This window comes from Triticum urartu, chromosome 5A (genome assembly GCF_056163025.1).
Source record: "Triticum urartu cultivar PI428250 chromosome 5A, HENAU_Tu73, whole genome shotgun sequence".
NCBI lineage: Eukaryota > Viridiplantae > Streptophyta > Magnoliopsida > Poales > Poaceae > Triticum > Triticum urartu.
Window position 1 is genome coordinate 498,713,366 of NC_141877.1, and position 72,089 is coordinate 498,785,454.

The window sequence follows — 72,089 nt, forward strand, 5'->3', positions numbered from 1 at the left end:
AGTATGAAATAATCTCATGATCCCTTAGAGTCTGGGTGGCGGTCCATAAAGAAAAACAGGCAATCGCTGGAATACCTAGGTGCCTCAATCCACCCAGATGTGTATTAAAGTTGCCACCTTAAATAAACCATTAATTAACAATCTCAAATCTGTCATGGATACACTCACCCAATCCACGTCTACTAGCATAGCATGGCAATATAAGCAAACGTAGAAGTAACTCGCAAGGGTTTGATAATAAAACAAGTAATAGGTACTACCTCATCTATTTTCCCAAAACCCACAATTTAATTAGATCATAATCATGCAATGTTTGAGGATTGATCTAATGCAATAAAACTGGGTTGTAAGAGGTATGATCAAAATGTTATTTGCCTTGCTGATGATCCGTGAAACCTAGAGATTCGAAGTAGCAAGCGGCGCACTCCGGTACTCTATCGCAAACAAACAAGCACACAATAAGCACTCATCTAAAGCACAGGTAAAACTCGAATAAGAGATCTAACCAGAAATTTCAACTTAAGAACTCCGATTTGCAAAAAGAATCAAATCAAACGAAGCAACGAAAGTCAAACATCGAAAGAAATAAGCTTCGTTTACTAATCTGGATCTAAGTCAAATTTTACAGAAGCAAAAACTTGTTTGAGTTGGTTAAACGGAAAGAGGGTTTCGAGACAAAACTCTAGGCACTTGAATCGCCTGATTCCGATGAACGAGCGAAAAATTAAACTAAAATGAAAATCGGATCAGAAATCGCGATCAGAAATAATCGTGGAAAATCCGGGAAAACGAAAAACGACGAACAGGCTAACGAACGAACGTTCGCTGTCTGCAGCTAAATGACGAAAACCATTTGTTAAAACGAACGTACGGACAAACGTCCGCTAAATAAACTAAACCGGGAAAAAAAATAAACCGATCTAAAAAAAAGAAAACGACCACGATTTTTATAAAAAGAAACCGGACGGTTAACCGATGAAGACTGGCGGCGGCGGCTACCTCCGGCGGCGGCGAACTCCGGCGGGGCGGCGGCGGTCGGCGGCGGCGGCTAGGGTTAGGGCGGGGCTGGGTGGCTCGGGCTGGGCTTCCCCGGTTTATAAAGGCCGGCCGGGCTAGAGTCCGGGTCGGGTACGGCCCGGCTAGGTCGGTTCGTTTTTTTTAAATAGTTTCTCGCAGAAAAACAAATAAAAGAAATACTAAACAGACTCCAAAAATCCCGAAATAAATTTTGCCCGACTTCTAAAATCAAGCCGGACAAGGTTAACATTTATTTGGGGGCCTAAATGCAATTTTGAAAAACGCGCATTTTTTCTAAATTCAAATAAAAAAGCGGAAAACTCCAAAATAAAAAATCTTATTTGATTTTTTTATCGAATCCTCAATATTCCTTTAATTTGGGAAAGTCATTTTATTCCCTCTTACTTATTTTTATAATTGGAATTATTGAAGATAAAATAATTAAATCAAATGATCCTATTTTCAAAATTTGATAAAACCCCAAATATGAAAATAACGAAATCCCCAACTCTCTCCATGGGTCCTTGAGTTGCGTAGGATTTCTAGGATCAAGCCAAAATGCAAATAAAATATGATATGCAATGATGATCTATGTATAACATTCCAAATTGAAAATTTGGGATGTTACAGGTGGCGTTCCCAAAGTCCTCGTTGAGGCCGGCCGTGAGGGTGCTGATGAGGAGCTCGTCGCCGACTGTCTCACCGAGATCACGGAGCTCATCGGCAAGCTTTTTGAGGCGCATGCAAAAATCATCGATGGACGAGCCAAGCTGCTGGCACTCATAAAACTCGCCGTCGAGAAGGACCTTGCGCTGTAGTTTGTTGTCGGTGAAGAGGCCGTTGAGCTTAGTCCAGACGGCGTAGGCGTCGTCATCATCATCCACCATCATGTGGAAAAGGTCGCTGGAGATGGTGAGGTAGAACCAGCAGATGATGGTGGAGTCAAGGATCATCCACTCCTCGTCGTAAATCATGAGGATCGAGTCCACGGTGCCGTCGACGTGGCCATGGAGTAGGTACTCGCGAAACACCAAGGAGAAGTACCGCTTCCAAGTGGAGTAGGGTGCAGTGGATTGATCAAGCACCACCGAAACACGCTCGTGGATGTTGAGATAGCGGACCAGGGTGACCTCGGGACCGACGAAGGGGTTGGAAACGGTGGAGGAAGAGGAGCTCATGGCGTGGCATGGGAGGTGGAGGTGGCGCGGGTTGGGGTTAGGGTTTGGGGCGGTGCGGGTTGGGGTGAGGGTTGGGTGGAGGAGGGAGTGCGGAAGCGGGAAAGCAGTGGCAACCGGTGGCAGCGGAGGCTAGAGGAAGGCCGGCGACGGCGGGTGGTGGGCAGGGCAGCGACGACCGGCGGCGGTGGCGGCGGCAAGTGGAAAGGCGGCGGCGGCGGTGGCTAGGGTTAGGTCGGCTGACTTGAGATAGATACCATGTAGAAGATGAAGTAGACTGTGCAAACACAATGCATTGATCGATGCATCAGGCACGTATATATGATGTACAGAGGGGATCACAACCTCACCTATACAGATGAACTAGGAAGTGGACCCCAGACACAATATACACGTACACATATATTCAACACATCGGTTTGTGGAGGATAGAAAAAAATTGGTGGAGTGAGGAGGTGGGACCAGGGCCAACATAATCTAAGTACGAAATGATGAACCTACTCCCCTTTAATAGTAAAAATAAAAGAAATTATATTTGTAATCGAATCCCGCTAAACAATCTTTCTATTTCTTTTGAATAATAATACTACAATAGACAATAGTGCATGAACAAACAAACTACTGATATTTCGATAACTAAACATAAAGAAATTATTTTAATTTGTTCTTCATGGGATTCTGAATGGTGTGTCTGATCGAACTATGTATCTCTTAGAACCATTGGATTTCTACGTAGAGGGAAAGAACCATTCCAGCCTGGAAGATTTCGTTGGAGTGTGACCTCTGAGTGAAACCAGACTCGTTTTTCCAGTCTTCATGTCATATACACAGTAACTGGTAATGCCATCGACAAGCTTTCGGCAGTCGGAGCACCTGCAGGGGGCGGGCCGCCGCATTGCCCGTACCCATGCCCAGTCGCTGCCTAGAACAAACACACGGTTCCCTCCTTGAAAACTCCGGTGATACTGCTCCGACGAGCCTCCCACTGCAAGCGCTCTAGAGCCCGTCGTGCCAACAAATAGGACCTGGTCGCTCATGTCCTTCACCACCGACCATTGGCCCTTATCCAAGTCTACTTCGAATACATGCAAGCTCATCGTATGGTGATCAGTCACCATGTCCAGGATTCTCCAGCGGACCATCATCAGCTTTTGGTTGTCCGACGATGTCACCAGGTAATATTTTGCGTGGGGTGCCCTATGTTCTCCCTTGATGACATGCTCAACTCGACTCTGAGATAGTGCCGCTGCCTCTCTGACGAGAAACTCATGGACGAATAGATCCCTGTTCCAGCCGATAGTAAAGATCTTTCCTTGGTGGATGGTTACATCCATGTAGAAAAAGTCCAGACCATGGTAGTGACCAGCGGACGTGCCGGCCGCATGTGACCATGAAAGCGGCTGCGGCGTGCCCGGCAGGAAACATGCAAAGTTGGGAGCTGGTGCGACGTTGAACGGACCGCCTAGGAACATGGCGACGACGAGTTGATGCGACTGGATGATGATCTTCAACACAGAGCACGAGTTCCGAGGTATGAGATTGCAGATGGCGGTGACATCGTGAGGACGGTTGGCGCGTCGCTTGTAGCGGCATGGGACCTCGATGGCCGGCGTGGCTCCGGCTCCGGAGAATGGGTCATGAAGGAAGCATCTATGGGATGGCCTGTGCTGGTACAGAAGCAAGCTGCCGTAGGAAGCGTGGACGAGGCCATTGCTGGGCGTGGCAAATAGGCGCACCTTGATAGCCGAGTTTGATGACTGTGGGAATGTGTTGTCTTGTCGAGTGCATGATCTAATGCTTGACTTTATTGACGGAACCTGACGAGGGCGGGGAGCTCCCGCATTGCATTAAGAAAAAGAGAATTGGTTCAGTTAATAATGGAAACCGGACCCAAAAACCGTACATGGCACTGTTAATCAAGGGAAACCGGCGAAGACCACACACACCCGACTAGCACTCAAGGAACATCGTCCGAGCCGGATACAAGAGTGCCTAGGCCCAAGACCATCGACAACACAACACACCCAACCAAATCAACCTCTGCAACCTCAAGAACACGCCTGCACCCAGATGTGCACTCGTGCCTAACCTTCAGAAAAATGCTATTACACATTAACCTCCACCAAGGCACGAATTGCCTGGATCGCCGTCGACGTGAGCGGTTTCTTGTACATCCACAAATAAGACTTCATCTTTTTTTGCACATCCTCCTCGGTGACTTTCTTAGATGTCGTTCCCTTTGGTAGCTCCCCAAAAGCCTCCGCCAACCTATATTCAGCACGCTTGGCAGTCGAGATGTTGCAACTTTTGTTCTTCTTATCCAAACGTCCACTACACCTCTCAGAACAAGTAGATGCCCCTTCAATCTGCACATGAATCGGTGTTTCGAGCAAGGACCGCGGCGCTGTGCAACTGAAGCTACTTAGGAACTCATCCAGCAAGGTGGTTGAAGCCGGACCTTGAGGCATGCCAATGTCACCAAGCAGCTCCTCGGACCCGAAGACATCATATTGGTAGTGCCCCCTGAAGAAAGCATCACTGGAGAGGAGACCAAGGGAGGCACCTCTGCAGCCAAGCCAGCAGGCAAAACCACCTCAATCTGCTCCATGTCCTTGCTCACTTTGAATATCTCCTCAACCGTTCCTTGCTCCTCCTCGTGTTGAATCACCATCTTGTGCAAATCTACATCCAAAGTAGGAAAAACATCTGCAGGGAGTGCCATAGTAGCCAGTACCTCGGACGAGCAACCAGCCACACTAATCTCAGTGACACCCTTAGCACAAGCAACAACGAGAGGCGCCTGTTCCTCATGCTCACACCAGGGGGAGGCGGATCCATCGGCGCCGAGGAAGAGAAAGGTCCCCCACTGATCCTCGTAGTCCCACCCTCTCGCACCTCAGGAGACCCATTGATGGCCGGCCAAGAAACAACACTGCCACTGATAGCCTCCAGCCGCTCTAAGAGACTCGAAACCTGAACCGCCCAACCCTGCAGAGCGAACGCCATGTCGCGGAGAGGCTGAATGACCTCCTCAGTACGAGCAGCAGCCAGGGCTTGCACCTCGGTGCGCAGCGCCTCGATCTGAGCTGCAAAGTGGGGTTGGAGCAGCCCCAATTCAGTAGCAATGGAAGACTTGACGAGGTCGGCAAGACCTGAGCAGGGGGATCCGGAGTTGCTACAAGGCGCCTCCTGAACGAGCACAGCCGGAGAGGCAGCAAGGGAGGCCCACGAGCGAAGTCGCGGATCTGGCGGAGGCGCGTGGCAGGGTGGCGCATCCGGTGACCGACGTGGAGAGGCCGCAGGCGAGGGGGAGTGGCGGGTTGAAGCTTGTCTGGCCGGAAGGCGTGTCGGGCACTCCCGCTCGCGGTGGCCAGAGATGCCACAACCCAGGCACCTTATAGGGTCGCGGCAGTCAGCCACGAAGTGCTCCGACGCGAGGCAACGAAAGCAGCGGCCGTACGTTCTCCTCTTGAAGGCGAGGGAGAGACCGACCCCTTTCCTGGGAGATGGAGCAGGCGCCTTCTCCATCCACGAACGACGATGTCCCCCAACCTCCACCCAAGGCTGCTCGGAAGATGCCACAAGTGCCTCGGCGACCAGCTTCGGCGTAGAGTTCGCGGGAAGGCGAGGTGGAGGAGGTGGCAGCAGGAGCTCAGAGCACCCCAGGGAGCAAGGGACGGGAGCCTCCAGCCCTCCAACGGCGGCAGCAAGCGAGGGATCTGGATCTGGATCGGGAGGGGGGCAGGGAGCGGGGGGTGGAGGTGGAGTGGTGGCTGGGAGGGCTGCTGGGGAGAGGGAGGTGGAAGCTGAGGAGGCCATGAGACAAGGATGAGGAGGAGCTCGGGGATCGAATATACACGGCGGTGGCAGCGTCGCGGGAGCTCGCTCTCATGTGGATGGGGGTTCCTAGCTCTCCATATGTCAGTGAGTGAGTATTGCTTGACTTTATCATACAGAAGTCCACAGAAGAAAACTTTTTCACTGTAACTAAGGAATCCCCTGTAATTCATGATCCACATACCATGAAAGGCTCCATGGAAGTTTGCCGATTGTCCCTCCAACTCAGAAATACAGAATGCAATCATGTGCTAGGGAACATTGCTCTGGCCCAAGTTAGGCCAGTTAACTTTTGGGGCCCTGGTCAATGTATGCCTTCTCTCTCGAGGTTTCAACTTGTGCGAGTTCTACATCTTGATGTGTATGATTCCAAGGAAGAGCAATATGATCTGCCTTCGATACGCAGTTTGTTCCTGCTGACATATTTGAGGATCAGAGGTTTGAAGTGTGATGAACTACTAAAACAATTGTAAACACTGAAACATTTGAAGTCATTGGAGATAGTCGGTGGAGGAAATCGTGGAGAGCTGGATGTTCTCTACTTACCCTCGATGTTGTGGCATCTCATTGTTCCTAAAAACTTGGCTTTGTTTGGTGAGATTGGTAGGATGGAAGCCCTTCGTACTCTGCATGAGCCCTTCATTATACATGTGGAGATCTTGAAGGGACTCGGTAATCTGAAGAACTTAAGGGAGTTAAAGCTATATCTCTTTGGATTTAGTGATTTTGAAGATGCCCTACTCCCTTCACTCTGTAGGCTTGACAGCCTTCGATCCCTAACCACTGTTGGGTACACCTTAGGATATGATTGTTTGACTTATTGGAACCCACCTCTGTGCCATCTTCATAGACTGCATGTACTGAACTGCCCCTTCTCCGTGGTCCCCGATTGGATTTTGCAACTCGAAAATCTGAAAAGCTTGGAGATGCAACTTGTATCTTTTTTTTGACGGGCCGAGATGCAACTTGTATCACTGGCAAGGGTTGGTGTCGAGGTTCTTGCCAGTCTGACCTCGCTGGTGCACCTTATACTGCGTGTCAAGGGTAGTGTAAGGGATCATGCTCCCGAAGAAGACGTCGTTGTTGTCCGTGGTGTGACGTTCCCAAACCTCAAGTATCTTGTCTTTGCGCATGAAGTGCCCTGCCTTACATTCGAGGCAAGCGCTACGCCAAGGCTTCAGAACCTGACTATAGAGTGTTGTGCGCAAGCAGTGCGTCAAGCCGATGGTGTACTCAATGGCATCGAGCGCCTAGGGAGCCTCAGGGCATGCAAGGTGCATATTTACAAGTGGGCCAATCTCTTTAGGGAGAGTTTTGATAGGTTTGCTGCTGTGGCACAAGGAGGGGAACACGTATTTCAGGAGGAGGCTCCATACATGCAGGTGCAGAGTCTTCGGGCCGCGATCAGCAAGGCGATCAACAAGCACCCGGGGAATCCCAGTGTAACCATTGTAACTTTTTGATAGTGCAATCAAGCGAAGGAGATGGGAGGAAGCGCCCAAGTCAAAATGGTAGGCAGAAAATCTCCATACTTTTGTGCCGCTTTGTTTTTCTTTTTGTTGTGTGAAACTAAAACATATTACTTAAGCAAATGCAGCACCTGAAATTTTACACACTAGGGCTTTGACAGAACTCCACCAAGAAGCATGTCACATATTTCCAGTACATGGTTTTGTTGAGTACGTAATCCTCTCCGCTCACTAATTCATGTTGGCATAACTGTGGAATACTATGCAGGTGTTGTTCTTGTGTATCAACCGGTTGCAATGTGAGCAGATGGAAGCTGGGTCCAAGTGTTTGGAGTGTTGGGCTGCAGTACAAGGAGCAAAAGGAAGCTGATGTGGTGTTACGAGGGAGTTTATGTCCCAATCTGAATGATGATTGTGTAATAATCTTTCTCATGCTAAGTTGATATGGTGTGGTCTATCATGTGTTGAGCTTGTAATTCTTTATAACTTAGACACTAATAAACATTGGGTTGTGTGCCTTGTACTGCAGCCCAAGAGGATTTTTTTTCATTCTTATCAATACATGGTTCTCCTTTTCTATCAACTTGATGGCACCAGTGCTTTGTCTAACACCCAGAACTCCGGTTGGAGGCTTTAGTTAGTATGGGATAAGTTGTTCAGGAAGCAGAACATCTGTTATAGAGGCTTTTTACGATACATCATACTACCAAATATGATGGGTAGTATTTAGTTTATCAAAGGGTCAATATGAGCCGACTCCGGATTTGACTCAAGGGCAGATTGGTAATTCTTTGTTACGGGGATTAGTCGTCTATATGCGTTTTGATATGCAAAGCTCCATCTTTTCCACGCCCGCGCTGCCCCCCGGTCCTCCGGCATCCAGACGCCGCCTACCCGCCTCAACTGGCAGTCGCCTACTCCTCGGCCGAATGCCCTCGCCTCCCGTCGTGCCCAAGGACGGGCACCCTGGACCAACTTCCCTGCCACAACCGGCAGCGCCCTCTATCTTCATTGACGTGTACATCAGAGCTCCGCAGGTTCTCCATCCCGTCTTCGCGTCTTGCTGCCCTCTGCTCCTCAACTAGCTTTGGGTAGCTGGTGTACGCGCGTGTGCCTTCCTGCAGAATATATCCAGCAACTAGCTTTGGGTAGCTAGCCTTGAGCCCTCGATACTTACTCCGTGCGCAGTCCAAGAGCACCAGCCAAGAGACGCATCAGACAAGCGACGTTGTGTACGCGATACGCGTACGTATGCGTCTTCGCCTGGAAGAGCTCGTCTGGCGAGCATCGTACATTCGAAACCAAGGCCAACAAGCACCTCCCGGCGGCCTGAGAACATGCATGGGGCGCGCGCCGGTGAAAGCGCGTACCCCGGTGGATCATTGATTGAACTATCCCAAAATACCTTTATACCTTAATATACGGCCCAAATTCTGCAGTAGTATTGTGGCATCTGAGCCATTAAATCATAGAAATAAAGGGTCTAAATTAATCTGATGTATCGTAAAAGGTCTTCTGTTATATCCCTCTCTCATGCCCAAACTGCCATCAATAAAAGGAACAACATTGATAATTCTTCTCCGCTCAAATGGTGGTGGGTGGCACGGGCCGCGGCACGATGCCAGGAGGTCCTCCATGGTGTATCTCCAGCGGCTCCGGCTCCTCAGGCTCGCAATATCCACTGCCCACACTGATCGATGGAGGAAGGCCGCTCGTGGGAGGGAATGTTGGAATTTTGCTAGTAGGCCTTTGGCCCAAAGCCCAACTAAAATTCTGAAATTCTCTTGGCCCATTCATGCACACATGTGAGTGGAGTGAGTGAGGCTAAAGTTTAGTCCCACCCCGGAAGTTGAGAGAGAGTTGCACCTCTTTATAAGGTGAGCTCTTCTACCACTTGTATGAGCATGAGAAGAGGAGACCTACACGCGCGCTCCTCCTCCTCGCTCGCCTCGCCTCGTCACGATGCGCCGCGCCGCGCCGCGGGTTGCGGGATTGAACCGAGCCGAGGACAAAGCTATGCACGTTGTTTATAAATTAAACGACTAAGGTCTGATCATGGTGGAGAGTATTTCTCCAATGAACTCCCTACTCACCTCAGTCAAATGGGGTAGCCGAAAGAAAGAACCGAACTCTAACTGATATGGTTAACACCATGTTAGACACATCGGGTCTTTCCAAGGAATGGTGGGGGAGGCGCTAATGACTGCGTGTCATGTCCTAAACCGAGTTCCCATAAAGCATAAGACCATGACTCCGTTTGAGGAATGGGAAAGGCAAAGATCGAAACTCTCTTACCTACGTACTTGGGGTTGTTTGGCGAAAGTCAATATACCAATTCCCAAGAAGCGCAAGCTTGGACCAAAAATCGTGGATTGTGTTCTTCTGGGCTATGCTTTTCATAGCATCGGCTATAGATTTTTGATAATAAAATCTGAGGTATCCGACATGCATGTTGGTACGATTATGGAGTCGAATGATGCAACTTTCTTTGAGGACATATTTCCTATGAAGGATATGTCGAGTTCATCAAATTAGGAGATACCTACGCCATCTAGTGAGGAATCCACTGTAATTCCTGAACCCACCATTGCGATGAAACACGTTGAGAATCCTGTTGAGGGTGACAATGGAACTCCTGTGAGGAGTAAGAGACAAAGGACTGCAAAGTCCTTTGGTGATGATTTCATTGTGTACCTCGTGGATGGCACACCCAGGACTATTTCAGAAGCCTATGCATCTCCTAATACTGACTACTGGAAGGAAGCTGTACGTAGCGAGATGGATTCCATCTTAGCTGTACCTGGGAGATCACTGATCGTCCTTATGGGTGCAAACCTGTAGGATGTAAGTGGGTGTTCAAGAAGAAGTTTAGACCTGATGGTACGATTGAAAAGTACAAGGCACGGCTTGTGGCCAAGGGTTATACCCAGGAAAAAGGTGAAGACTTCTTTGACACTTACTCACCCGTGGCTAGACGGACCACAATTCGGGTGCTACTATCACTGGCTGCCTCACATGGTCTTCTCGTTCATCAAATGGACGTTAAGACAACTTTCCTCAATGGAGAGTTGAAGGAGGAAATTTACATGGATCAACCAGATGATTTTGTAGTACCTGGTCAGGAAGGAAATGTGTGCAAGTTATTAAAGTCTTTATATGGCTTTAAACAAGCTCCTAAGGAGTGGCATGAGAAGTTCAAGAGAACATTAACTGCTGCCGGCTTTGTAGTAAATGATGGTGACAAGTGCGTGTACTATCGCTATGGTGGGGGCGAAGGAGTTATTCTTTGTCTGTATGTCGACGACATACTGATCTTTGGAACCAAACTTGATTTAATCAAGGAGGTTAAGGATTTCTCATCTCGCTGTTTTGAGATGAAGGATTTAGGAGTAGCTGATGTTATCTTAAACATCAAGCTGTTGAGAGATGAGAATGGTGGGATCACACTGCTTCAGTCTCACTATGTGGAAAAGTTCTTGAGTCGTTTTGGGTATAGCGACTGCACGCCTTCTCCAACTCCATATGATGTTAGTGTGTTGCTTCGAAAGAACCGACGGATTGCTAGAGATCAACTGAGGTATTCTCAGATTATTGGCCCGCTTATGTATTTGGCGAGTGCCACGAGGCCTGACATCTCTTTTGCTATGATCAAGCTAAGTCGGTTTGTGTCAAAACCGGGAGATGATCATTGTCATGCGCTTGAGAGAGTTATGCGCTATTTGAAAGGCACCGTGAGCTATGGGATTCACTACACCGGGTATCCAAGGATACTGGAGGGTTATAGTGATTCAAACTGGATATCTGACACTGATGAGATTAAGGCCACAAGTGGTTATGTTTTCACACTTGGTGGTGGCGTTGTTTCCTGGAAGTCTTGCAAGCAGACCATCTTAACGAGGTCAACTATGGAAGCAGAACTCACAGCATTAGACACTGCCACTGTTGAAGCAGAGTGGCTTCGTGAACTCTTGATGGACTTACCTATGGTTGAAAAACCAATACCCCCTATCCTGATGAACTGTGATAATCAAACTGTGATAATCAAAATAAACAGTTCAAAGGACAATATGAAGTCCTCGAGGCATGTGAAGAGGAGACTAAAATCTATCAGAAAATTGAGGAACTCCGGAGTTATTATGTTGGATTATATCCAAACGTCGAAAAATTTGGCAGATCCCTTCACAAAGGGTCTATCACGTAATGTGATAGATAATGCATCGATGGAGATGGGTCTGAGACCCACCGCATGAGTTGTCCATAGTAGTAACCCACTCTATGTGATCGGAGATCCCGTGAAGTAGAAGTGGGAGACAAGCTGTTGGTCAGCTGGGAGGAGAGTATCCTTATATTACCTAGCCCACTCCATGAAGATGCAATACTCTCCTGATCTGCATGGCAGGTTGATATTTACCTTAATATGTTCCAAGTGGCTTATTCGGGTAAGTAGAGATGTTGTCCTGTAGAACATCTTCTGAGAAACGTCGCAGTCTGTGAGAATTGAGTGTTCTCTAATAAATTCATGAAAAGGCCCTGGAGTATGACGTATACGCTCCACCCGCGGGGAAGCCTTGCGGCAGCCCAGTATCGGTCAAGAATTTGTGTGAAACTAGTCTCGCAGAAAACCTGTAGTTCAAGGCATAGTCCACTATTCAAGTTGTGATCTAGTGTAGTATAAATCTCTAAGTGGAAGTTCAACTTCACAGTCTCCACTAAACACCGGTATATAAACAATGTTTTGGAACTGGATGATGAGATGTGCCAATGAGACTTTGTGGGGGATTCTTGGAATTTTGCTAGTAGGCCTTTGGCCCAAAGCCCAACTAAAATTCTGAAATTCTCTTGGCCCATTCATGCACACATGTGAGCGGAGTGAGTGAGGCTAAAGTTTAGTCCCACCCCGGAAGTTGAGAGAGAGTTACACCTCTTTATAAGGTGAGCTCTTCTACCACTTGTATGAGCATGAGAAGAGGAGACCTACATGCATGTTGTCTATATTTTTACTCTCGGGAAAAATTAATGAGTCATTAATTAAAACGGACGCGTTAATTATTTGTATGGTTTCTCACCACCGTTTCAGATCATTGCGCGGCCAAATAAGTCTTCTCCATCTCTCCTTTCGGCGTGCACCGGGAGAAGGGCAGCACGCCTCCGGAACCCCGCCTCTCGTGATCCTGTACGGGAGAGGGCCGATCAGGTTTTTGGGGAGCGCACTCGCGCGACTGGTGGCAACGACGACTTCTTCCCCGACCTCGGCAACCTCATCCTCGACGACATGGGCGACAACGTCAACGCCGGCGGTGCTGCTCCCGCTGCACCGTATGTGATTCTATCTTTTCTGTTCGAGATCGTGGTAGAATTTATGTTTTTAGTATGTGTCTTAGATGTGATCTGTTCATTTGCTATGCTAGCTCGCATGATTAGTTTAATCTCTGCTACTGTAGTCATGATTTATCTTCTAATTATTCGGATTAAATCTCGTAATAACTTGCTCATATTTCCAATAGGGAAATGAGGTGGGTGTGAGGGGAGCGAGTAGGTTTCATGCACAGTTTTGTCCCGAGGTTTTCTTCATCGGGTTGTGGAGGATAGAAAAAAATGGTGGGGTGATGAGGTGGAAGTGGGACGAGGGCCAACATAATCTAAGTCTAAACGACGTAGCAGCTCCCCTTTAAACTTTAATAGTAGAGATGAAAGAATCTATATTTGTAATCAGATGCCTATAAAAACATTTCTATTTCTTTTGCATAACAATACTACATTAGACAGTAGCGCATGAACAAACAAAGTATTGATATTTCAACAATAACTAAACATAAAGAATTTATTTTAGTTTTTTTAGGGAAAGAATTTATTTTAGTTTGCTCTTCAAGGGATGCTGAATGGTGTGTCTGATCGAACAATCCATCTGTTATAACCTTTGGATTTCTACGTAGAGGGAAAGAACCATTCCAACCTAGAAGATTTCGTTGGAGTGTGACCTCTTAGTGAAACCAGACTAGTTTTTCCAGTCTTCATGTCATATACACAGTAACTGGGGATGCCATCGACAAGCTTTCGGCAGTCGGAGCACCTGCAGGGGGCGGGCCGCCGTATTGCCCGTACCCATGCCCAGTCGCTGCCTAGAACAAACACACGGTTCCCTCCTTGAAAACTCCGGCGATACTGCTCCGACGAGCCTCCCACTGCAAGCGCTCTAGAGCCCGTCGTGCCAACAAATAGGACCTGGTTGCTCATGTCCTTCACCGCCGACCATTGGCCCTTATCCAAGTCTGCTTCGAATACATGCAAGCTCATCGTGTGGTGATCAGTCACCAAGTCCATGATTCTCCAGCGGACCATCATCAGCTTTTGGTTGTCCGACGATGTCACCAGGTAATATTTTGCGTGGGGTGCCCTATGTTCTCCCTTGATGACATGCTCAACTCGACTCTGAGATAGTGCCGCTGCCTCTCCGACGAGAAACTCATGGACGAATAGATCCCTGTTCCAGCCGATAGCAAAGATCTTTCCTTGGTGGATGGTTACATCCATGTAGAAAAAGTCCAGACCATGGTAGTGACCAGCGGACGTGCCGGCCGCATGTGACCATGAAAGCGGCTGCGGCGTGCCCGGCAGGAAACATGCAAAGTTGGGAGCTGGTGCGACGTTGAACGGACCGCCTAGGAACGGCAAAAAACACAAATTTAACCTATGGACGAAAAGAATTTATAAAGTGAACTGTTTTTGAAAAATTTTCACTCCGCTGATCCTTTCGTGTAGCGTCCGACATCTAGACGTCACACTACATTATGTAGCGCCTGACTCATAGGCGCTACACGCCTGACCAGCGTCGCACTCCAAACTATCAAAAAATTGCTAAGTCAATGTGCAACGCCTAAAAGCTAGACGCTACACTATACAGCGTAGCGTCTAAGCACTAGGCGTTGCACTATTTGGATTACAACAGCATCATCGTGTACAACACGGTTGTATGTAGACGACATGCACGGAGCGTAATTCCGTCCGTGCATGCATGTACTGTGTGCTGCCCTGCCGCTTTTGATCAAGTACCATTGTATTTTATATGCATCGGGCGTGGCTGGGTAGTAGTGCTAGGGGAGTGTATTAATAAAGGGGAAAGGATCAAGAAGAGGTGAAGGGGTGATGGATGGATGGAGCCCAAGTCTAATAGGACAGGCAGCTGGAGAGCGATGGGAGATAGCACTGCTAGACACGCCTACATCGTATTAGAGGGAGTGCCACCTACTGCATAATGCAAGTATAGTATGGTGCTTAATTCTTAGACGTTGCACACTGATTTAGTAAATTTTAAATAGTTTGAAGTGCGACGCTGATCAGATGTGTGTAGCGCCTGTCAGTCAGGCGCTGCATAGTATAGTGTGGCGCCTAGATGTCGGGTGTTACACGAAAGGGTTGAAATTTTTTCAAAGACAGTTTATTTTATGAATTCTTTTCATCCATAGGTCAAATTTGTGGATTTTGCCCCTAGGAACATGGCGACGACGAGTTGATGCGACTGGACGATGATCTTCAACACAGAGCACGGGTTCCGAGGTATGAGATTGCAGATGGCGATGACGTGGTGAGGACGGTTGGCGCGTCGCTTGTAGCGGCATGGGACCTCGATGGCCGGCGTGGCTCCGGCTTCGGAGAATGGGTCACGGAGGAAGCATCTACGGGATGGCTACAGAAGCAAGCTGCCGTAGGAAGTGTGGACGAGGCCATTGTTGGGCGTGGCAAATAGGCGCACCTTGCCGTCGACAAGGCTCTGGTAGGCGCCGCCACCAAGGTTGATGCAGGGCACGGCCGCAGGCAACAGCAGGCGCTGGTGTTCAGCGCAGAGGCGCCAGCCACGGCAGACGGCGGCGAAGCTGAGGCGGTCGTCGTGGGACGCGAGATGCGCGAGGACGAGGCCGAGGATCTCCAACGGCAAATCCGGCCAGCATGGCAGAGAACTGGAAGAGGTGCCGCCGGAGGTGGACTTTCCCAGGCAAAGACCCATGATGAGATCGCAAGAAATAGAGAGAGAAGACTTTGTGCGGCACACTTGTGCATTCACTTTTGATTTTATAATACAAGTTCCAATAGCTCGTTAATATCCTAACAAACAGCATAGATTGTGCGGTCGGTGGGTTAGCCGGTCCATGAGAATAGGGCTAGTAGGTGCGCTGACTAAACAGTTACCGTGGCGCGTAAAACAGCTGCTATGCATGGCCGCGACAGCGGTATATAAAGCTTATTTTTTAGGATCAACGAAGCATGTTTCATTTTTTTTAAAGAGTTTAATTAATATCAAGTGTTAGATATCAATTATATCCAGTCTCTAGTCTCTGCACTAACAATATGCATAAAAATATCCATATTGCACACAACCAAAAAACAAAAAAAAAGAGAGAGAGAAAAAATACTACCCTGTCACGGTGGTCAATCACCCGCAGTAGTAGCACTCTAACCACCACTAAAAACTATAAAGAAGGTTTTTCAAAAGCAACGCCTTCGAAAAGAAAACAATGCATAAGCGTTGTCGTTGCCCGATAAAAAATCACAGGTTTTCACCTTGGAGAAAGACTGCGTCTCCAAAAACAATGCCTTTCACAAGGCCGCTATCAGACACAACCAATAAAGGCCAGACCTTGGGTTTCACCCTGAAAATCATGACTCGGTACTCCAAAGAGCACCACCAACAAAGAAGTCCTCCAATGTTGCGGAGGCTACTACTACAAGTCACGTACCATCAGGCTCACAAGAATTTGTGCCCAATCTAGATGGGAACATACCCCGCCAGCCAAATCTAAACAACTGCATGCGAAGCAAAGTCTTCACCGTCTCCAAGATCCGCCATAGCCGTTGTAGGTCCTCCAACCACACCATGGCATTCTCTGTATGTGTTGATATCATGGAAATCTTGCTGCAGACATGTCTCAAGGTGTCAACAAAAACAGAGCTTTCCGATACTTCAGAGGTGGACTTTCCGAGACAAATACCCATGATAAGATCATAAAAAATCGAGAGAGAAGAATTTGTGCGGCACACTTGATGCATTCACTTTCGGAGGATTTATACAACTTGCAACAGCTCGTGCTCAGCTTAATAAATCCTAACAAACAACCGAGAAGGTATGGGAGGTGGGTTAGCCGATCCTGGAGAATAGGACTCATGAGAGAAGATAACGATGAAGAGCCGGATGGATCAACCCAAAAAACAGCCTGATCCGGATTTTCGGGAGGGGCGACTTCATGCTGCGGTGGTCGTACCTCCTCCTACCCGCCCTCTCCTCACCCTTGCCGCCGGTGGCGGCCGCCGATGCCGGCGTGGCTACCATCGGCACTCGCGCGGGTCTGCGTGACTTGGAGGGCTGCAATCCGCCGGAAGTTTGCCGCATCCTGCATCGTCCGGCAGTTGCCGACGGCTCGGAAACGACCATCATCGACGCTCAGGCTGCAGGTTGGACTTGAGTGGGCAGCCCGCCTAATCTTACACGGATTAAGGGAATCCCCAACGTCAACACACAATTTTTCTCCCGCATCCGTCCGCGGGGGATTACTCCGCGGACACGGATGTGAAAGGACGACATCCAACCGTAGCCGCATCTATTTGATAATAGTTCGAACCAATTGGACAAAATTCATGCAAACCGGGCGAATTTTAATATAAACCCGAACGGATTTCATATAAACATGACAGATTTCATTACATTTACATCAACTAAGCGGTGCTGGTCCGGCTCTGTAGGTATAACTAATACCTAATCTAAATAGTCGCCGTCTTCATGATCGTGGCGGCGGGGCGCGGCCTCGGCAGTGTCCTCCTCCTTGTTAGTCTTGCTGAACACCGCCCCGTCGCACTCCTTGTAGGCGGCCACTACTTCCGCCTCTCGCTGGTGGCACCGCCAGCGGACGAGACGGATCTCGCATGCAGAGCGGTGGACTCGAGCAACACCTCCTGCTCCGCCAAATCCGCGTCCGACGCGATCGCCCTACCGGCGATGTGCTGCTCCTCCGCCTGCTGGTGCTCCTAGAGGAGGTGGTAGTTGTAGATGGCATCGGCCTGCGCCTCCTGAAACTGCTCCTCCCGCACCATGTCCATGTAATAGGCACGGGCCTTGCCGATGTTCAAGGTCCAGTGCACCAACGAGGGTGGCGCGGAGGAGGAGGAGGGTGGTGTGGAGGAGTAGGAGGATGGCGCCAGCTCGTCGTCCGCGTCCTCCATTGGGTCGTCGTCGTCCTCCGACTGCCCGTCGGCCAGCCAACCAGCAGCAATGTGGCCATCTCCTTCTTTTGCTCCGGCGTCAGCCCATCCTAGAGAGCTTTGGTGGGTGAGGAATCCATGATGGGGGTGGTGCGGGGAGGGATCGGAAGCGGATGACTGCGGCTATGGTCGGGGCAGTGGCTTATATAGCAATGGCGGGCGACAGAAGGACGGACGAGTGGTGCCGGGGAAGACGCTTCGGCAACCGCGTGACATCAATGTGGACGGCAGACGGACAGACGGGTGGCCTTCGTTTCATTTGAACGCGTTGCTATCGCCTGCACCAAGAAGCGACGTGGACAGTGCTTTCTCAGTCGGCGCGCCACTTCAACGCCGGTGCCAGTGAGCTCTCGCATCCGCTCTAGCCGGGTATGAATGCGGACAGTAACGCTCTGGAACGAGCTGTCCATTTCAGGTGGGAAGCGCGTGGGGGCGAGGGAGGGTTTTTGGTGGGGCAGCGTGGTCAGAAGTAAGTGTGAAAGCGGTCTAGACTACCACAAAGCCCCATGTTTGTTTTTCATTTATGAGAGAAAGTATGCCCGAACCGCGCTCGTGTTGGATGGCTTCGGCTGTCCGAATGCATGCAAAAGGTTAAGTGGGTTAAGTGGAGCGAGCTGTAGAAGTAGAATCCTAACAGATGAATCAATCATCGAGAAAACAGTGAACATAGTTAGATGGCGCACACAAGAGGACGTCACGGAGTTTTCATCCTCTACATGATGCTGCCCAGCGGGTCATGGATGGGCTTCCACGAGGTCGGTCTTGAGTGCAGGGTGTCCTGGCCCGACGTGTGGCGCGCCGACGTGGACAACCCTGCCATAGTGCCATGTATCGTCAGGACCTACAATCATAACGCATAAGTATACATTTCTTACTTGTAATATTGGTCATGAATTTAGAAGCTCGAATGTTGAGGTTCACAAGCTCGCAAAGCATGCTTTATCTTTACCGACTGGTCGGCATGTGTGGTTGGGTCAGTCAGAAGTACTTCCTTTCATTCGTGTAAACATTGTGACGGTTGAATAAAAAGCTTCGGAGTTTGTCTAAAAAAAGTATCGTCAGGACCTACAAGGTGTGTCGAGTGTCGGACTCCTAGTGCCTCGAGTCCGTTAGTGCGCATGACGACGAAGTGATCACTGTGGCCGTCGTTGGGCCCGACAGCGTCGTGTTCACTAGATCGGCCCATAACACCATCAAGGTGTGGTGGCGGGAGATGGCCGGGAAGGACGGCACGACAAAGCATATCCTTGAGAAGGTACTCAGAGAGGGAGAGAGCGTGCTCACCACCATCTCCATGTTTCCCAAGGACCGCGTCGTCTACGTGGGCTTGTCGGACAGGCTAGTAACCTAATGGTTCTGGGTTGCTAGCGAGTCGAGATATGGTGGTGTCCTCAAGGGCCACAAGATGTTGGTGATGTGTAACGCCCTAAAACCGGAGTTTTAGATGCCTTTCATGTTTCCGGGTTTCATCGTGTGATTTGTTTGGTTCATCGTTTTCATCTTTGCATCATGTCATCATGTCTTTAATCTTTGCATCTCAAATCAAATAATTAAATCGTATGGATTTTCAGTCCATTTAAACCGAAGGAGTTCACCTGGTGATTTCTCTATATAACATATCCTCCTAATAATTATGAAGCTATTATTAAATATTCCGTTATTTTGGAATTAACCATTGACACACATGCAAATAAATCCCAATACCTTTGTTATCTCAATTCTTGATCTCCGACTTGTCCTCATATTCTTTTATCGTTTTATCGAGGCTCTTCCTAAATGTTCAACATTTTTGGGAACTTCGGATCCCTACTCCTTTCAAACGAGTTGAATTAAATTCAAATACATTTGAATTTAATCTTTCAATCTTGGCCATTTCTATTTTCGTGGAAAGAGCACATTTTTGTGGATCCGGGGAAATTATCCCCATGCTCCAATTCTGTCCCTAACCCTCTCTTCTTTTTTTCACTAATGTTTTTTTGCTGCTAAAGAAATATGAGGGGTAGGGAGAGGTCTGCCAGGCCGGCCTGCTTCCCCACTTCTCTCTAGGGCCCATGCCTAGGCCCAACCAGCCGCCGGCTCCAAGGCCATCTTTCGCAGCCCACTGCTCTAACCCTTGCCGTTCGCTCCCTTCCTCCCCGATCCACCTCGCGCCGTCAGCTCAGGGAGATGCTCCCTCGATCCCATCTCTCTCCTTCCTGCCCGTTTCCTTCGATCCCGACCTCTCTCTCGATCTCCCTCTAGCGCAGCCCCGTGCTCGATCCCTCCTCCCTCGATGCGCCGCTAGAGAGGAAGAGAGAGACCAGCGCCGCGCCCTCGTGCTCGCTCCCACCTCGCCATCCCGCCGCTGCGTCCGGTCGCCGCCGGCAACCACGACCCGCGCCGCTCCTGCCATGGCCTCGCCTCTGCACCTCTTGTCCCGTCGCTGCCGCCCCATTGCCGCTTCATCCTCCGCTGTCCCCTGCGCGTTCGTCGCCTTCCAACCACCGCGGGCCAGTGCCACCGCCCGCTAGCCTCCTCCTCTACTTCGTCCCCTTCTCTGCTCCCTCAGCCATGGCGCTCCGCCGCCCCTTGTCTCGCCCGCGTTGGCGACCAGCAGCAGGTCGCCGCTCCGCGCCGTCCGCCCCACCTGCAATGTAACACCCCGGATGTAACTTTCCCTATTTGTACTCCAACCCTTGCCGTTTCTGGCGTTAAGTTAATTTATTATCTTGGGTTTGGGTTTTTGTCTCCATGTGTTGTTGTCGTTGTCATGCATCTCATATCATGTCATCAGGTGCATTGCATTTGCATACATGTTTATCTCATGCATTCGAGCATTTTCCCCGTTGTCCGTTTTGCATTCCGGCGCTTCGTTCTCCTCCGGTGGTCATTTCTAGCTTTCTTTCGTGTGTGGGGATTAAACATTTCCGGATTGGACCGAGACTTGCCAAGCGGCCTTGGTTTACTATCGGTAGACCGCCTGTCAAGTTTCGTATCATTTGGACTTCGTTTGATACTCCAACGGTTAACCGAGGGACCGAAAAGGCCTCGTGTGTGTTGCAGCCCAACACCCCTCCAATTTGGCCCAAAACCCACCTAAGTCTTCTCCATCATCTAGATCGTTCGATCACAATCGCGTGGCCGAAAACCGCACCTCATTTGGACTCTCCTAGCTCCCTCTATGCCTATTTAAACACCCCCCCGAAATTCGGATCTCCTTCCTCCCCGAAACCCTAGATTTCTCCTCCGCCGCCGCCGGACACGTCCGGACGGACCGGACACGTCCGCTCCGCCGCCCGCAGCCACTCCGGAGCCGCCACGTGGCACCCTCCACCTCGCCGCCGCCGCGGGCCGAGGAGCCCGGAGCCGGCCCCCCGCGGCCCGATCCGCCCGCGCCGCCTTCGATCCGCCTGCGCCGCCACCTCCCTCGCCTCCGATGCCCCGTCGCCGCGCCGCCGCCGTCGGCCATCGCCGCCCTGGGCCCGCGCCCCTCGCCGGCGCCCGCTCGCCCGCGCCGCCCGAGGCCTCGCCGGCTGCCGCTGCCACCTCCGCCGCCAGATTCGGCCGGGAGTGGCCGGATCCACCTCTCCCGCGCCTCCCCGCCGCTTCTTCGAGCTCGCCAGAGCCGCCGCCGCCTCGCCGGAGTTCTCGGTTCGCGTGCGTGAACAGTAACCCTTCTCTAAAAGTCCCTGATATTTTCAGTTCAAGTGCTCATGTTCGCAGCCCCGTAACTTTGCATCCGTAGATCCGATTCATGCATATAGCATATCAAAATGTTCACCTCAGAGAGTACATCATTTCATTCTATTGCATCATTTTCATTTGAGCTCATCTTGATGTCCGAAATGCTGTTAGAAGAGGGCTACTTGAGTTAATTGTCAGATCTGCTACTCCGTTTAGCACTTTTGTCATTTTTGCCATGATTATTGTGTGCATGATATGCCCGTGAGTTCTACATATGTTTTGTTAAGGGTTTTGTCATCTTTCCAGAGGTGCAACCCATGTATTGTTGTGATGTGTGTGGTGACTAGTGCAAGCTTGCAAAGTGGTGCACTTGCTAATTCTGTTTTCAGGGACTTAGTAATTTCACTAAGTCCTGGAGGTGTTTATCTCATGATGCCATATGTTCTTGTTGTTTCCTAGTGATCCGTGCCTCTTTTGAGGATGATCAGTAAGGATGTTTTGTTAATCTTGTAGTGATCTATCCATCCATGTCCTTGTTTGCAATTATGGAGCACCCTAGCTTGAGTCAATCGAGCTCTACTTTTACTACTTTGTGAATTTGGGCAGATTGTCAACTTGTTTGCAATTTTGCCGATGATGTTGTAGTTGATCCGTGCATGCTATACTATTGTTCTTGCCAGGTCTATCTTGCATTTTGTGCCTTCTTGATGGGTGTATGCTTGTCTTGCCATGACTTGCTCTGTAGTGAGTGCATCGAGCTCGTAAAGATGCCTACTTGAGTTATATTTCAGCATGTGCCAGTTTTCACTAAGTCTGAAAACTGATTATGTTTTTGCCATGTTCACATGCTTGCAATTGTATTTTCCGATCCCTTTTGGCTCAAGGTCACTAAGGTACTTTTGTTAAGCTCTTTGAGTAGCTCCATGCCATGCTTTACTTTGCCATGTTCAGATCCTGTAGCATATAGTTGTGTTGCTCCGTAGAGGGCTACCTGATCTGAAATTCCAGACAAGTGTTAATTTCACTAAGTCTGAGATCTGTTTGTCATATGCATTTTTGCCATGCTTGTTTGAACCTGTTAATGGATGAATTGGCCGTAGCTCAGTGCTAGAATTTTGTTAAGCATCTTGTATGCATCCCTGCCATGTATTTTTTTGTCATGTTTGGGTGCTGTAGCATGTTCATCTCATTGCATTTAGTTGGCTACTTGCTGTAAATCGCAGACCGGTGTCATTTTTGAATCGCTTGCCATTTCCAAACCGTAACTCCGATTCCGGCGTTCTTTATATCGTTTTCAAGCGATTTCATCTCATCTTTCCAGTGGCACACTTGGATTTCCAAGTTGAGGCCAGGTTCATGCATTTCCTGTCATATCTTGCTTTTTGCATCCCGCATCGCATTCCGCATAGCATATCATCATTTCATCATATTGCTTGGTCTTGCACGTGGTTGATTGTATCCTTGTTGCTTGTTTGTCTTGTTTGGGTAGAGCCGGGAGACGAGTTCGCTAACGAGGAGCCCGTTGAGTTTGCTTTCGAGGATCCAGTCAACTCTGACAACTGTGCAGGCAAGATGATCCTACCCTCGAAATCACTACTATCTTTGCTATGCTAGTTTGCTCGCTCTTTTGCTATGCCATTGCTACGATGCCTATCTTTTGCTTTCAAGCCTCCCAAATTGCCATGTCAAACCTCTAACCCACCATGTCCTAGCAAACCGTTGATTGGCTATGTTACCGCTTTGCTCAGCCCCTCTTATAGCATTGTTAGTTGCAGGTGAAGATTGAAGGCTGTTCCTTGTTGGAACATTTATTTACTTGTTGGGATATCATTATATTATCTTGTTATCTTAATGCATCTATATACTTGGTAAAGGGTGGAAGGCTCGGCCTCTCGCCTAGTGTTTTGTTCCACTCTTGCCGCCCTAGTTTCCGTCATATCGGTGTTATGTTCCCGGATTTTGCGTTCCTTACGCGGTTGGGGTTATAATGGGAACCCCTTGATAGTTCGCCTTGATTAGAGCTTTTCCAGCAATGCCCAACCTTGGTTTTACCATTTGCCACCTAGCCTTTTCTTTCCCTTGGGTTCTGCAGACTCAAGGGTCATCTTATTTTAACCCCCCCGGGCCAGTGCTCCTCTGAGTGTTGGTCCAAACTAGAGCCCCTTGCAGCGCCACCTCGGGGAAACTCGAGGGCTGGTTTTAGTTGTACGGATTGCTTATCTGAGTGTGCCCTGAGAAAGAGATATGTGCAGCTCCTATCGGGATTTGTCGGCACATTCGGGCGGTGTTGCTGGTCTTGTTTTAACCTGTCGAAGTGTCTTGAGTAACCGAGATACTGAGTCTGATCGGAACGTCTTGGGAGGAGGTCTATTCCTTCGTTGACCGTGAGAGCTTGTCATGGGCTAAGTTGGGACTCCCCTGCAAGGTTTTGAACTTTCGAAAGCCGTGCCCACGATTATAGGCAGATGGGAATTTGTTAATATCCGGTTGTAGATAACTTGAACCTTAACTTAATTAAAATGAATCAACTGAGTGTGTTACCGTGATTGCCTCTTCTCGGCGGAGTCCGGGAAGTGGACACGGTGTTGGAGTAATGTTTGCGCAGGCTGTTCTCTAGTTTCTCGCTAGCGCTTTGCCTCCTCTTCTCGCTCTCTTTTGCGAATAAGTTAGCCACCATATATGCTAGTCGCTTGCTGCAGCTCCACCTATATTTACCTTGCCATACCTATAAGCTTAAATAGTCTTGATCGCGAGGGTGCGAGATTGCTAAGTCCCTGTGGCTCACAGATTACTATTACACCAGATGCAGGGCCTGATGATTCCGCTCCAGGAGACGCGTATGAGCTCAAGTGGGAGTTCGACGAAGACTCTCAACGTTACTATGTTTCCTTTCCCGATGATCAGTAGTGGTGCCCAGTTGGGGGTGATTGGGACCGTGTCGCATGTTGGGTTCTCTTTTATTTTGGCGCCGTAGTCGGGCCATGAGTGTTTGGATGATGTAATGTTATTTATGTACTTGATTGACATGGCGAGTGTAAGCCAACTATGTTATCTCCCCTTTCATTATTATATTACATGGGATGCTGTGAAGATTGCCTAACTTGCGACATATGCCTTCAATGCGATTATGTCTCTAAGTCGTGCCTCGACACGTGGGAGCTATAGTCGCATCGAGGGTGTTACATGCAGCTCCTCCACCTCGTCTCTGCGGCCTCCCCTTCTGCTCCCTGCATCCATCCGGCCGTCTGTGTTGCTGCCGCTGGACACCAAGACCGGGGGCTCTTTAGTTGTTGCACGCTTGCAGTGCCTCCTCCCGAGCAGGAGCATCTTGAACCGATGCCTCCGTGAAGCCCGAGTGGGAATGTTTGTGTGCACCGGTTACGCCAAGACCCGGACCGACAAGTACCACGACATCCGTCAATTGCCAAGTACCCCTACGCGTGGATACGCTAAGTTCCTCTTCTCCCATGCGCCGTCGCCGTCCAAGTCCAGCAAGCCACCGCACCGCTGCCTCGCTGCAGCTGCTCCTTCGCTGTTCTGTTCCGCTGCCTCCCGCGTCCGGTCGCCGCCGGTGCCCACGACCAGCGCTGTGCCTCTTCTCGTGGATGCCGCTGCCAGTGTCCGCACCCTGCTGCTACTCCGTCGGCCGCCTCCCTTCGTTGACCACCAAGAACCGAGGCCTATTTTGTTGCTTTGTTTGGATGCGTCAAGTTCCTCTACTAGCCGTGCACGCCTCTGGATTCGTCCAAGTTCCGACAATGTTTTTGTACAACTACGCCGCAGAGACCAAGACCGACAAGTCCACATGGGAGCCCGAACGACTACTTCCACGATGATGCGAGTACAAGTACCTTCGACGTGTTTTTTTTTCGCCAAGTACCGCGACACCCAGATCCCTTGGATCAGTCGAGTTCGTCTACGAAAACATGTATGACCGTCGTCGAGACCGCAAAGTACCTCTACGCACAGATATCGCCAAGTACCACGATACCGACGACATCCACTACTACTGTCGCACTGGGTTTCGTCAAGTTCAACTTCTTTGGCTACGAACGGTCATGACCCGAACATCTACGGACATGTACGACCACCGTTGCCCGAAGAACCGTGGGTCACAAGCGCCGGGAACAACTACCGTCGCCGTGGATCCTACAAGTTCGCAAGAAGGACAACTTCCCACAACGACCCGTGAACAACTACTTCCACGATGACCGTGTACAACCACCGTCACGAGAACATATACTTCCTCTACTTTGCACCGAACCCGGGACCGCTCCGAGAATGCACCCTTCGAAGGTATAACCCTCGAGACAACGCCCGTGAACGAATGTTATGTGTTGTATGAGATACTCGTGCTTGCTCCGTGCTCGAATTGTCGGTGCACGTCGCCCCTCTTTTTGCCTTGCCACCGACATGTGGGAACTTGGTATCCGAGTTCACCCCACCATCCTTGCATGTCATGTTCCACACACTTTCCCTTTGCATCGGTATCTCAATCGAGTTACCGGAACCGGGACGTTGCCATGGCACCGCTTCCGTTATCGTTGTCGTGGCACCGCTTTAGTTATCATTGCCGTGGCACCCCTTCCGTTTCCGCCACGATGACAAATGCTTCATAATATGCTCTTGTTAACTTTGTCATAAAACCTTGCATAAATTTGTTCATGTCATCCGCATCATGATAACAACAATTAAAATGTTCAAAATTGTTGTTGCATTAAATTTCTAAATGCATACGGGGATTTACCGGATTCGTTGTTTGTTATATCCGGCCCCATTTAAAAATTGGTTAGATAGATAATTCCTTTATGTTTCACCTCTTGACATGCTTAACAATATTTAACATTGTTGGGAACATAAACGAGATCAAACTAAATAATCGATGTTGTGTTCCGTCAATATGCAACCCGTTGCATATTGACCTCCACTTAACTTGTAGAGTTGTTTGTGCACTTTGCCATGACATGTATCATTAAACCGGACATGCATCATACTTGGTTGTGCATCATGCCATGATTATGTGGGGGTTGTTTACTATGTTGTTTGCTTCTTTCCGGTGTCGCTTCTTCGGGTTAGTTCCGATAACGTCGTGTCTGTGAGAATCCGTTCGACTTCGTCCGTTTGTCTTCTTCATGGACTCGTTCTTCTTCCTTGCGGGATCTCAGGAAAGATGACCATACCCTCGAAATCACTTCTATCTTTGCTTGCTAGATGCTCGCTCTTTTGCTATGCCTATGCTGCGATACCTACCACTTGCTTATCATGCCTCCCATATTGTTGAACCAAGCCTCTAACCCACCTTGTCCTAGCAAACCGTTGTTTGGCTATGTTACCGCTTTGCTCAGCCCCTCTTATAGCATTGTTAGTTGCAGGTGAAGATTGGAGTTTGTTCCATGTTGGAACATGGATATTTTGTTGGGATATCACAATATCTCTTATCTAATTAATGCATCTATACACTTGGTAAAGGGTGGAAGGCTCGGCATTATGCCTGGTGTGTTGTTCCACTCTTGCCACCCTAGTTTCCGTCATATCGGTGTTATGTTCCCGGATTTTGCGTTCCTTACGCGGTTGGGTTATAATGGGAACCCCTTGACAGTTCGCCTTGAATAAAACTCCTCCAGCAAGGCCCAACCTTGGTTTTACCATTCGCCACCTAGCCTTTTCTTTCCCTTGGGTCGGCCAGCCCAAGGGTCATCTTTATTTTAACCCCCCCGGGCCAGTGCTCCTCTGAGTGTTGGTCCAACCCAGAGCACCGTGCGGGGCTGTCCCTTGGCAACTTGGGTTACGTTGGCTCCCGTACGCTTAGCTTATCCAGTGTGCCCTAAGAACGAGATATGTGCAGCACCTATCGGGATTTGTTGGCACAGCAGGTGGTCTTGCTGGACTTGTTTTACCATTGTCGAGGATGTCTTGTAACCGGGATGCCGAGCCTGATCGGATTGTCTTGGGAGAAGGAATATCCTTCGTTGACCGTGAGTGCTTGTGATGGGCTAAGTTGGGACACCCCTGCAGGGTTTTGAACTTTCAAAAGCCATGCCTGCGGTTATGGGCAGATGGGAATTTGTTAATGTCTGGTTGTAGAAAACCTAAAGTTGATTTTAATTAAAATGCATCAACCGCGTATGTAACCGTGATGGTCTCTTTCCGGCAGGGTCCGGGAAGTGAACACGGTGTTGGAGTTATGCTTGACGTAGGTTGTTCTAGGATCACTTCTTGATCATAGATTCTCGAACGTGCTTTGCCTTCTCTTCTCGCTCTCATTTGCGTATGTTAGCCACCATATATGCTAGTCGCTTGCTGCAGCTCCACCTCATACCTTTTACCCTTCCTATAAGCTTAAATAGTCTTGATCGCGAGGGTGTGAGATTGCTGAGTCCCCGTGACTCACAGATACTTCCAAAACTAGCTTGCAGGTGCCGATGAGACCGTACAGGTGATGCAACCAAGCTCAAGGAGGAGCTCGTTAAAGATCGTGTTCGTTGTCTTGTTCCGATTCCAGTTGATCAGTAGTGGAGCCCGGTTGGGACGATCGGGGATCTGTGTAGCATTTGGGGTAGTCTTCTTTTATTTTGGTTTCCATAGTCGGACCTTGTGTGTATCTGGATGATGTACTGCTTTATTTTTGTTTTGTGTGAAGTGGCGATTGTAAGCCAACTATGTATCTCTTTCCCTTATGTATTACATGGGTTGTGTGAAGATTACCTCACTTGCGACATTGCTTTCAATGCGGTTATGCCTCTAAGTCGTGCTTCGACACGTGGGAGATATAGCCGCATCGAGGGCGTTACAAGTTGGTATCAGAGCCTTCCCCGACCTTAGGAGCCCCCTGCTTGATCGAATCGTTGGCGTTGTTGAGTCTAGAAAAATGTTTTGAGTCATTTAGGAATTATATATTGGATAGTTAGGAATTATTTTTACTCCCCAGTCCCTTCATCGCTCTGGTGAGACATCCTGACGTAAAGTTTTGACTCTTCTCTTCTCAAATTTCACTAAAACAAATTTAGGATCACGCGGGTATCTTGGAATCGTTCCGATGGTTTTGTTACGAGAACATTGTTCTTGGTGCCTCCTGACATTTAGGGGTTGTGGCAGTGTCCCGGGGAGTTGAGCTCCGAGGTGTTGTTGTCACAATTTTATCATTGCAGTTCTGGAATACCTGAGTTCGCTGACATCGAAAATCTCTTTTATGCAGTTGTTGGTGAGATAACCTCGACGCCACCCAGTACTGGGGTGGGAGTTCGGGAGTATTACCATAACTCGTATAACGGATGCTTTTCGAAGGTTGAGGTAAACGATTTCCGAAGGTTTCTTGGTTATGTGTTGAAGGATGGATACAGCTGGATGTAGGATTTGCTAGTTTTGGGTGAGATATTATGCTTCCCCTGTATCCCAACACCTGATTGCATAACCGGAAAGTTTCGGGAGTTTATAAGTGGGAATTCAAGTAGCTCTTAGGATATCTTTCCGACAGATGTATGATATGAAATTGGGGTTCGACGTCTAGTGGTCCTCCTATCCACGGTTGGTTTTACAGTGGTCTCATTGTGTCTTAAAGAGTCCTTGGCTATGCCGACTCGGGGACGCTTCGTATGTCATGTGCACTGCCTTGTACATGATGGTACTATATGATCGAGCCTGTGTAGGCCCCACCACGAAAACTTCGGACGAAATCTATATCATATGTTTGTTCCGGCTTACTCTGCAAGCCAATCCTTTGTTTTGTTTTGAGTTGTGGTATTCGAGTTGCTTCGAAGTCAAATGTTGATTCCATACCTTTCCTAAATGTTGTTCTCATACTCTTATGTGAATATCAATCGTTCATGATAATCGAGATTGTCATGTCAATCCTTTTCAACCAGCGTGTTTTCTCTTCAAGTGGATCCGAACATTTCAACATCCGCAAGATCAAGTATCAGTTCTTCTCAACGGTGTTTGTTTCATCCGTCTCAAAGTTGCCTTTGTTTTTCCCGCCCACCCACCCCTTTTTCTTCGAGGACTCGGATTTCTTTATCAAGTATCCTTTTATTCTTGTGAAGTCTCTCCATCCTTTTCCGTTAATATTCTTATCCGGTGATTCTCATGAAGATGCTAACGGAGTCTCAAGTTAATCATTCTTCATTCTTTTTCTTCTCCAGTGAATCCAATTCAAGCTTTCGGTGTTGATCATATTCTTTTCCGTTTTTCAAATGCCTTCTCATGCCGGTGCACATTATATTCAGTCATTTCTTGCTATTCAACTGTTTCGGAGTGCTCAAGATATCTCGAAGATTCGTGTTCACACTCTGCATTCGTTCAAGATCTTTCGAGGATGTTCCCTCATTCAAGCCATTTATTTCAACTGGTGGAATCTCTCTTTTCAAGCAATCATTCCAACGGTGTATCTTTTCAGTGGGCCCTAACCCACAGGTCTTTTTCCAGGATCTTACCTGACTCTTCTTATTTTCCCAAAGCTTCTCAAATTCTTTTCAAAGTTTGACGTAGGAATGAATTATCATCAGTCTTATGTTTTTCTCCAAGACCTGTCGAATTATTTTCATCGTTGGCTCAATCTCTTCACTTTGATTCTTCCGGAGCGTCTAAATAATTCATGGTGGTGTTTCTTGTCCTCATTTTCAGATTGGAAGACCGAAGAAGATTTTTTCTAAATCTTGCTCCTTTTCTCTTCAAGATTCATGGTTCTAGCTTGTTGCCATCCTCTCATAATTGTATTCGATTGTGATAATTCTTTTCATCCATCCGGAGCAATTCAAGAGTCTTCTCAGTTTGATTATCCGGAGTCCATCAATTCAGGTTTATTCATTCTCAGCTTTCAGTTATCATTCCCCAATCTTACCGGTGCTTCGTTCAAGTGATCTCTAATCAGTTCATGATCTCTTCATTCTCATGTATCTAAATCCTAGCAAGCATTTTCGTTCATTTGCTAATTCTTCCTGGTGTTTCTTTATTTTTTTTCTTCGTTCATTTTCATTTCTTACGGTGGTTCGTTCAAGAGTTCTTCTCCTTCATTATCATACAGATTCATTCGTTCTTTCATCCTACTGGTGGATCTTCGAAGACCTTCTCAAGTTGCGCTATATCTCTCTAAATCCTTTTCAACGAGAATAAGTAGTATGCCAAATCCATTGCTTGTCATCAATTTAAATTGGTGAAGGATACGCATAACGTAATTCTTATTTTTGTTTCATCGAGTGAACTCAATTCCCTATTCCGGAGGCTCATCAAATTCTCGTTTTCATTTGTTTCATCTTTCTTTTCCGGAGTTACAAGCTTTTCCGCATTATATCGTCGTGAAGATTCATCTAAATCATCGCAAGGCTTCACCTTGTGTTTTCAACTTCTCTTTCCTTTCGTTTGATCATCCTTTTATTACCGGAGTTCTTCATGGAAGCTCTACATGATGGTTTCATCAAGGATTTAATTTCCTTCTCGAAGTGTTCATCAACATTCTTTTGAGAGGAGCTAAAACATTCTTTATCTTGCAATCCATAGTGGAATTGTGTCTCCCTTATCTTTTGAGGTGGTAATATATCATTCTTCAAGAATGAGATATTTAAACCCATCAATCTTTTCGTTGGAGTTGTCTTGTGTCATGTTTCACCTAAAACTTTCCCTAAGGATTGTTGCTATCATGGTACTCATAAATGACCCAAGTTCTTCTTTTATCCTCCCGGTGAAATAAGTTTCTCGTCTCCTTGTTGATACCAATCCAATATATTATTTTTCGTTAGTGGCAGAATTTCACCTAATAGTTTTGAGATGTTTTCCATAAGCCCACAACAAGCTTACTCTTTTCATTGTTGGTTTTCCAACAACTCCGTTCAACTTTTTCTTCGTACGCATGCTCTTTCAATTCTATTTGCGAGAGTTGTCATTTCTTTCTCCGATCTCTTATTCTGACGATCTACCTTCTTTTCTTTCATTCCAGAGGCATTGTGACGTTGCTCTCTTCGTCCTATCATCTCGTTTGCCAAGATCATGTTTTTTTCCTTGCTTATCCATCCAACCGGAGTGTCGTGCCCCTTTTCAAGTTCTTTCATCTTATCAAGTCTTTCATCTCTTTTCAACCGGAGTGCTACCCGAATCGGTTCTTTCTTATTCCTCTTTCTTAACGGAGTGTTTGCAACTTTGTTCTTCTTTGTTGCATTCTTTCTTTCAATTTGTTCAACCTCTCAAGGTTCGTGGTTTCACTCATTGGTCAAAGAAGCAACTTAGTTCTACCTCTTCTCTTTCTCTTCCGTTTTTCCCTCTGGTGCCATTCTAGATCTCGGGACGAGATCCTCTCGTAGTGGTGGAGTGTTGTAACGCCCCAAGACCGGAGCTTCAGATGCCTTCCATGTTTCCGGGTTTCGTCATGTGATTTGTTTGGTTCATCGTTTTCATCTTTGCATCATGTGCATTTGCATCATGTAATCATGTCATCATGTCTTTAATCTTTGCATCTCAAATCAAATAATTAAATCGTATGGATTTTCAGTCCATTTAAACCGAGGGAGTTCACCTGGTGATTTCTCTATATAACATATCCTCCTAATAATTATGGAGCTATTATTAAATATTCCGTTCTTTTGGAATTAACCATTGACACACTTGCGAATAAATCCCAATACCTTGTTATCTCAATTCTTGATCAACGACTTTTCCTCATATTCTTTTATCGTTTTATCGAGGCTCTTCCTAAATGTTCAACATTTTTGGGAACTTCGGATCCCTACTCCTTTCAAACGAGTTGAATTAAATTCAAATACATTTGAATTTAATCTTTCAATCTTGGCCATTTCTATTTTCGCGGAAAGAGCACATTTTTGTGAATCCGAGGAAATTATCCTCATGCTCCAATTCTGTCCCTAACCCTCTCTTCTTCTTTTTTCACTAATGTTTTTTTGCTGCTAAAGAAATATGAGGGGGAGGGAGAGGTCTGCTAGGCCGGCCTGCTTCCCCACTTCTCTCTAGGGCCCATGCCTAGGCCCAACCAGCCGCCGGCTCCAAGGCCATCTCCCGCAGCCCACTGCTCTAACCCTTGCCGTTCGCTCCCTTCCTCCCCGATCCACCTCGCGCCGTCAGCTCAGGGAGATGCTCCCTCGATCCCATCTCTCTCCTTCCTGCCCGTTTCCTTCGATCCCGACCTCTCTCTCGATCTCCCTCGAGCGCAGCCCCGTGCTCGATCCCTCCTCCCTCGATGCGCCGCTAGAGAGGAAGAGAGAGACCAGCGCCGCGCCCTCGTGCTCGCTCCCACCTCGCCATCCCGCCGCTGCGTCCGGTCGCCGCCGGCAACCACGACCCGCGCCGCTCCTGCCATGGCCTCGCCTCTGCACCTCTTGTCCCGTCGCTGCCGCCCCGTTGCCGCTTCATCCTCCGCTGTCCCCTGCGCGTTCGTCGCCTTCCAACCACCGCGGGCTAGTGCCACCGCCCGCCAGCCTCCTCCTCTACTTCGTCCCCTTCTCTGCTCCCTCAGCCATGGCGCTCCGCCGCCCCTTGTCTTGCCCGCGCTGGCAACCAGCAGCAGGTCGCCGCTCCGCGCCGTCCGCCCCACCTGCAGCTCCTCCACCTCGTCTCTGCGGCCTCCCCTTCTGCTCCCTGCATCCGTCCGGCCGTCCGTGTTGCTGCCGCTAGACACCAAGACCGGGGGCTCTTTAGATGTTGCACCCTTGCAGTGCCTCCTCCCGAGCAGGAGCAGCTTGAACCGATGCCTCCGTGAAGCCTGAGTGGGAATGTTTGTGTGCACCGGTTACGCCAAGACCCGGACCGATAAGTACCACGACTTCCGTCGATTGCCAAGTACCCCTACGCGTGGATACGCCAAGTTCCTCTTCTCCCGTGCGCCGTCGCCGTCCAAGTACAGCAAGCCACTGCACCGCTGCCTCGCTGCAGCTGCTCCTTCGCTGTTCCGTTCCGCTGCCTCCCGCGTTCAGTCGCCGCCGGTGCCCATGACCAGCGTCGTGCCACTGCTCGTGGATGCCGCTGCCAGTGTGCGCACCCTGCTGCTACTCCGTCGGCCGCCTCCCTTCGTTGACCACCAAGAACCGAGGCCTATTTTGTTGCTTCGTTTGGATGCGTCAAGTTCCTCTACTAGCCGTGCACGCCTCTGGATTCGTCCAAGTTCCGACGATGTTTTTGTACAACTACGCCGCGGAGACCAAGACCGACAAGTCCACATGGGAGCCCGAACGACTACTTCCACGATGATGCGAGTACAAGTACCTTCGACGTGTTTTTTTTCGCCAAGTACCGCGGCACCCAGATCCCTCGGGTCAATCAAGTTCATCTACGAAAACATGTATGACCGTCGTCGAGACAGGAAAGTACCTCTACGCACGGATATCACCAAGTACCACGATATCGACGACATCCACTACTACTGTCGCCGTGGGTTTCGTCAAGTTCAACTTCTTTGGCTACGAACGGTGATGACCCGAACATCTACGGACGTGTACGACCACCGTTGCCGGAACAACCGCGGGTCACAAGCGCCAGGAATAACTACCGTCGTCGTGGATCCGACAAGTTCGCAAGAAGGACAACTTCCCAAAACGACCCGTGAACAACTACTTCCACGACGACTGTGTACAACCACCGTCACGAGAACATATACTTCCTCTACTTTGCACCGAACCCGGGACCGCTCCGAGAATGCACCCTTCGAAGGTATAACCCTCGAGACGACGCCCGTGATAGAATGTTGTGTGTTGTATGAGATGCTCATGCTTGCTCCGTGCTCGAATTGTTGGTGCACGTCGCCCCTCTTTTTGCCTTTCCACTGACATGTGGGAACTTGGTATCCGAGTTCACCCCACCATCCTTGCATGTCATGTTCCGCACACTTTCCCTTTGCATCGGTATCTCAATCGAGTTACCGGAACCGGGACGTTGCCGTGGCACCACTTCCGTTATCGTTGCCGCGGCACCGCTTTTGTTATCATTGCCGTGGCACCCCTTCCGTTTCCGCCACGATGACAAATGCTTCATAATATGCTCTTGTTAACTTTGTCATAAAACCTTGCATAAATTTGTTCATGTCATCCGCATCATGATAACAACAATTAAAATGTTTAAAATTGTTGTTGCATTAAATTTCTAAATGCATATGGGGATTTACCGGATTCGTTGCTTGTTATATCCGGCCCCATTTAAAAATTGGTTAGATAGATAATTCCTTTATGTTTCACCTCTTGACATGCTTAACAACATTTAACATTGTTGGGTACATAAACGAGATCGAACTAAATAATCGATGTGGTGTTCTGTCAATATGCAACCCGTTGCATATTGAGCTCCACTTAACTTGTAGAGTTGTTTGTGCACTTTGCCATGACATGTATCATTAAACCGGACATGCATCATACTTGGTTGTGCATCATGCCATGATTATGTGGGGGTTGTTTACTATGTTGTTTGCTTCTTTCCGGTGTTGCTTCTTCGGGTTAGTTCCGATAACGCCGCGTCTGTGAGGATCCGTTCGACTACGTCCGTTTGTCTTCTTCATGGACTCGTTATTCTTCCTTGCGGGATCTCAGGAAAGATGACCATACCCTCGAAATCACTTCTATCTTTGCTTTTTAGATGCTCGCTCTTTTTCTATGCCTATGCTGCGATACCTACCACTTGCTTATCATGCCTCCCATATTGTTGAACCAAGCCTCTAACACACCTTGTCCTAGCAAACCGTTGTTTGGCTGTGTTACCGCTTTGCTCAGCCCCTCTTATAGCGTTGTTAGTTGCAGGTGAAGATTGGAGTTTCTTCCATGTTGGAACATGGATATTTTGTTGGGATATCACAATATCTCTTATCTAATTAATGCATCTATACACTTGGTAAAGGGTGGAATGCTCGGCCTTATGCATGGTGTTTTGTTCCACTCTTGCCGCCCTAGTTTCCGCCATATCGGTGTTATGTTCCCGAATTTTGCGTTCCTTACGCGGTTGGGTTATAATGAGAACCCCTTGACAGTTCGCCTTGAATAAAACTCCTCCAGCAAGGCCCAACCTTGGTTTTACCATTCGCCACCTAGCCTTTTCTTTCCCTTGGGTCGGCCAGCCCAAGGGTCATCTTTATTTTAACCCCCCCGGGCCAGTGCTCCTCTGAGTGTTGGTCCAACCCAGAGCACCGTGCGGGGCCGTCCCTTGGCAACTTGGGTTACGTTGGCTCCCGTATGCTTAGCTTATCCGGTGTGCCCTGAGAACGAGATATGTGCAGCTCCTATCGGGATTTTTCGGCACAGCGGGTGGTCTTGTTGGACTTGTTTACCATTGTCGAGGATGTCTTGTAACCGGGATGCCGATCCTGATCGGATTGTCTTGGGAGAAGGAATATCCTTCGTTGACCATGAGTGCTTGTGATGGGCTAAGTTGGGACACCCCTGTAGGGTTTTGAACTTTCAAAAGCCGTGCCCGCGGTTATGGGCAGATGGGAATTTGTTAATGTCCGGTTGTAGAAAACCTGAAGTTGATCTTAATTAAAATGCATCAACCGCATGTGTAACCGTGATGGTCTCTTTCCGGCGAGGTCCGGGAAGTGAACACGGTGTTGGAGTTATGCTTGATGTAGGTTGTTCTAGGATCACTTCTTGATCATAGATTCTCGAACATGCTTTGCCTTCTCTTCTCGCTCTCATTTGCGTATGTTAGCCACCATATATGCTAGTTGCTTGCTGCAGCTCCACCTCATACCTTTTACCCTTCCTATAAGCTTAAATAGTCTTGATCGCGAGGGTGTGAGATTGCTGAGTCCCCGTGACTCACAGATACTTCCAAAACCAGCTTGCAGGTGCCGATGAGACCGTACAGGTGATGCAACCAAGCTCAAGGAGGAGCTCGTTAAAGATCGTGTTTGTTGTCTTGTTTCGATTCCAGTTGATCAATAGTGGAGCCCAGTTGGGACGATCGGGGATCTGTGTAGCATTTGGGGTAGTCTTCTTTTGTTTTGGGTTCCATAGTCGGACCTTGTGTGTATCTGGATGATGTACTGCTTTATTTTTGTTTTGTGTGAAGTGGCGATTGTAAGCCAACTATGTATCTCTTTCCCTTATGTATTACATGGGTTGTGTGAAGATTACCTCACTTGCGACATTGCTTTCAATGTGGTTATGCCTCTAAGTCGTGCTTCGACACGTGGGACATATAGCCGCATCTAGGGCGTTACATGATGTGCCTGGCGATGTGCGGCAACGTCGTCATAAGAAGCTCAGCCGACTGGCCCCCTCTGCATTTGGCGTTGTGATGGGGCAGAGCATGTCTGTCTAAGCGTGCTAGTCGGACACACCGAACCCATGAAGTGCATTGCCATGGACGAGAAGGTTTGGACGATGATCGACGGTTCGTGGTGTACAGCGGAAGCCTCGATGGGTCGGTCAAGGTATGTGTCTGTCGGACGCGGAAGCAGAGCGAGTCGTGCCAGCTTTGGTGACGGGGAACACACCAGCACCACCGCAACCGTCGCAGGTGTGGAGGGGCCGGCCGGCTCCGACGCCGTACGCGGAAGCATGGGCGCTATACTAGACGCCGGAGCTGAAGCCCGTGCACGTGGCAGCTAAGTGAGGTCGAAGTAATCGTACGTGCGCGCATGGAAACAATGTGCTGGGATTGGCAAAGTGGGTTTAGTGGGGTCCCCATGGGTTAAATGGGATATCCCTCAGGGGGATTCATTATCTCCTCTAAATTTTGATTTGGCAGCTGATGCCTTGGCTATTTATGCTTACCAGTGCTAAAAAGTTGGTCTTATAAAATGGGTTCTCACTGAAAATACTGTAAATGGTGTTAATATGCTTCAGTATGTAGATAACACAATTTTTTGTTACAGGATGATTATGACAGTGCTCCCAATTTTAAATATGTTTTATGTCTCTTTGAGCAAATGTCTGGTTTAAAAAATAACTTTCACAAAAATGAACTCTTTCTTTTTGGAGATGTTGTTTATAAGGCAGATGCCTATACTGGGATTTTTACTTGCCTTGTTGGTACTTTACCCATGAAATATTCGGGACTCCCTCTAGATGAAAAAAGGATTAGAAACAAACATTGGAAACCTCCTAAGGAGAGGATGGAAGGTAAATGTGAAAACTGGCAGGGGAGATTACTAGCTAGTCCTGGGAGAATCACCCTGATACAGTCTTCGTTAACTGGGATTCCATACTTTATGATGTCTTTTTAAGGGTTACTAGTGGGTGTTTGTAAATGTATGGAGTTTTTTTAGATCTAGGCTACTATGGCAAGACAATGTTGATAAGAAAAAAATAATCATCTTGTTAAGTGGTCTGAGATTTGCGGACCTAAAGACATGAGTGGATTAGGGATTCAAAATTTAACTTTGATGAACAAAGCTCTGTTGTATAAGTGGTGGTGGAAACTTCTTGATTCGGAAGGCTTATGGTAGGAGATTATTAGTAATAAATAAATAAAGGACAAATGTTTGAATGCAGTCACATCTAGACAGGGGATTCTCAGTTCTGGTGTGATATTCTTAAACATAAAGATCATTTCCTATCTCTCTCTCTCTCTCTCTGTGTGTGTGTAGGTTTATTGTAGGGAATGGGGACAATGTGATGTTTTGGGAAGATTGGTGGATTGGACCTAAATCCCTGAAATGTAGTTTCCCTAGATTATACAACATATGCTTTGATAAAAACAAGTCTGTTAGAAATATCCTTGACAAGAGAATAAATAATGTGAGATTCTGGAGGACTCTGATAGGAGATTCTCTTGAATTATGGAATCACATTAAAGAGGTTTGTGCCTCTCTTGTTCTGAACAAAAGAAATGATGAGGTTGTATGGACCCTGATAAAGAATGGCATTTATTCCGTCCAGTCTTTTTATAGACATTTGATTGAAATAGGGGTTAAGTACCCACATCTCTTTATGTGGAAAGTTAAAATGTTGCCTAGTGTGAAGGTTTTCATGCGGGTAACTCCCAGAAATAGTATTCTCACTAAAGATAACTTGCTCCGTAGAGGTTGGAGAGGTGACAAGAACTGCCCCTTTTGTGGAAGGGATGAAATTGTTAATCATCTCTTCTTCACTTGCTCGGTTGCACGCTTACTCTGGAATGTATTAATGTGCTTTTAACTTGACTGATGTGGCTAATAACATAGATTCTTTGGTTGGGTCTTGGTTGGATTTTTTTAATAAAATGGAGAGAAACTTGGTGATGGTGGGGATCTCTCCAATTTGCTGGACCCTGTGGAAATTATGTAATGGTATAATTATTAACAGGGATATTTACATCTGTGCCCCTGGTTCCTTAGCCATACTCATTCATCCCCATGCTTTTAACTTTTGCTCACTTTTCCGCACTCCCTTGCCTGAAACCCTCAGAACTAGTCACAAACGGTGGATGTCGTCAGGTCAGCTTTGACTGTTAACTCTAACGACATGTCTAGCTAGCCTGCTATGCATGCACCTAGCTAGCCTACTTGCATGCGCCGCTGCCCGCCGCCACGATGTGCTGACCGGCCTCTTTTTCACGGGAGTCGCCACGAACGTAGGGACGGTTGCTGCCGCTGGTTCGTCTCATCTCCCACGCGTGTCTCCTCGATGTAGATCATTGTTTCACACTTTTTGATCCACTCGCATCTATTCAACGTGGCAACTAAAACCTGTTGGCAATTATAGTGCGACTGGAGGAAGTGCGTCCAAACTCCATTACTCCGCCGATAGGGCTCACCGTCACCTTCACCAACAGATTTGATGCGTACTACCTCCTCGGCAAGGTGTTTTAGTGTGGACGCGAATTCATCGCATTCACAACCCACAACATCTTCACAAACTCCGATTGCATCCTCCTTTGTGAATTCATCGCATTCACAAATTTACACCATTGTCCCTAAAGTCTTTCTAGCTCCATCTTTCTTCGTCGACCTCATCATTGAAGAAATTATCGTGAAAATGGAGTGAATGCAAAGACCACACCAAAGACTTCAGCAAAAGTACATGCCACAAGAGACTATAGGAACTGTAGTAGAAATCTACTGCAAGATGCATGACAAGGCGCATGCTTGAAGAATGTTGGCAAGGTTATAAAAGATCTATCATAGAAAAACCGACGCGAAGGTAGAAGAACAACCATCTTACGCTAGAAGAATAGAGGCACTCTTCCTTTTCGAAAGTCTTTGATGGCCGACTTTTCGGCTTCATTTGCAATATGAGGAGCACTCAAACATCATCCTCGATCAAGTACTCCACATATGCATATCCTTTCTAAAATCAAACTCCCACAAATTGCAATATGAGGAGCACTCAAACATCATTCTCCCATTTAGAGTAGGGTCAAGTTTTCGCACGCGCGAATAATGGACTAGTTGAAGTGTCAAAAAGGAAACTAAAGCTACAAAAATGAGCTGTGTTGATGTTGAAAAGAAGAAGAAGAAAAGCTAATTTTTTTTTTGAATTGTTAGTGTCCCTATTCTGTATATTGTATGAACAAAAACAAGCTAATTTTTGAATAGTTTGTGGCCTATGCTATGGTTTAGAGCACCCTATGTTTTATGTAAGAAGTATGCTATGGTTGCTACTTTCTATGTTATGGATGTATGCTTGCTACGTGAGATATCGGTAGATGGATATGGTGCCGTAGCCGAGCCCTAGACATGCTCTCTAGATGGATATGGTGGCTAATGGTGCCACCGGACTTTATTTTAGACGTGGTTTCAGATGCATATCATGATCTACATAATTAAGTCTGACATGCTATCAATAACAAAAAAAGTGTATACAATATTTTTATTGTAACAAAAACATGTTTATAATACCTGCGTGTCAAAAAATCAAAGTGTTGTGTCATAGGCTATATACAGAAGGAAAATTCCACGATATGTACAAATAAATCTGACATGGGCAAGTTCAACAATAAAAGGATTTACCATGGCAATAATCAAGGAAAAAAACAGAGCCATCACGTGCACTATTTTCTAGGCCGCTTTTATCTTTGTGGGCCTTCGACACTCAACACAATGAGACAGCCCAACCAGAGCTTAGTTTCAATTTGGGCCCTAGAACTACGGTTTTTTTTCTACGGTCGGTGTTGTCTGACGAAACTGAAAGTGTACAAAACTGACATGATCCACAAATTAAGCAACACAGAGCATAGATCACATGATCCACAAATTAAGCAACACAGAGCATCGAGCACATGATCCACAAATTTAAGCAAATCATAGAGCACATGATCCACAAATTTAACTAAATCCTAGAGCACATGACACCACACTAATAACATCTCTAATGAGTGATGACTAGCAAGTAAGCAAATCCTAGAGCAACTACACAAAATAAAAGAGATAAAATCCTAAAGCTATCAGATTCGCCTTCTTGTTCAATTGAATCATCTGCTTCAAGTTCTTGTTCATCTTCTTTATTTCCCCCTTCGGACCTGCATCCCCAACTATCAGAGCAGCACTTTCAGAGACCAAATTCGTTGGTGCTGATGGCAGATTGAGCTCCGGGGTTGGGGCCCCATTGAATTGAATCCGCTTAACGTAGTCATCCAACCATTCAAAATGTGTGCATTTCTTCACGATCTGAAATGAAAACATGAAACCTAAATCCCAGATCGAAAAATAATTAAAAGCAAATAGAAATAGAAATCAGAGAAAAATCATGAGATCTAACCTGCCCCTCTGGCTTGCTCTCGCATTTCATGAACTCGCGCCCCCATAGTTGCCATTGTTGACCTCCTTCAAAGTCAACCGTATCAGTGGCACGCTGTGTGGCCAGTTAGGACATTGCTCCATGGGAAATGGACCATAGTGGGTCCACGAGTGGCGGGAGGCTGAAGTGGATCTCGACATATCGCCCAAAGTCGCCAGAGAAGAAGAAGTAGAGGAGTGGCTCCTCTCGTTGTCGAAGAAGAATAAGCAGAGGAGGAGTGGCTCCTCTCGTCGCTGCAGAATAAGCACCATAAGAAAGTGGAGTCACAACCAACAAGTCTTGCAGATCGCCTCTCACGAATCGCCCCACGATCCAAAGATGCGGAGCCGTCCATGTGATCCAACGGCGCGGAGCCTGCATGCAGCCTGCCCTCGGAATTCCTTTTAGAAGACCATATCTGAGGGTTGTCGCTTGGCGCTAGGCTATAATCGGACACCTGACGTTCGTAGCTAGGGTTAGGCGAAACCCCGCGGGGTTTAGAGGGGTTTTGAGCTGGTAAACGGGGTTTCAAAGGCTTTGACTGAGCATAACTAATTTAAAAAATCGAAAAATATGAAACCTTCGCTGTTTGTCGTTTTATAGGACACACTAACGAGGAAAAATACTAAACTTGGTATATGTACATTTAGAGAAAAAACCTAGCTAGCACTATCGAGGTCAAATGAGAACCATTAATTAAAAAAATAATAAAAATATAAAACCTGCGCACAATATTGTCTTGTGTGACATGTTACCAACCAAAAATCATAAACTTTGTCTATGGACATTTTCATGAAAAAACCTTCACATATATGAGCTATCACGTACAACGTTTCATAGTGACCAAGGAGAGGAGGTATGGTTTCCCTTCGGTTTTTGAAATAAAAAAAATCAAAAAAACACCAAAGCTTGATTTCAAAGTGAATAAGAAGGGTAAACGTGTTTTTAATGGTTTTCTATTAAAGTATATTTTTTTGAAAAAATATATATAAATAGAAAGATTAATTCAATAAATAGTGATTCTTTGAATCTACACTATATAGATTGAATTGGTGTTAATAAAAAATATTTGGCTCATTTGGAGTAGTTCCAAAAAAACTTGATTACAAATGGGGTTGTTTACCCTAGCTTGGGACCTCATTTGGAGCACATTTCTCATGACTACAAGTTTTACCATGCAAAAGAGATCGGATTGATCACCTAAGGTTTATAATAGTTCAGCAAACTGTGCAACTCACACCACAAGGGAATGGACTTCAAGTGTTGGCTCAAATTCAAAATTTGCCTAAAATTCAAAATTTCCCTCAGTAGTTCAAATTCAAAGTTTACAAATAGAATCATTACACCTTACAAGTTTTCACAGTAGTTCAAATTGATGACATAATCCTTATTACAAATCCTTAAAGTTTAAAGTTTATGACTTGCATTCAAGTTCAAATTCAAATCTTTTCCTTGCTCCTTGTGTTCCGGGACGGGTTAACCGTCTTGCTTCTGCTTTCCCTGGCTGGGATATTTTGTGCTTTTGAAAGCTTTGTCTTGTTGCTTCTAATCTTCACTTCTGGTGGTGGCGGTTTTGTTGAGCTTTGACTGATCGAGCAAGTGATGACCAGTTGACAGTCATCTATGGGTTCAGTAATATTTAAAGGAACTTCAGACAAAATAACTTCCTCCTCTCTTATAGCTTCAGAACCTTCATAAGCCATAGTTTCAAATTCCGCATCAGATGATGGTTCAACCGAAGTTTCTTTCTCTCTAGGTCTTTTCTGTCTTGTGCCTCTAATTATCCTAGAGCTGGGTCCAACAGAAATAAGCTTAGCCATTGATAAAAAAAAGAACAAATGCAAAAATTGGAGAGATTGCATACATACCAAGCTGCTACTTCAGTTGCTTCATTCTCTAAACTTGATGCATTCTCCTCTGCTGCTGCATTCTCCTCTAAACTTGTTGCATTCTCCCCTGCTGCTGCATTCTCCTCTGCATTTGCTGCTGCCCATTGTTCCTCTTCTCCAAATGATGCATCAACTGGATTGGTACAACGCCTAGCAATATGCCCTAGGATACCACATCTTTTGCACTTACGCTATTTTTTTACACGACCCTCTTCACCAGCTCTTATCCTATTTTTCCTTGGTCTTCCTGGTGGTCTGGTCAGTACAGGAGAACATTGTCTGAACCATGGGTCTACTATGTTCCATTGGTCTTTTCCCAAGAGTGCAGGCACATTTTTAGCATAAGCATCCCTAAATTTGGCAACAGAGAAATATTCAGAGCAATACTGATCTACTTCACCATCTTCACCTCCAATAATAGTCATGAGATGTAGGGCATGTATGCATGGTTTCCGTGGATCTGCCATTTCCTACAACTGCATTCCCTAGTTGCAAGGTTCACTAGATATCTCCATTCCCTATTTTTACCGTCAGTGTATGTCACCTCAGCCTCGTATGTCGACGGTCGAATGCATTTCATCCTTAGTCCTCTTGCCTTGGCATGCAATGCCTTAATCAGAGATGGGAGCATAAGATGGCCAACATATTGTGTTTCTGCAATTCTTTTACGAAGAGCCATCTCTACCATGATCATCTGCCTGACCTTATCAAATACTTACCACAACAAAAGCCCTTTCACTGACTTGAACTTTGCATTGAAAGACTCAGCGAGGTTATTGGTCACATAGTCTACTTTGCAGATTTCATTGAATTTGCTTCGTGACCAACTTTCCATGATGTTCATCCATTTACTCCTTCACCAAAGGATTATGATCATACAACACTCTCAAATGGTGCTCATGCTTCCTCAAGCTGCATGTGTATGATGCTGGCCATAGATTCTCATCATAAACTTTGCCTTTGAATTTCTTTTTAAAATTCTGCGCTAGGTGTCGCATACATTCCCTATGTTCTACTCTAGGAAATACAATTTCTACTATAGTTTCTAAACCCTTGCAAGCATCTGTGTGTATAACTAAATCTGAGGGTGTACCTATAATGTTGCGCAACTGCTACAGAAACCAGACCCAAATCTCCTCACACTCTACCTCCAACACACCAAATGTAACTGGGAATAGCCAGTTGTGTCCATCACTGCAGAAGCACTGCTAGCTGGCCTCTCCATCTTCCATTCAAAGAAGTTGCATCGACAGCCAAATGGGGCCTACAACCATTCAAAAAACCCTGCGAGCAAGCCTTGAAACAAACAAAAGCCCTACCGAAGCACTCCTTCTCCAGTGCCTTCCCTTTTAATTTGTACTTAATTATATGCTTGTAAATCTCTACAACACTCCCTGGACTAGCCGTCTCCACTTCAGCTTTGAAGGTGTAAAGCAACTGAAAACTCTCATTCCATGGACCATTAATCCTATCAAGAGCCCTTTTCTTAGCATAGAAAATCCTCATGTACTGTATATTAATCTTGTACTTCTCAAATAGCTTCTCATGGAGTGTTGTTGGACCAATTGTTGGTGTTTCCCTCACCCAATCCAAGATTGCATCTGCCACCCACCTAGTGTTTGCAAGCTTAGATTTGTCCTTTCCCCCTCCCCCTCCCCCTCTAGGTGGGCAAGTGTGCCCATGTGGGCTGCTTTTTATCTGAAACAAAATGAAAAATGATGTCAAATACAATTAAGAAATAGTACACATGATCTGAATATAGAATGTTTAAATAATCTGATAAAAAGATTCAGTTGTAATACCTGAATCAATTTGCTCTTTAGCATAGTGGATGCATGCATCCTCCACCTACACCTATCATCAGGGCAATGAACAGTGAATCTTCTTGGCTCACTCCTATCAACCTCATAAGAGTTTTCAGTGAGAATGCAATATGTAGTCACTGCATTACGACAGTGCACCATCGATTCGAATACGGTTCCTGGAGTAAGGTCAGGATTCTCCCTGTCCCACTCAATTGTTGGCATGTGTTCACCATCATATTCTTGTAAAACTAAGGAGTCGATGTTCTCCTCCCTCTCTTCATCGTCAGTGTCATCAAATCTAGCACGGCTGCTAGGCTCCACTGGATATTCATCTTCCACTACCTGTTGATCGACTCTATCTACCAGTTCAGGGAATAGAATCTCACCATCATCATGTTGAGGCACTTCCTCGCCAGGCTCTGCACCTACTTCTACATCAGGTGCAAAAGGGAGAGGAGAAGTGGCAGAATTAGCGGCAGCCGACATGTTGTGGCTTTCTGAACCACTAGGTTTACTTGGTCTCGACCTACAAGGAGTGCGAGGATGCTCGCCATTAGCAGAGACAGATGATGTTTGAACACCCTTCGGGATACGTTGTTTGTGTGCATGAAGCACACCGATATGGATTTTACCGAAACAGTTGTCAACATTCAAACTAAATAACAATCCCAGATGCTCCTCACAAGTTAATGGGACAAATCTCTGCTCGGTACTGTCAAAATATCTCACTTCAATAGCATCGGCAGGGCTCCATGGATACTCACAACAGAGTGCCTCGCGGAAATCTGTGAATCAAATGCTGGTTTCTACCACTTTAGGATAGAAAAAAAATCCGGAAATCATACATGGTTTAGTTCCACGCAGCTCGCTAGTTTCCATTCTAACCGCCAGCCGAAAAAAAAGTGCATGATCAACCTTATTAGATTGAAATAAGATAAAGGGTGCAGTTAGGCAGAAAATTTTCAGATAAATTGCACTGATTCACGCCAACGGTGGTCAAATACAGCCTAATTTATGGATCTCCTAATCAATTTGAGAGGAAAACAATGCTTACCCAGGTGGAATCCATGAATTATCAGCCTCTGATTTGACCCAATCATCTCCACAGTCGATGGGCCGGATGGGGTGCCCCCCCGACATTGCTTCCTAATCCTAGATGGGGAGAGGGCGTAGATGCGGTGGAGGCTGCACGACTGCGGCGGAGGGGGCGGCGCGGAAGGGACTGGATCTGACTCAGGTCATAGTGAATGTCAGTTTCGCTACCCCACTGGTTAGCACATAACGGTCAAAATGTGGACTGTGCCCTACGCGGCCCCACTCGTCAGAGTTAACGGTCAAGCCATTGACCCGACGACAACGTCCGCTGTGACTAGTTCTGTTGGGGATATTACTACTGGGCGTAAACCGGCCAGGACAAGCCGGGTTAACTTCATCAGTAGTTGAGTGTGATAAAAGACCATGAGGGCAGATGAGGGCTAAAGGCCCATAATCGGTTTAAGGCCTATAGCTATGAACCGGCGTCGGTATGTAACTTGTGTTATAGGTTAGGAATAGTGGAGACCAAACCGGACGCATCTATGAGCCGGTATCGGGACTCTGTGAACCGACGTGCGTCCCCATGTATATAAGGGGACAACCCGGCGGCGGTTGAAGGGGAGACAACAACTCGAGACATAGGCGAAGCTTATATGCTCTCTAGTCTTCGAAACACCCATCAATTCCATCACAACTAGACGTAGGCTTTTACATTCATTGAAGGGTCCGAACTAGTATAAACTCTCTTGCGTCCTTGTGTCCGCTTTAACCCCTTCAAGCTAACCCGTAGCGATGGCTCCACGACTAAGTCCTTTCTCTAGGACAACTGCCGTGACAAAACCACGACAGTTGGCGCCCACCGTGGAGCTATCACATGATGGTTTCCGGTTCTTGGAGGGCCGCTTTGAAGGACTCGAGGGCTACGCTATAGGCCGGATGACTAAGAGTCATCGTGGCAAACTCTACATCGACGATGCAGGCTGGGCCCAGAGGCGGGCTCAATTGAGTACGGGTACCGGGTCCCCTTTGGTAGCATTCACGTTTTCATTGACAAGATTGGTGAACCGGGCCCTGAGCCGGACATCTGCACCGACCTCGTCGAGACGGCTCAGCGTACGTGATCCACCCGGATTAAACCGGCCATGAAGCGTGCCTTCGTGGGAATGATCCATGGAGGGAGTTATGAGGATGGATCGGAGCTTTGCGGGGCGACTGCCATTTGTTCCGGTGATGAATCTTCGACCGGAGAAACCGAATCTCTTTATCAGCTACAAGATGGCCGGATTGAGAGCTGTTCCGATGGCGACAGTATTTCGAACCCCTCTGATCTACCTAACCGGGTTGGAATATTCATGACCGGAACACAAGAAGCGCTTCACTCTTCGACAGCCGCGGCAACGATCTCCGGTTCAGCAGCGGCAACGGTTGCCGGGGCGGGAGGCCCTGTGCGCCCACCGGCTCAGGTTCTATCAGAACTATTTGATGTGTTGGCTGTGCTTATGGCAGAAGTTAATCCGCCAGATCAGGACGCTCACAACACGGAGATTGCAAAGGTAAAGGAACAAATCACCCAGGCCAAAACGGATCTGGCGGCTGAGGACACCAGGATGGCCGCAGAGCGGGCCGCTTTAGACGCACAGGCCTACAGGCTTATGTTGGATCAGAGCGCGTTGCATGAAGTCATGAGGAGGAAGCACCGGTCCCGCTTACCTCCGGTTTTTGAGGCCAGAGACCTTTTCAACACTCCAGGACCAAGAGCCAGTATTCCGCTGGAGGGGAACCGGGCAGAAGCCCCTGGGACCGGTGCACCGGTTTAGCCCCGTCAGATGGACCCGCCTCGTCAAAACACCGTTATACCTCGGGATGCTTTAACACCTCCGGGTCACTACTCCAACCCAATGGACAATCTTGTTGCCGCTGCTGCACGACTGGAGGCCATTCCAGTTGAAGGTGACTCGCCGCAAGCAGTAGAGACGCGATGGGTCAAGGAACTTCTGAGGACAGCTTTGGCCCGACAGGAGGCGTACTCGTACAGCCGCGACCGAATCCACTCGACCCCCCGTCCAAGCCGGAGCTATAGCAGACATATGGATGAACCAGCAGTGTCGAGTAATGAACGACGTGGAGCACCCCATGGTAACAACCCGACGGGTGGTGCTGATGACGCTCAGGAAGTGGTGAACCGGGCCCGAGCGCGTAGGGAGGCCGAGTTAGCCGCACAGCATCAGGCTCGGCAGCTCACGCCGGTTCTTCCAACCATTTCGATCGAACCTGGTGTTACTTCTAGTTCTTTGGGGGTGCCTTGCCTCGTCCCCGCTTTACGCAACGTGCGTTTGCCCAAGGATTTCAAAGGCCCACGCAAGGTACCAAATTATACGGCGGATCAACCACCAGAGACATGGGTAGAGAGCTATGAGATGGCCATGGAGATGCTTGATGTGGATGACACGGCGTGTGCGAAATACTTCACCATGATGCTTGAAGGAACGACCCTTACTTGGTTAAAAAGCTTGCCCGCTAATTCTATCAGTTCATGGGCCCAATTACGAGCACGGTTTATCAACAATTTCAAGGATACCTGTAAACAGCCTATGTCGATAGTGGACTTAGCTGCATGCGTCCAGGAGGAAGGAGAGTCAACGACTCATTGGGCACGCCGGGTTTCACAAGTGTTGCACTCCTCAGACCGCATCAACGCTGACACCGCAGTATTAACCCTAGAAGGCAACTGCCGGTTTGGGCCCCTGAAGTTGAAATTGGGACAGATGAAGCGTCATTGCACCGACATGGGGACCCTCATGGCCGCTTTGGTAAAATATGCTGATTCTGATAGTACCAAGGATCCCGAATCTGATGATGACAAGACAGGGAAGGGGAAGAAGAACAGCAGCTCCAAAGGTCAGCAACATCACTGGATAGGCAATGGCGGAGGAGGCAAGCGTAAAGCGGATGGCAACATGGATTTTGTGGCTAATACCAACATACAGGACAATGGCCAACGGCGCAAGGGTAGGCCGAAAAATCGTAGTGGAGCGCCCAACCCCAACCCAAACCGCCTGAACTATCTGCTAAGCCAGCCCTGTCCAAGACATGGGACGAAGGAGGAGCCAGCAAACCACATTTGGAAGGATTGCTTTATTATGCAGGAGTTCAAGAATTCTAATAATTTCTGGTATGATCACGGATCTGGCGGTGGCTCAGGGCCCGGGCTGGGTTACGGTGGAGGAAGTTCCTTTTCAGGATTTAATGGTAATCTGGGCAGACATAATGGTCAAAATAGTCAGAACAACCAGGGTGGTTACAACCAACAGCAGCAACAGTCAGGTTACCAAAGAAACCCAAAGCAGTTGAGTAATGGGCAGTACCATGTCTTTACCACTAGCTTGGACAAGCGAGACCGGAAGGTTCAGAGGCGGGCAGTCAACTCTGTTGAACCGGCCACACCCCGTTATATACGTTGGTCTGAACATCCAATCATATGGAGCAGAGAGGATCACCCACTCCAGGTAGATAATCCGGGTCAGTTGGCTCTGGTGGTGGCGCCTCAGGTGGGAGGTTATAAGTTCACCAAGGTGCTCATGGATGGAGGGAGCAGCATTAACATCCTATACTATGATACCTTCCGTCGTATGGGACTTACAGATAAGAATCTCAAACCGTCCAATACAGTATTCCACGGTGTAGTGCCTAGCAGATCAGCATATCCCGTTGGTAAGATAGCTCTTGAAGTGGCCTTTGGGGATGATCATGTTTCCAGATTGGAGACATTAACGTTTGAAGTGGTGAAAATCCAAAGTCCATATCATGCCCTGTTTGGGCGTCCGGCATACGCCAAGTTTATGGCTCGGCCCTGTTATGTGTATTTGCAGCTCAAGATGCCGGGTCACAAGGGGACAATAACGGTTCATGGAAGCCACAAAATCGCTTTGGAGTGCGAGGAAGGAGATGCGGCTTATGCAGAGTCGGTTTGTGCCACCGAGGAGTTGAAGTACTATAAAGACAATGTTGATCCGGCGGACATGACTCCGTTGAAGAAGCCAACTACGGAACATGATCCAGCCCTGAAGTTCAAATCGGCAGCAGAAACTAAGCTTGTTGACTTCGTGCCTGGCAATTCGTCCAAGCAGTTCAGCATTAGTGCCAACTTGGATACGAAATAGGAAAGCGCGCTCATCGAGTTCATCCGTGAGAATCGGGACATTTTTGCATGGAAGCCCTCTGACATGCCAGGTGTACCGAGGCAACTCACTGAGCACACACTTAATGTGGATCCTAAATACAAACCGGTGAAACAGTTCCTCCACCGGTTTAACGAAGAAAGACGCAAGGCGATTGGGGAAGAGGTAGCTAGGCTCTTAGCAGCTGGTTTTATTGTTGAAGTTTTTCACCCTGAGTGGCTTGCGAATCCGGTGCTAGTCCTTAAGAAAAACGGCACCTGGCGTATGTGTGTGGATTACACAGATCTTAATAAAGCTTGTCCAGCAGATCCTTTTGCCCTCCCCCGTATTGATCAAATCATTGATGTTACGGCGGGTTGTGAGCGTTTAAGTTTTTGGGATGCATATTCTGGCTATCTTCAGATGAAAATGGCAGTTAAGGACCAGGAGAAGACGGCATTCATAACTCCCTTTGGAGCCTTCTGCTATGTGTCTATGCCCTTTGGTCTCAAAAGTGCCCAGGCAACTTATCAATGGTGTGTACAAAATTGTCTTCACAAGCAGATTGGCCGTAATGTACATGCTTACGTGGATGATATCGTGGTTAAATCCAGGGAGAAGTAGACTCTGGTTGATGATTTGAAGGAAACCTTTGATAACCTAAGGACGTACAAGATGATGCTTAATCCGGACAAGTGTGTCTTTGGTGTACCGGCGGGCAAGTTATTGGGTTTTCTGGTGTCCAACAGGTCCAACAGGGGAATTGAGGCTAATCCGGAGAAGATCACAGCCATCACCTCCCTGGCTAAACCGAAGTGTATCAATGATGTTCAACGCCTCGCAGGCCGGATTGCCGCGTTAAGCCGGTTTATCAGCCGCCTGGGTGAGAAGGCGATCCCTTTGTATCAGATGTTGAAGAAGATGGATCAGTTCGTCTGGAGTTCTGCTGTTGATGAAGCATTTGAGGACTTAAAGCGGCAATTGGCCAATCCGCCCGTGCTCGCCGCTCCCATTGACAAGGATCCGTTACTACTATATGTTGCTGCTAATGCTCGTGCGGTCAGCGTGTCTATTGTGGTGGAACGAAAGGAGGCAGGTAAGGAGCATTCGGTTCAATGTCCGGTCTATTATATCAGCGAGGTACTCATTGAGTCCAAGCAAAGGTATCCGCATTGGCAGAAGCTGGTGTACGGAGTTTTTATGGCAAGCCGGAAGCTTAAGCAATACTTCCAAGGGCACCCAATTACGGTGGTCAGTTCTGCTCCTTTGGGAGATATCATCCAGAACCGGGAAGCAACTGGCCGGATTGCAAAGTGGGCTATAGAGCTGGGGCCGTACGGTTTGAAATATGTGCCTCGGACAGCGATTAAGTCTCAAGCACTTGTTGATTTCATCAATGATTGGACGGAAATGCAAGCACCTGAAGAAAAGCCGGATCATACGTATTGGACCATCCATTTTGACGGATCCAGGCAGTTGGAAGGCTCGGGGGCTGGAGTCGTATTAACTTCCCCACGAGGTGATAAGTTTTGTTATGTTCTCCGTTTTATGTTCCCTTGTACTAACAATGCAGCTGAGTATGAAGCCTTGCTCCATGGTCTTCGGATGGCTAAGGAGATGAATCTAAGTCGAGTTAAGTGCTTCGGTGATTCGGACCTTGTGGCTCAGCAGGTGTCTGGCACTTGGGACTCCAAGGACCCACTCATGGTAGCATATCGTCGTGAGGTGGATATTGTTGCAGGTTATTTCAGAGGCTATCAGGTGCACCACGTGGACCGGCGGAAAAATGAAGCGGCGGACGCTTTAAGCTGGCTGGGCTCTCAGCGCAAACCGGTTCCACCCAATGTTTTTCTGGATGTGCTGCATAACCAGTCGGTGAAGATCCCTGGTGAAGAGGATTTGGCCATTCCTGATCCAGAGGCTCAATTGGTGGCAGTTCTTCATGTTATTCCGGATTGGACACTTCCTTATCTGGCGTACAAGAACCGGGGCGAGTTGCCAGAAGATGAGATTCTGGCCCGGCAGATAATCCGGCGATCCAAGTCCATGGCTGTCATCAACGGTGAGTTACATCATTGTAGTGTATCAGGAGCTTTTCAACGTTGCGTGTCTCCTGAAGAAGGCCGTGAAATTTTGCGGGAGATCCACGAAGGATGTTGTGGTCACCACGTCGGTTCAAAGTCTCTGGTGTCTAAAGCGTTTCTCCATGGTTTCTATTGGTTAACTGCTCATGCTGATGCGAAGGATCTGGTCAGACGATGTGATGGTTGCCAAAGGTTTTCAAGACGTGCTCATGTACCGGCTCAAGAATTGAGGATGATTCCAATTACTTGGCCGTTTGCGACTTGGGGGCTGGATATGGTTGGGCCTTTCAAAAGGTCCAAAGATAAGAAGACCCACCTCCTGGTGGCGGTGGACAAGTTTACAAAGTGGGTGGAGGCAGAACCTGTTAGCAAGTGTGATGCGGCCACGGCGGTTCAGTTCATCAAAAAGGTGATTTTCCGGTTTGGCTTTCTGCACAGTATTATCACAGATAATGGAACCAATTTATCCAAAGGTGCTATGAAGGAGTTCTGCGAACGGGAGCACATCCGGCTCGACGTTTCATCAGTGGCAGATCCACAGTCCAATGGTCAAGCAGAAATAGCTAATCAAGAGATCTTGAGAGGCATCAAGCCCTGGCTCATGGTTCCTTTGCAGAGAATGCCGGGTTGTTGGGTAGAAGAATTACCATCTGTGTTATGGAGCATCAATACAACACCCAACAGATCAACAGGATACACACCGTTCTTCATGGTTTATGGAGCGGAGGCGGTTCTCCCCAGCGATATCCGTCATGACTCACCTCGTGTCACGGCTTATGTTGAAGCGGACAACGAGACATCACGGCAAGATGCTTTGGACCGGTTGGATGAAGAGCGTGACATCGCAGCCGCCCGGTCGGCGATTTACCAGCAGGATCTTCGTCGTTATCACAGTCGCCGAGTCAGAACCAGAGCCTTCCAGGAAGGAGATTTGGTGCTTCGGCTCATCCAAGATCAGACTGATATGCATAAGCTATCCCCACCATGGGAGGGGCCTTTCGTGGTCAGCAAGAATCTGCACAACGGGTCGTACTATCTGATGGATATTCGAGAGCATAAGGACTCACGTACATCAGAGGAAGACACTAACAGGCCATGGAATATAGCTCATCTTCGGCCTTACTATACCTGAGCCATTGGCTATACTTATGTACATACAATGTATATATTATGATTAAGTATAATAAACCGGAACCTCAGCTAAAGCGGGGTATCTGTTCTTTTACATCATGTGAGGTTACACGGAGTTGCTCTAAAACGGCCTCCGGTTTACCCCTTGAGTTCGCTTTGCTAAAAGCATCGTGTTATATCACTTGGAGGATTGGTCGTGTTCGAACCAATACCATGCCTCTTGATAGGCGAAAGCCACCAGATCACTTGGGGACTTGGTCATGTCTGAACCAGTCATGCCTCTTGATCGGCCTAAGGCCACAGAATCACTTGGGGGCTTGGTCGAACCCGAACCATGACCATGCCATTTGGTCGGCATAAATGCCACAAGAATCACTTGGGGACCTGGCTAACTAGAACCATAGTTAACGGGAGCTTGGTCGTGTTTGGCCATGGTTACGCCATTTGATCAGCTTAAATAAATCTTTTTTGGCAAACGTTTTTGTCGTTGCTTGTGCTTCATACTTTTCTTTGAAGGAGGGTTTTTGCTTTTTATTGTGTTCTTTAAACCGACAAAGTTTTTTAACCAATCAATTGACGGAACACAGTTCACGTCAATCCGGAGACTATTTGTCCGGTTTGATCCTTGTTGTTAACATCCTCTTATGGAGTAACACGGTGTTCATTATAACCCGACACGGTTTACATGGTAACCAGTGTCATATACATATACAGGAGTTGTTATTTCCTCCAACAGTGTGGGTTTGCAAAAGCTCCGCTTCAAGGTTGGCCAAGCCAACTTCACACTCAATGGTGGCAGGTATTATGTATATCAAATTTTTTTGATCATATACTTAAAATTTTGTTTTGGATGTTTGACTTTATATATACAAACATCATATTCCGCCTGACGGTACAACCGCGGTGGCACTTAACGAATTTCTTATTTCAGAAAGCATTTTGGAAAGTTCATTACCACAGGAAGAACAATTTATGCGCGAAGGCATATCAACATCAAAGGTATCAGCTAGCCTATTACAAGGCAGCATGGTGCCCATAATAACATAATTGTTTTTCACAAAGGAGAGACAGTTTTAAAACTGGCTTCCGGTTTAAGCTTGGCCACCAGCCTGGCCTGATGGTTTTGGGTCATCCTGCGCCGCTTCAGCTTCCGTTTCTCTACCCAGTGGCTAGAAATCCACAGTTGTCCAGTCAATTCACATTAATGCTTGAAAAACAGCTTCGTCATGGATTAGCGAAGACGGGTCAATATCGGGAGCGTAAGTATGCTTACGGATTGGAGGGATCAGGTTTTCCGATTCATGGATTGGTGCAGCTATTCGCTTGTTCTGGCTATCATATTGGGCTTGATAATGAGACAAATCTGCTTCCTCAGCCAGTTGACAAGCTAGCAGACGTACCTCCCGGTTTATGGCTCGCAGATCCGCTTCACCAAATTCCGACCCGTCTTCCTTCAAACTGGGATAACCCTGAGCCGCTTCAATAGGATCAAAGTCCGGCACCCAGGCTTTTGCCCGGATTAAAGCATTGATTGCACCGGTTCGAGCAGCAGATTTCTTCAGCTCTTCAACCCGGGCAGGAAGCACTGACAGTTTCATCAAAGTATCTTGAATCAAAGTGGGCGCCGGTTTGTTATGAGACGCGGTACAGATGATCCGCTGGGCACTAGTATACAATTGTTCAACCAAGGTATAGGCGTCTTTCAATTTCTTCTGCACATCTGACCCCAAGTGACCAATGCGTGTCCCTGAAATACCATAAAAGGTTAATAAACCGGCGACTCTGTAAGAAGGCAGAACCAATTCAGAAGGCAAACTGGCTTACCAAAGATAGCAGTGGTCATGGCATGAACGTGCCGCTTTATGCCGGTCAGTTCATCCGTCACTGGTTTCAGTGCAGCCTCGGCATCCTCTGCTCGTTTGATCAAAGCGGACTTTTCAGTGGCCCAATCCGCCCGTTTCTTCTTGAAGTTCTCCTTAAGTTGTTCCATGGCGCTTAAGGCACTGGCCAATTCCTCTTTTTCCTTGGAGGTTTCAGCCTGTTGGGTTTTCAGGTTTTCTCGCAGATCGATGACTTGGCTTTCTTTCGCCTTTAGCTCCGCCTGCAGGCATACAGATATATGTTTCAACAAATTGTTAGAAGGATTCAAGTACCAACCACATAACAAGTTATTGGCTTAGCACATGGGGGCTAATGCATATTCGATCTTCATCTTTCAATTGTTTACAAAGTCCCAAGCTCAATACAAGTATTCAACTTGGCACTTGGGGGCTAATGCATATTCGATCTTCATCTTTTAATTGTTTACAAAGTCCCAAGCTCAATACAAGTATTCAACTTGGCACTTGGGGGCTAATGGCTATTTGATCATTTGTATTCTGATGCGGCAGTTTCAATTACTTAAAGTACCGGTTTAACTACGCTAAGTTGAACCGGCCCTTGGGGACTACATCAACAAATTTCAAAGCATCAAGATTCATATTATTAAGTCCCGGTTTGAAAGAATATTTCAAATCGGCCCTTAGGGGCTAGGAGAGTCAGCAAGAATGAAAGCATGCAAGCAGGAAGGAGCATATGGAAGTTACCTCATATTTATCCTTCATCATGTTAACCAGACCGGCTTCATAATCACGGCTGGTATACAGCTGGTTCAGATAGCCGGAATGGATATCTTGGGCGTTCAGAGCAGCGTAAGCCGTAAGATCAGCATTCCACTTGCCTTTGCCAAAAGCAGCTAATTCTTCCTTAGCAGAATGTTTGGATAAAGCGACAGGATTGCTTGGCTCAGTATGGCCAGTGCCAGTAATGACAATTTCATCATCATCGGTACCGCTAGTTTGCACTGGAGCTGTGGGCTTGTCAGTAGGTTTTGCGGGACCGTTGGAGCTTTCAACCCGGAGGGAACCTGTGGGCTGATGGATAGGACCTGAGGTATCAGTAGGTATTTCCTCAGCAGTAAGATCATCATCTGGCTGCGATGGATCATTGGGAATATCCTCAGGAATAGCCGCTTCAAGATTGGGTGTGGTGCCTGGTTCAAGAATGACATCTTCTTCGGCCGCTTTATCCAGGCGGGCCTTCTTGCTCGGCCTGGGTTTGGCCCTGAGAAGAATAACAAAATTAAATACAGCATATGTTTGAGCGGTGGGAGCTGAGTAGCTGACGACTCGCCAGAAGATGAGTGGGAAATAACCTGATAATCGGAGTCAGACGGATTAAGAGGTTGACGAAAGCACTGACAAGCGAATTAGAGACCTCGGAATGACGTTTCCGAACCGGACTGTTCGGTAAACCGGCGGAGGTAACTACCTGGCCGTTGTGCCGGGTGGTGCGGCGAGCTTCGTGTTGTTGAGTCTTCATAAGAAGTTTAGGATCCAAATAAGCAAGAGGATGAGAAAATTTAACTTTCCGGTTTGCCTGGCGGATTTTTTGTGAAGGCAAAGTTTCTGAATCGGAAGAGAGAATAATTACCTCTGCAACATCCGCATGGCTGGCTTCGGCATCATCCTGACAAATATCATCATCAATAAGATGCATGAAAAATAAACCAAGTGAGTCAAGCTCTACCTCAAAGTCTGGATTATCCACCTCGTTGTCAAGGGCCGGATTAGAAGATGCAGTGGTTCTTTTCCGGTGGGCAGTCTTCTTCACAGCTTTACTTTTTTGCCGGGTTGCTCTTTCCGGTTTATCTGTTTTCTCTGGTTTCTCCTGCGGCAGCTTTTTGCTCCAAAACGGATCATCGCCCTGGTTATGCAGACACTGATATTAAAAACAATGACCAGACATATCAATAACAGATTCAGCAAAGAGAAAAATCAAAGTCTTACAGCTGGCGGTTTGTTGGTGGCACAGAAGGGAAGCAGGCCGGTTCTAGCGCAGATGTGCTCCGGTTCATTCAGTATCTTACGCACAGCCTCTGTGATTTCTTCACCAGAAAGCTGGAGTCTTGAATGTCGCAGTGGGTCATCCACACTATCAGTATATTCGCACATCAAACCGGAGCGCTGACTAAGGGGCAGTATGCTCCATGATATCCAACAGCGAGCAAGGTCAACCCCTGTTAAACCGTTGGACATAAAGGCCCTGAGCTTTGATAGCTGAGGAGCATATTTTCTTCTCTCCTGGGCAGTCAATCGTTGAGGAAAAGGATGGGTATTGCTGAGCCGCTCCAGACGAAAGCCAGGCAAGGGATTCTCACCAGCAGGAGAGGTGTCTTTGCAGTAGAACCATGTCTGATTCCACTCCTTGGGGTGACTGTGCAGCTTGGCGTGAGGATAGGTGACCTCTTTCCTTTTTTGAATAGCCATGCCACCCAACTCCATATTAGAGCCATCAGGAAACTCAGTACGGCGGTTTAGATGGAAAAGATATCTGAATAATTCCACTGTGGGCTCCTCTTGAAAGAACACCTCACAGAGCACTTGGAAGTGGCACATATTTGTAACAGAGTTGGGGCCAGTGTCTTGCAGATGGAGTTGGAAATCAGCTAGAACATCCCGGTAGAATTTAGAACCGGGCGGTTTAAAACCCCGGGCTAAGTGGTGTATGAAAACAACAACCTCTCCTTCTCGAGGTGTGGGGGGGCATTCTTTGCCAGGAGCCCTCCAATGGACGGTGTCTTTGCTGCCTAAGGCGCCAATCAGGACTAAATCGTCCAGTTGATCCACTGTGACGCGAGAAGGGACCCAATTGCACTCATACACTTGCTTGGCCATGATGAAATCTACAAAGTACATTGATATGTGCAATGTTAAACCGGAAGCAGATCTATCTAAACCAGAGTTTATGAAGCAACAGCATCCCGGCGGTTCAACAAGGGGACTAATTGTTGGGTTTCGTAGTAATTTCAAAATTTTCCTACGCGCACGCAAGATCATGGTGATGCATAGCAACGAGGGGAGAGTGTTGTCTACGTACCCAACGCAGACCGACTGCGGAAGCGCTGACACGACGTAGAGGAAGTAGTCGTACGTCTTCACGATTCAACCGATCAAGCACCGAAACTACGGCACCTCCGAGTTCGAGCACACGTTCAGCTCGATGACGATCCCCGGACTCCGATCCAGCAAAGTGTCGGGGAAGAGTTACGTCAGCACGACGGCGTGGTGACGATCTTGATGAACTACAGCAGCAGGGCTTCGCCTAAACTCCGCTATAGTATTATCGAGGAATATGGTGGCAGGGGGCACCGCACACGGCTAAGGAATAGATCACGTGGATCAACTTGTGTGTTCTAGGGTGCCTCCACCTCAGTATATAAAGGAGCCAAGGGGGGAGGCTGGCCGGCCACAAGGGGTGCGCCAGGAGAGTCCTACTCCCTCCGGGAGTAGGATTCCCCCCCCCCCAATCCTAGTTGGAATAGGATTCGCGGAGGGGGAAAAGAGGATGAGGGGGCCGGCCACCTCTCCTAGTCCTAATAGGACTAGGGGAATGGGGAGGTGCACAGCCCATCTAGGGCAGCCCCTTCTCTTTTCCACTAAGGCCCACTATGGCCCATATAGCTCCCGGGGGGTTCCGGTAACCCTCCCGGTACTCCGGTAAAATCCCGATTTCAGCCGGAACACATCAGGTCAGACCGCATAACAACATACGTTGTTCCCTTTGTCATCGGTATGTTACTTGCCCGAGATTCGATCGTCGGTATCCAATACCTAGTTCAATCTCGTTACCGGCAAGTCTCTTTACTCGTTCCGTAATACATCATCTCACAACTAACATATTAGTTGTAATGCTTGCAAGGCTTATGTGATGTGTATTACCGAGAGGGCCCAGAGATACCTCTCCGACAATCGGAGTGACAAATCCTAATCTCGAAATACGCCAACCCAACATCTACCTTTGGAGACACCTGTAATGCTCCTTTATAATCACCCAGTTACGTTGTGACGTTTGGTAGCACCCAAAGTGTTCCTCCGGCAAACGGGAGTTGCATAATCTCATAGTCATAGGAACATGTATAAGTCATGAAGAAAGCAATAGCAACATACTAAACGATCAGGTGCTAAGCTAATGGAATGGGTCATGTCAATCAGATCATTCAACTAATGATGTGATCCCGTTAATCAAATAACAACTCATTGTTCACGGTCAGGAAACATAACCATCTTTGATTAACGAGCTAGTCAAGTAGAGGCATACTAGTGACACTTTGTTTGTCTATGTATTCACACATGTATTATGTTTCCGGTTAATACAATTCTAGCATGAATAATAAACATTTATCATGATTATAGGAAATAAATAATAACTTTATTATTGCCTCTAGGGCATATTTCCTTCAGTCTCCCACTTGCACTAGAGTCAATAATCTAGATTACACTGTAATGATTCTAACACCCATGGAGCCTTGGTGCTGATCATGTTTTGCTCGTGGAAGAGGCTTAGTCAACGGGTCTGCAACATTCAGATCCGTATGTATCTTGCAAATCTCTATGTCTCCCACCTGGACTAGATCCCGGATGGGGTTGAAGCGTCTCTTGATGTGTTTGGTCCTTTTGTGAAATCTGGATTCCTTTGCCAAGGCAATTGCACCAGTATTGTCACAAAAGATTTTCATTGGACCCGATGCATTAGGTATGACACCTAGATCAGATATGAACTCCTTCATCCAGACTCCTTCGTTCGCTGCTTCCGAAGCAGCTATGTACTCCGCTTCACATGTAGATCCCGCTACGACGCTTTGTTTAGAACTGCACCAACTGACAGCTCCACCGTTTAATGTAAATACGTATCCGGTTTGTGATTTAGAATCGTCCGGATCAGTGTCAAAGCTTGCATCAACGTAACCTTTTACGGAGAGCTCTTTGTCACCTCCATATACGAGAAACATATCCTTAGTCCTTTTCAGGTATTTCAGGATGTTCTTGACCGCTGTCCAGTGATCCACTCCTGGATTACTTTGGTACCTCCCTGCTAAACTTATAGCAAGGCACACATCAGGTCTGGTACACAGCATTGCATACATGATAGATCCTATTGCTGATGCATAGGGAACATCTTTCATATTCTCTCTATCTTCTGCAGTGGTCGGGCATTGAGTTTTACTCAACTTCACACCTTGTAACACAGGCAAGAACCCTTTCTTTGATTGATCCATTTTGAACTTCTTCAAAATTTTGTCAAGGTATGTTCTTTGTGAAAGTCCAATTAAGCGTCTTGATCTATCTCTATAGATCTTAATGCCTAATATGTAAGCAGCTTCACCGAGATATTTCATTGAAAAACTTTTATTCAAGTATCCCTTTATGCTATCCAGAAATTCTATATCATTTCCAATCAGCAATATGTCATCCACATATAATATCAGAAATGCTACAGAGCTCCCACTCACTTTCTTGTAAATACAGGCTTCTCCGAAAGTCTGTATAAAACCAAATGCTTTGATCACACTATCAAAACGTTTATTCCAACTCCGAGAGGCTTGCACCAGTCCATAAATGGATCGCTGGAGCTTGCACACTTTGTTAGCTCCCTTTGGATCGACAAAACCTTCTGGTTGCATCATATACAACTCTTCTTCCAGAAATCCATTCAGGAATGCAGTTTTGACATCCATCTGCCAAATTTCATAATCATAAAATGCGGCAATCGCTAACATGATTCGGACGGACTTAAGCATCGCTACGGGTGAGAAGGTCTCATCGTAGTCAATCCCTTGAACTTGCCGAAAACCTTTTGCGACAAGTCGAGCTTTGTAGACAGTAACATTACCATCAGCGTCAGTCTTCTTCTTAAAGATCCATTTATTCTCAATTGCTTGCCGATCATCGGCAAGTCAACCAAAGTCCATACTTTGTTCACATACATGGATTCCATCTCAGATTTCATGGCTTCAAGCCACTTTGCGGAATCTGGGCTCACCATCGCTTCTTCATAGTTCCTAGGTTCATCATGATCTAGTAGCATGACTTCTAGAACAGGATTACCGTACCACTCTGGTGTGGATCTTACTCTGGTTGATCTACGAGGTTCAGTAGTATCTTAATCTGAAGTTTCATGATCATTATCATTGGCTTCCTCACTAACTGGTGTAGGTGTCACTGAAACAGTTTTCTGTGATGAACTACTTTCCAGTAAGGGAGCAGGTACAGTTACCTCGTCAAGTTCTACTTTCCTTCCACTCACTTCTTTTGAGAGAAACTCCTTCTCTAGAAAGGATCCATTCTTAGCAACGAATGTCTTGCCTTCGGATCTGTGATAGAAGGTGTACCCAACAGTTTCCTTTGGGTATCCTATGAAGACACATTTCTCCGATTTGGGTTCGAGCTTATCAGGTTGAAGATTTTTCACATAAGCATCGCAGCCCCAAACTTTAAGAAACGACAACTTTGGTTTCTTGCCAAACCACAGTTCATAAGGCGTCGTCTCAACGGATTTTGATGGTGCCCTATTTAACGTGAATGCAGCTGTCTCTAGAGCATAACCCCAAAACGATAGCGGTAAATCAGTAAGAGACATCATAGATCGCACCATATCTAGTAAAGTACGATTACGACGTTCGGACACACCGTTACGCTGTGGTGTTCCGGGTGGCGTGAGTTGCGAAACTATTCCACAGTTTTTCAAATGTACACCAAACTCGTAACTCAAATATTCTCCTCTACGATCAGATCGTAGAAACTTTATTTTCTTGTTACGATGATTTTCAACTTCACTCTGAAATTCTTTGAACTTTTCAAATGTTTCAGATTTATGTTTCATTAAGTAGATATATCCATATCTGCTTAAATCATCTGTGAAGGTGAGAAAATAACGATATCCGCCACGAGCCTCAATATTCATCGGACCACATACATCGGTATGTATGATTTCCAACAAATCTGTTGCTCTCTCCATAGTACAGGAGAACGGTGTTTTAGTCATCTTGCCCATGAGGCACGGTTCGCAGGTACCAAGTGATTCATAATCAAGTGGTTCCAAAAGTCCATCAGTATGGAGTTTCTTCATGCGCTTTACACCGATATGACCTAAACGACAGTGCCACAAATAAGTTGCACTTTCATTATCAACTCTGCATCTTTTGGCTTCAACATTATGAATATGTGTATTACTACTATTGAGATTCAATAAAAATAGACCACTCTTCAAGGGTGCATGACCATAAAAGATATTACTCATGTAAATAGAACAACCATTATTCTCTGATTTAAATGAATAACTATCTCGCATTAAACAAGATCCAGATATAATGTTCATGCTCAACGCTGGCACCAAATAACAATTATTTAGGTCTAATATTAATCCCGAAGGTAGATGTAGAGGTAGCGTGCCGACCGCGATCACATCGACTTTGGAACCGTTTCCGACGCGCATCGTCACCTCGTCCTTTGCCAGTGCCCGCTTATTCCGTAGTCCCTGTTTCGAGTTGCAAATATTAGCAACAGAACCAGTATCAAATACCCAGGTGCTACTGCGAGCTCTAGTAAGGTACACATCAATAACATGTATATCACATATACCTTTGTTCACCTTGCCATCCTTCTTATCCGCCAAATACTTGGGGCAGTTCCGCTTCCAGTGACTAGTCTGCTTGCAGTAGAAGCACTCAGTTTCAGGCTTAGGTCCAGACTTGGGTTTCTTCTCCTGAGCAGCAACTTGCTTGCCGTTCTTCTTGAAGTTCCCCTTCTTCTTCCCTTTGCCCTTCTTCTTGAAGTCTCATCCAACAATGCCGCCGAACCAAAGTATGACATGCTGGTAGGCAGTATGACTTATATCGCCCACAACTCACTTGTGTTCTACTCGTGCATATAACATCAAACCATAAAACCTAGGCTCGGATGCCACTGTTGGGTTTCGTAGTAATTTCAAAATTTTCCTACGCGCACGCAAGATCATGGTGATGCATAGCAACGAGGGGAGAGTGTTGCCTACGTACCCAACGCAGACCGACTGTGGAAGCGCTGACACGACGTAGAGGAAGTAGTCGTACGTCTTCACGATCCAACCGATCAAGCACCGAAACTATGGCACCTCCGAGTTCGAGCACACGTTCAGCTCGATGACGATCCTCGGACTCCGATCCAGCAAAGTGTCGGGGAAGAGTTCCGTCAGCACGACGGCGTGGTGACGATCTTGATGAACTACAGCAGCAGGGCTTCGCCTAAACTCCGCTATAGTATTATCGAGGAATATGGTGGCAGGGGGCACCGCACACGGCTAAGGAATAGATCACGTGGATCAACTTGTGTGTTCTAGGGTGCCTCTACCTCAGTATATAAAGGAGCCAAGGGGGGAGGCTGGCCGGCCACAAGGGGTGCGCCAGGAGAGTCCTACTCCCTCCGGGAGTAGGATTCCCCCCCCCCAATCCTAGTTGGAATAGGATTCGCGGAGGGGGAAAAGAGGATGAGGGGGCCGGCCACCTCTCCTAGTCCTAATAGGACTAGGGGAAGGGGGAGGCGCGCAGCCCATCTAGGGCAGCCCCTTCTCTTTTCCACTAAGGCCCACTATGGCCCATATAGCTCCCGGGGGGTTCCGGTAACCCTCCCGGTACACCGGTAAAATCCCGATTTCACCCGGAACACTTCCGATGTCCAAACATAGACTTCCAATATATCAATCTTTACGTCTCGACCATTTCGAGACTCCTCGTCATGTCCGTGATCACATCCGGGACTTCGAACAACCTTCGGTACATCAAAATGCATAAACTCATAATATAACTGTCATCGTAACCTTAAGTGTGCGGACCCTATGGGTTCGAGAACAATGTAGACATGACCGAGACACGTCTCCGGTCAATAACCAATAGCGGGACCTGGATGCCCATATTGGCTCCTACATATTCTACAAAGATCTTTATCGGTCAGACCGCATAACAACATACGTTGTTCCCTTTGTCATCGGTATGTTACTTGCCCGAGATTCGATCGTCGGTATCCAATACCTAGTTCAATCTCGTTACCGGCAAGTCTCTTTACTCGTTCCGTAATACATCATCTCACAACTAACATATTAGTTGTAATGCTTGCAAGGCTTATGTGATGTGTATTACCGAGAGGGCCCAGAGATACCTCTCCGACAATCGGAGTGACAAATCCTAATCTCGAAATACGCCAACCCAACATCTACCTTTGGAGACACCTGTAATGCTCCTTTATAATCACCCAGTTACGTTGTGACGTTTGGTAGCAACCAAAGTGTTCCTCCGGCAAACGGGAGTTGCATAATCTCATAGTCATAGGAACATGTATAAGTCATGAAGAAAGCAATAGCAACATACTAAACGATCAGGTGCTAAGCTAATGGAATGGGTCATGTCAATCAGATCATTCAATTAATGATGTGATCTCGTTAATCAAATAACAACTCATTGTTCATGGTCAGGAAACATAACCATCTTTGATTAACGAGCTAGTCAAGTAGAGGCATACTAGTGACACTTTGTTTGTCTATGTATTCACACATGTATTATGTTTCCGGTTAATACAATTCTAGCATGAATAATAAACATTTATCATGATTATAGGAAATAAATAATAACTTTATTATTGCCTCTAGGGCATATTTCCTTCACTAATGATATATGATAGATTGCTTTTTCAAAGGTGAACCGCCTATGTGGTAAAGAGGATACAGATCTAAGGCAAGAATGACTAAGGAAGGTAAAAACAGATTTCATAAGGTCGTAGTGAAATTTTGGATCTACTGTAAGACAGGAAAATAAAAGGATTTAGACCTAAAAGGTTGATCTCAAAGCAATTCACAAGGGACCAGATCAGTGTTTTATGCGCATAAAGGTTTTCTTTGGTAACAGAAGATACGCCATTACGGAGAATACATCAGGTTTGAAGTTTTATTCATGGGCTAAAGAAGAAACAAAGGAAGAACAGCGCCAGAGTCTTGATGAACTTCGACGAACGAGGAAACCCTAGAACAGATCTGCGGGGTAAAGGAAAGAAGATTTAGCGGAGCTGAGGAAGAAGCGGAAGGTCGCCACGATGCTCTGGTGTGCTCAGGTTGATGCAGCGGCCAAGGTTGATGCAGAGGTCGACGGTGGCGGCGGAGCTCCGAAGCTGGGCGACGCGAGGAAGATGAAGCAGAAGGGGTCGGAGGGAAAGAGAAAGGAAATGACCCTTCGGTCCTATTTATAAAGAAAGGGATATGTCAGGCGCGAGAATCAAGGAGCCGCGAGGTTGGAAACAAAGTTGCGGCCTTAATTGTCGCAGGCTTGTTAATAGGATAAGGTTCTTTATAACCAGTGACGTCACACCGGTCTACCGCGAGTAGAGAAGATGACATCACAGCGGTTCAACAAAATACAAGAAGATGTTGAAGATGAAGATTTTTGCTAAGGATTGACATGAACATGTTCAAATCAATTTGGGGCCTAATGTTGGGGATATTACTAATGGGCGTAAACCGGCCAGGACAAGCCGGGTTAACTTCATCAGTAGCTGAGTGTGATAAAAGCCCATGAGGGCAGATGAGGGCTAAAGGCCCATAATCGGTTTAAGGCCTATAGCTATAAACCGGTGTCGGTATGTAACTTGTGTTATAGGTTAGGAATAGTGGAGACCAAACCGGACGCATCTATGAGCCGGTATCGGGACTCTGTGAACCGACGGGCGTCCCCATGTATATAAGGGGACAACCCGGTGGCGGTTGAAGGGGAGACAACAACTCGAGACATAGGCGAAGCTTATATGCTCCCTAGTCATCGAAACACCCATCAATTCCATCACAACTAGACGTAGGCTTTTACCTTCATTGAAGGGGCCGAACTAGTATAAACTCTCTTGCGTCCTTGTGTCCGCTTTAACCCCTTCAAGCTAACCCGTAGCGATGGCTCCACGACTAAGTCCTTTCTCTAGGACAACTGCCGTGACAAAACCACGACAAGTTCTGAGGGTTTCGGGCAAGGGAGTGGGAAAAGTGAGCAAAATTTAAGAGCGTGGGGATGAATGAGTAGAACTAAGGAACCAGGGGCACAGAAATAAAAAAACCCTTATTAATAATAATAAGGTGGATAATCCTTGTACCCTTGTCAATTTATTCTTGAAATGGCTTCATGATTGAAATATTTTGCAGAAAACCCCCAAAAGAAGTAAACTTCTCGCGGCAGGTGCGAGGTAAGTTGGGAGAGTTGCTGAGGAGGTTTTCATGGCGGCCTGTGGATGACGGCCCGGAGGGAGAAGAATTACAACACGTTGGTGTTGTTGGTGTTTTGCTTCCAGGAATCGCCAAAACCAGTGGCGGAGCCAGGGCGAGCAGGGGCCTGCCCCCCCTAAAGATCGACGATTTCTATAACACCCAGGAGTATTTAGCGATAAAACTGGATTAATGGACATACTTGGCCCCCCTTAATAACTCAAACATACAGTAAAATCTGCAAAAGGGTAAAGGCCCATAATAAAGTCCAATTTGGCCATGGCGTCTGCCCCTGATTCTCTAAACAAAAAAGTACTAGTAGCCCCTGGTGTTATTTACCCTAAAAATGATTAGCCCCCAACGTGGTTTGAGGCGAAGTGCTGGTGGCTGTCGCTGCCTCCTGCCCTCCCTGGCCATGATCAGATTTGAGTCTGATTAAATCAACCGGCGCTGGCTCCGTGATTAGCAATCTTGCATACTAGCCCGGCCAGTTCTCCAGTGGACCAGTCAACTAGTCAAGGTTAACATCACTAAAACAGTGTGCTATTCTTTCTCAACCCTCATCTATGAGCATCGGAATCTATATCCAGTTTTACTTATTTTAATAGTGATTTACGACGGTAGTTCCTTTGAAAATTCTTTTGATAGTTTGATCTGCTAAGTGGTTATGAAAAGCATTCGCAAAACTCAAAAAGGGGTTATGAAAATACAAGCGCCGTCAAACATCACAATGATTAATTTAATTTTTAATCTTGTTGAATTGGGATCCCAACCTAATGATATAGTTAACGGGGCTAAAGTGCAAGTTGCCAATCCCCCTCCAAATGGAGACAACTTGTTCAGAATTGCACGATAATCTAAATTGAAAGGGAAATATTTAGAAATTAGGTTATCAGCTGATGAAATTATTAATATTTTTTATTTTATTGGCAATTGCAGGAGAAATTTAGACTAACACAAATGTAACTATGTTTTACTGCATTAAAACGACATGTTAATATGATATTACATTACTTGTTTTTTTCGCGCATAACCTTTTTTGTTTATCAGCTTTGCTTGGCCCCCCTATACCCAAATCCTGGCTCCACCCCTGGCCACAACGATCTATCATAGTCCTTTCGAAGTAAGAGTGTTGAACCCAACGAGGAGCAGAAGGAAATGACAAGCGGTTTCAACAAGGTATTATCTGCAAGCACTGAAATTATCGGTAATAGATAGTTTCGTGATAAGATAATTCGTGACGGGCAATAAGTAACAAAAGTAAATAAGGTGAAGCAAGGTGGACCAATCCTTTTTGTAGCAAAGGACAAGCCTGGACGAACTCTTATATAAATAAAAGCGCTCTCGAGGAGACATGGGAATTCTTTTCAAGTTAGTTTTCATCATGCTCATATGATTCGCATTCGTTACTTTGATAATTTGATATGTGGGTGGACCGGTGCTTGGGTGCTGCCCTTCCTTGGACAAGCCTCCCACTTATGATTAACCCCTCTCGCAAGCATCCACAACTATGAAAGAAGAATTCAGATAAATCTAACCATAGCATGAAACATATGGATCCAAATCAGCCCCTTACGAAGCAACACATAAACTAGGGTTTAAGCTTCTGTCACTCTAGCAACCCATCATCTACTTATTACTTCCCAATGCCTTCCCCTAGGCCCAAATCATGGTGAAGTGTCATGTAGTCGATGTTCACATAACACCACTAGAGGAGAGAGAACATACATCTCATCAAAATATCGAACGAATACCAAATTCACATGATTACTTATAACAATACTTCTCCCATGTTCTCAGGAACAAACATAACTACTCACAAAGCGTATTCATGTTAATAATTATAGGAGTATTAATTATCATTAAGGATCTGAAAATATGATCTTCACCGAATAAACCAACTAGCATCAACTACAAGGAGTGATCAACACTACTAGCAACCCACAGGTACCAATCTGATGTTTCGAGACAAATATCGGATACAAGAGATGAACTAGGGTTTGAGAGGAGATGGTGCTGGTGAAGATGTTGATGGAGATTGACCCCCTCTCGATGAGAGGATCGTTGGTGATGACGATGGCTTTGATTTCCCCCTCCTGGAGGGAAGTTTCCCCGGCAGAACAACTCCGCGGGAGCCCTAGATTGGTTCTGCCCAGGTTCTGCCTTGAGACGGCGGCGCTTTGTCCTGAAAGCTTTTTTCTGTTTTTTCCAGGTCAAAAAACATCATATAGCAGAAGATGGGCATCAGGGGCCTGCTAGGTGGCCCACAAGGTAGGGGGCGCGCCTAGGGGGTAGGGCGCGCCCTCCACCCTTGTGGATGACTGGTGGCCCCCACTGGTGCTTTCTTCACCAAATATTTTTCATTAATTTCAAAATTACTCGCCGTGAAGTTTCAGGACTTTTGGAGTTGTGCAGAATAGGTCTCTAATATTTCTCCCTTTTCAGCCTAGAATTCCAGCTGCCGACATTCTCCCTCTTCATGTAAACCTTGTAAAATAAGAGAGAAAAGGCATAAGTATTGTGCTATAATGTGTAATAACAACCCACAATGTAATAAATATCAATATAAAAGCATGATGAAAAATGGACGTATCAACTCCCCCAAGCTTAGACCTCGCTTGTACTCAAGCGAAAGCCGAAGTCGAAAATATGTCCGCATGTTTAGAGATAGAGGTGTCAATATAATAAAATACGAACATGAGGGCATCATGATCATCTTTAGAATAGCAACATATAATGTCATATAATTTCTTATGCTAAAGTAACAAACCATTCACAATGTAAAGTATGAATCAGAAACTTCATTGAAAACTAACAAACTATGATCTTAGTCATTGAAGCAATTACAATTTATCATAACATCAGAAAGAGTCAATTATAAGAGATTTTCAGTAAGTCCACATACTCAACTATCATTTAGTCTTTCACAATTGCTAACACTCACGTGATACTTATGTGTTCAAAGCTTCAATTGGGCACATAGAAAGATAGGAGCTTATAGTTTTGCCTCCCAACCTTTTACCTCAAGGGTAATGTCAACAATAATACTTTATGATAACCTACATCCGAGTGGATCTCTCCAACACATAGTGCTTGCCAAAAGAAAAAGTGTAAAAAGGGAAGGTGAAGATCACCATGACTCTTGTATAGGGGTAGAAGGTAAAAGTAAAAGATAGGCCCTTCGTAGAGGGAAGCAGAGGTTGTCATGCACTTTTATGGTTGGATGCACAAAATCTTAATGCAAAAGAACATCACTTTATATTGCCGCTTGTGGTAAAGAACTTTATTATGCAGTCCGTCGCTTTTATTTCTTCCATATCACAAGTTCGTATAAAGCTTATTTTCTTCACACTAATAGATCATACAAATTTAGGGAGCAATTTTTATTGCTTGCACCGATGATAACTTACTTGAAGGATCTTACTCAATCCATTGGTAGGTATGGTGGACTCTCATGGCAAAACAGGGTTTAGGGATGTTGGAAGCACAAGTAGTATCTCTACTTGGTGCAAAGAATTTGGCTAGCATAAGAGGGAAAGGCAAGCTCAACATGTTGGAGGATCCATGGCAATATAACTTCTATTCAGATATAAGAAAACATAACCCATTATGTTGTCTTCCTTGTCCAACATCGACTTTTTAGCATGTCATATTTTAATGAGTTCTCACAATTACAAAAGATGTCCAGGATATTATATTTATATGTGAAGCCTCTTTTTCTTTATTACTTCCTATTAATTGCAACAATGACCAAAACTATGTTTGTTAACTCTCAACAAATTTTATTCAACATACTCTTTATATGTGAAGTCATTACTCTCCATAAGATCATTATATGATCTTTTTATTTATTTTTATACTTTCTCTTATATTATTCCCTCAAGATCATAGCAAGAAAGCAAATCCCTCAACTCAAAACTACTCTTTATTATATATAACTCACGGACTCGATTACATAGATAGAGACCAAAACAAAACTCAAAGGTAGATCATATTAAAAACTTTATTCTACTAGATCAAGATATAACCAAAAGGATCGAAGTAAGAAAAATGATAAAGGTAAAGGTGTGATGGTGATATGATACAAGGGCACCTCCCCCAAGCTTGTGTGGCCAAGGGGAGTGCCCATAACCAAATGTTTATGTCTCTTTCTTCGGAGGTGGTGATGATGGAGTTGATGGTGTATCTGTCAGCTTTATTAAGGCACCTTTCAGGACTTGCAATTCTTGGAGCACACATTGGAGTATATTTGCATTCTTATGGATTTCGTCCAAAAGATGCTTATTTTCAGGCCACCAAGAACCTTTTCATGCATTGCTTTCACTCGGACGGGATATGTCCCAATTGGAGGGTATATGTGTACGAGGGGTGTTCTCCACTCCGTAATTATGAACCAAATTATGTAAGTTGTGTTGGGGAACGTAGTAATTTCAAAAAAATCCTACGCACACGCAAGATCATGGTGATGCATAGCAACGAGAGGGAAGAGTGTTGTCCATGTACCCTCGTAGACCGTAAGCAGAAGCATTATGACAACGCGGTTGATGTAGTCGTACGTCTTCACGATCGACCAATCCTAGTACCGAACGTACGGCACCTCCGTGATCTGCACACGTTCAGCTCGGTGACGTCCGACGAACTCACGATCTAGTAGAGCTTCAAGGGAGAGTTTCGTTAGCACGACGGCGTGATGACGGTGATGATGATGCTATCGGAACAGGGCTTCGCCTAAGCAACACTACGATATAATGGAGGTGGATTATGGTGGAGGGGGGCACCGCACACGGCTAAAAGATCAATGATCAACTTGTGTGTCCATGGGGTGCCCCCTCCCTCGTATATAAAGGAGTGGAGGAGGGGGAGGGCTGGCCCTCTCTATGGCGCGCCCTAGGGGAGTCCTACTCCCTCCTGGAGTAGGATTCCCCCTTCCAAGTAGGAGTAGGAGAGGAAGGAAGGAGGAGAGAGGGAGGAAGAAAAGGGGGGCCGGCCCCCTCCCAATTCGGATTGGGCTTGGGGGGCGCGCCTCCCTCTTTTCCCTTCCCTCTTCTCTATTCCACTAAGACCCAATAAGGCCCATATACTCCCCGGGGGGTTCCGGTAACCTCCCGGTACTCCGGAAAAATGCCCGAACCACATGGAACCATTCCGATGTCCAAACATAGGCTTCCAATATATCGATCTTTATCTCTCGACCATTCCGAGACTCCTCATCATGTCCGTGAACAAATACGGGACTCCGAACTACCTTCAGTACATCAAAACACATAAACTCATAATACCGATCGTCACCGAACGTTAAGTGTGCGGACCCTACGGGTTCGAGAACTATGTAAACATGACCGAGACTCACTTCCGGTCAATAACCAATAGCGGAACCTGGATGCTCATATTGGTTCCTACATATTCTACGAAGATCTTTATCGGTCAAACCGCATAACGGTATATGTTGTTCCCTTTGTCATCGGCATGTTACTTGCTCGAGATTCGATCGTCGGTATCTCAATACCTAGTTCAATCTCGTTGCCGGCAAGTCTCTTTACTTGTTTCGTAATGCTACATCCCGTAACTAACTCATTAGCTACATTGCTTGCAAGGCTTACACTACTAGGGAAAAGGCTACTAGCAGCGCGGGTAAAATGGCTACTAGTAGCGCGGGTACTTGCGCTACTAGTATCGCGCTACAGCTAAAAGTTAGTGGTACCGTGGGTCGAACCCACGCTACTACTAACTTCGTTAGTAGCAGCGAGGGTTCAATCCGTGCTACTGCTATTACGAACCGCGCTACTACTAATGAAATAGTAGTTGTGTGTCTATAGTCCCAACGCTACTAGTATCCTAAATACTAGTAGCGCGCCATTTTATCCCCCACGCCAC

General features: G+C 46.7%; 1 protein-coding gene and 1 pseudogene across 1 annotated transcript; one reads left to right on the forward strand and one right to left on the reverse strand.

Annotated features, from left to right (window-relative positions):
* Positions 1 to 724: 724 nt before the first annotated feature.
* LOC147972260 (uncharacterized) lies at positions 725 to 2,195 on the reverse strand. The gene is made up of 2 exons (XM_087524277.1): positions 1,646 to 2,195; positions 725 to 729 (listed from the first exon to the last, which is right to left on the reverse strand). Exons 1-2 carry the CDS (start codon positions 2,193 to 2,195, stop codon positions 725 to 727), a joined length of 555 nt encoding a protein of 184 aa, XP_087380403.1.
* Positions 2,196 to 18,420: 16,225 nt separating this feature from the next.
* On the forward strand, positions 18,421 to 36,943 carry LOC125507211 (protein JINGUBANG-like; annotated as a pseudogene).
* The last annotated feature ends 35,146 nt before the right edge of the window (positions 36,944 to 72,089 follow it).

Coding starts and splice junctions, on each gene's coding strand:
- LOC147972260 (XM_087524277.1), bottom strand. CDS start 2,195: ATGAGCTCCTCTTCCTCCACCGTTTCCAACCCCTTCGTCGGTCCCGAG.